This window comes from Epinephelus moara, chromosome 16 (genome assembly GCF_006386435.1).
Source record: "Epinephelus moara isolate mb chromosome 16, YSFRI_EMoa_1.0, whole genome shotgun sequence".
NCBI classification, from domain to species: Eukaryota; Metazoa; Chordata; class Actinopteri; order Perciformes; family Serranidae; genus Epinephelus; species Epinephelus moara.
This window is the reverse complement of record NC_065521.1, coordinates 27,188,314-27,260,402: the sequence shown is the minus strand read 5'-3', so window position 1 is coordinate 27,260,402 and position 72,089 is coordinate 27,188,314. Positions and strand designations below refer to the sequence as shown.

Sequence of the window (72,089 nt, the reverse complement as noted above, 5' to 3'; positions counted from 1 at the left end):
AGAAGGGGCAGCCTCTAGCTCACATGGTAGCTTGTGCAACCAACATAGGCCGAGTCCTCTGCAGCAGCCTGGGTACAATTCTGAGGCCCTTTGCTGCACATCACCCCCACTCTTTCTCAAACCTTTCCTGTCTTTCTTGCTGTTCTATTAATAAAGGCAAAAATGCCACAAAAAAAAAAAAAAAACACCTAAAAAAATGTTACAAGAGAAAATAGGTGAGCACAATAGTACAATGTGCTAAACAGTGTAAAAGAAACACTGAATTGTAAAGTGGAACAGCTTAATTCAGTGTTACTGCACCCAGTGCACTGGGTCTGTTTGTTCTGGAGAGGAGGAGACCTCTGTGGATAGTTCGGCTCCCGGTAAAAACCTCCTGAACAATAAAGACTGAAGGAATTCTCACCAGGAAAAATTTCAGCAGGGTGCAATCTGCAGTCCTCACCCCTAGATGCCACTAAATCCCCCTAAACTATACACACTGTTCCTTCAAGTGAATTTATGGTTAGGGCGCAAAGACGACTGTTTAGGGTTATTATTATTATTATTAGTGATTCATGAGTTTATATCTGCAAATGAGCGACACATCTTTAAGTGCCAAAGAGTTGGCAATACAAAACTTCACAAACCTAAATCCTACAATGAGGTGTTAAAGTTTTTTAAGTTTGAGCGCGAGTGTTTTTGAATGTGCATATATAACTTATCACTTTAGAGAAACTTAAAACAATCGATAAACTTTAACAAAGAAAATCAACCATGTACAGTATGTTAGTGTTTTTGTTCTGTTGTATTTCTTGCATAAACCAGCATGTTCATTAAAACAACGCAAGAAATGTTTTATGATATGTTCGTTAATGTCTTTGAGATATTAACAAGATGTCTTTGCCCCCCTGCTTCTTACAGCGTGGAGAGATTTGGCCGAATTTTGGCCAAAGACGCACTTGATTGCGTTTCCCTTAAGAGAGGGGAAACCACAAGAAAGCTCATTTGAGTTGTGTTCCACTCCTGATGGCACCAAACAGAAAGATCCCACATGCAAATTATTGTGTTATTTTAGAATCAGTGGGCTGGGGGGGGGTTTCCTTTTTTTTTGGGTTGTTGGCTCGCCTAAGGCCTAAGCCATTTACTTCTCATTTGTTAATTAACATTTCTTTTCCAAAACATTTTTTAACAAATTATGTTTTTAAAAAGCAATGGGGACAAATCAGCCATTTAAAGTAGTAGTAGTGGGGACATGTACTAAGCATCCCCAGTGTAAATGACACCCATGGGAGAGGCTCAGGCACAGAAGAAACACTTGATTGTGTCTCCCCCTGAGAGAGGGTGTGAAAGCACAAGAAAGCAAGTTTCAATTCAGGTCCTGATGATCCTGAACAGACAAACTGTGACGGTGAATGGCTGTGAAACAACTGGTTGATGTTTTTGACTCCGGTTTCAGATTGTTACATTTGATCTGTGGCCACTTGGGGGCAGTGCAGGCTCTTTTTTGCTCAGCGTGTTAAAGCAGACACTATGAGCTGTATTTCTAAAATGCAAGTAGGTCTACAATTTCAGCAAGCTCTACATTAAAGTAGCCTGCACTGTTCATTTTGTTATTTATGTGTGAGGTAGTTTGGAGTCTTAAAAAATGCTACTATATATGAATTAAGATTGATTTGATTAAATTTGGTATCTTAACACCTCAGACAGGAACTTATTTGTAAGGATTTAGGGTGCAGTGAGTTTAGAGTGACTGTATCACAATATTTATGGTAGCATCACACTATTTGTTTTGGTGTCATACTTATTATATAAATCATGTTTTGCCCTTTTTATAAAGAGATAATGGGGTGCTGATTAGGGCTGAATGATATGCAAACAAAAAACTCATGTTGCAGTTGTTTTTGACAGATACTACAATTGCAGTATGAGTAGCGATTTTAGTGGGAGTGTTCATTTTTGCATTTCATTTTCACTTAAAAATTATGTACGAAACAGAGCATGTTTCCTTACGTGTTGAATATGATTTGTAAGCTGGGGCCTCTCCGTAGCACCGCAATGCTTCATTTATAATGGTATGTTGTGACACATTTTACCCTTATTAGAAAATTGCAGCTCCTGTGATTTGGATATTGCATTTGGCCTTATTGTGATTTTGATAACATTAACATTAATTGTGCAGCCCTAGTGCTGGTTTAATATTTGTACTGTTAGTAGTAAAATCAGTCATGCCAAACAGCGAGCGTCATCATTAGAATACCTGAAAAAAATCAGAGGACATGTAAACTGTCAAAGCAGGTTACATGTATTTAATGTTGGGACACTAAACAGTAAGCACAGGGGGGATCTAGTGAGGTTACCATGATAGTTATTATCATATTATCACTTTATATATGTTAAGCTCATAATTTAAGAACCAAACTAAGTGTGCAGAAATCTGTAAGTAGGTGCATACAAATAAAAATGAAATTATCATACATAAATAAATAAATAAAAGAGCAACGGAAAGGGACTATGTAAGGTAAAGTTGCATTGTACAGTATGCAGCACTAGATGTTTTGGTAAGTCTTTATGGTGGATGTTAGTTTTTGGAAAGTTTAAGAGGGGTTAGTTTGTGTGTGTGTAACTGAGCGTAGGAGGTGTCCACTGATGACTCTGAAGAAAGTTTGGAAGTGGCCAAATGAGGATTAGAGGAACAGGAGGTCGGGTTTGTTTGACACAAAATCTTCAGAACAACCAGGGGTGTTTGTTTATCCTGATCAGTGTTAGTGCTGTGCGTGTGTCTGTTTGTGTGTGTGTTTCTGTCAGCCTCCTATCTGTCAGCCTACCCATGTTTGTGTTTGAAGCCGAACGCTGTCAGACCACACGGCAATGACTCAGCCGTCCAGATTGCCTTACTGTACGATCATCTCTCTCTCCAGCCTGGCTGCGGTGACGGTGACTCAGTGATCGTCTCGTTTGCCCTGGCGGCTACGACCCCACATGAGCCAGAATCGCACCCAGACAGCAGAGTTTGTGTGTTTCTGCGTGAGAGTGTGAGAGAGACACGGTGCCCCCCTGATAGCAGCGTGCATGTGCAACTGTTTATCCGAGGACATGTCGATGCATTGTGTGTTTGTGTGTCAGTGACCCACAGAGACAGCAGAGCCAAGAAATGACTTAAACGGCCGCAGCTGCATTTCCATGGCAACAGGGTGTTTTAATGGAGGGACATTATGGGCTAGAGAGCAGGGTAATGACCGCTCTGGCCGTCGGAATGCCTTGATCTTATCACCATGGCGAGAGGGGATGCTCCCACTTTCTGATGGTCTAATAGCCCCTGCTCTAATAGACAGGCAGCCTGGGCCGCTGAGGGAGGTCACTCGGAAACACAGAACCACCCCTCCCACACACACACACACACACACACACACACAAAGCCATAACGCGGCTTTTCCACAGAAGCACACAACTGCGTCCAGTGTTCTGGTCATGCACTGTAATAGCTGGTTAAAGAGTCCTAATATAACACTGCCTGTATATTTGTGATTGAAATGTAATCAAAGGGCGTTTCTTCCCGGAGAGGAAGAAACAAGGGAATGGATGAGGAGAGAGCATGAGAAAGATAAGAGATTGTTGAAAACCTGCGTGCAGAAGAATGGCCTGTCACTGTTTTTGGCACACTCTAGCACTCGCACACCCTTGCGAATCTCACATAGCACGGTGGAGTGTATACACGGGCAAATCCTATAAGTCCATTTGAATACCACAACAGTCTTCCTCTAATCTGTTTGTTTGAAATTTGTGATGAATCGGCAATTTTCAGCAGACCCAACGCAGGGTCTTATCCGTACCTATTTGTCCACGTTAAGGGTTGAGTTATTTCTCAACACGATTGGTTAGATGCCAGCGGAGGAGTGTGTGTGCGTGTGTGTGTGTGTGTGTGTGTGGTGTGTGTGTGTGTTCCTCTTTATCTCACTCAATGAGTGAGTGGAGGTTGGCTGTAAGGCTATCTGTCCCTCTCAGACACCCAATCTGTCTCTGTCACTGTGCCTGCAGCCTGCACACACACACACACACACACACACACACACACACACACACACACACACACATTAATGAACTAGCCTCAGTGACGTAACCTTTGGTAGATGCTGATATCGCATCAGTGCCACGTTATTGTGTATTTGGTACTAGCCAGACCAAAAAATAACTCACTTTAATAGTGACTGACTAAAGTGAGTTGTTTTCCTGCTGTACTTAGCTGTGATCAAATTAAGTATCTCAATCAATTAATCAAAGTCTCCTTCTCTCTGTCATGACAGGCAGACTGACAGTCTTCAGAGTGAGAGCTGCGCCTGTGCTGAAGTGTCCCATTGAGTTCGCTGAAGTGGACTTATCTCCGACCATCCCTCCTCGCATCTCACTCTCTCCCGGATCCAGACAGGGCTGAGCGCCACACTCCTCACACCACAGAGGCCTCTCTCTTCTGGGCTCAGTCCCACACTCAGACCCCCTCAGCCACACATCCTCCTTACAGTTGGCAGAGTGCTGCGTGATACTCAAGGTAATGATCTTGTATGTAAGGACTAGACATTTGATGGCAATGGTGGTGATGTTGACAGAAATATTGATGCCAACGCCAGAGTTACCGCCAATTCTGAGTTGACAGTAAAGTAAAACCTTTTATTCCTGTTTTAGATAGCTATAGAGAGAAAGAGATGACACAAAGGTCCCCAGCTGGATTCAAACCACATGTTTGATTCAGACTGTTGATTTTGACAAACACAGCTGGGTGTATCAGACCATCCACACATGCTGCATGGTACCACTATCAGGTAGATGTGGTAATAGTATCGAGTAACTATACACAGACCTGTAAATCTACTTTTTCTGCCATTTGGCTGTTAAAAAGTTTCACCTCGCTGCAGGTCTTGTCTCGGCCCCTAAAGGCCCTGACACACCAAGCCGACGGTCGGCCGTCAACCAAAGTCGGGCCGTCGGTGAGCGTCTGTCGGCCTAGTTTTTGTGGTGTGTCCCAGCGTCGGTGTTGGCGGCTTTTTCGGCCGATATAACATGTTGAATCGGCGGCGGAGCTTGTCAGTTAGAGAGATCACTCTGATTGGCTGTTCAGGTTTTATTTCCTCGCCCCTGTAGCGAGTGAATCTGCCTGTAGTGAAACCGGGGCTAACCGGTGCTTCCTCCTCAGGCTCCTCTTCACTCAGCTGCCCGACAGATCCGCTGCTTCTTCCCACTTTAACCTGAATAACAAACCGGAGCTAGCTGGGAACGGCTAGCAGAGCGTTAGCTGCAGCATGACCGGAGGGAAGCACAGCCAGTTAGCCTCCGCTAGTCTCTGAGCTAGCCCCAGCTCTCTGTTTGGATCCAACCGGAGCACCGAGCCCTGGTTTGTTATTCAGGTTAAAGTGGGAAGAAGCAGTGGGTTTATCGGGCAGCTGAATGAAGTGGAGCCTGCGGAGGAAACACCGGGACCGTCTGGATGTAATAGTCCGTGGGGGTGCTGCGGTGCTTGGCTGCACAGATAGGAAACCCCTCGGCTGACAGGATGTACCACTCTCTCACTCCGCTCTCTCTCACGCAGGTGCAGAACGTATGTGCTACTTGGCCGTCGGCTGTAGTCCGTGTAGTGTGTTCAAATGCAACTGACACAGGGCGACGTGAGGCGCGAGGACGACGCAACAGTTGGCTTTCATCGCCACTAGTTCTATGATGTTGGTTTGGTGTGTCCGCACCTTTAAGGTAGTGGTCACAAGTGCAGCATACCACATCACACGTTATAAGCTGTCCTTTCTTTTCATTTGATACATCATCTTTTCCCTCACTCAGCATTTGTGCCTCGCTCCTTGGACACTCGCACGTAGGACACAAAAGAATAGACGTAAGGATGAATGAAAGGAATCCACACAACACCTATTTATCAAATGGGGTACATATTGCTCAGGCCAGTTGTCACTTGGAGTCAGTTACTTATGATGTGCTGGAAAGATGTATCATCTTCCACCAGACTTGTGCAGTGGTGGTATGTAACTGAGTACTATACTCAAGTACTGTCCTTAGTGTGGATTCTACATCTCAGAGGTACATATGTTACTTTTTACTCCACTACACTTCTCTTAGAGCTTTCGTTACTATTCAGATTACAACTTTTCACACCCTCCTGTCCAGTTGAAGGAACTGTATACTTTAAATTTTCCATGAAGATTAAAACAACATTGAAAAACATGTATATTGCAAGCTGCAGTGCGTGAGGTCTGCTCATGGGACAGCACAAATAGGTGTTTGAAACTGTCCAGGTCCACTATGGAGACACACACAATATATACAAACACCAAAAGTAGCACTTCAGATTAAACGAGAGATTAAATAGCACATGAATTGCTCTACTATGCTAATCTTGTTCGTTAAACCTGCACAGAACACAAATGTTACATGGTATTACATCAGGTTATCGTGAGGCAACCAGCAGAGACTAGGGTTCTTCCACTGGCACTTTTTGCCGCACCAAGTCAAACTATGGCACGTTGATTTGCGTTTCCGTTGCTAGTTTAAACATGCCAAGCCCTATCCGAAATGGGCCATATCTGGAATTGGGCCACAAGTGCGCCTGACTGCCTCCAATTGTGTAGTGGTTACGTCTTGCTGACAGCAGCCATCCCCTGATGTCGCTCTTCTCCTTTCCTCAGCTGTAGAGGAGTCATGTTAAGTTACTGATATGAAAACTCAACATTACCTTATTTTGCTGCTTCACAGTGAAAAGCTTTTACATATCAAAAGAGAAGGGGAGTTTTATCGTGAAGAATTTATTGGAAATTAAATGTATTTAGCATCAAATTAGCAGAACTTTGTTCATGGCTAAAAACAAGTCTCCTGATACCACAAGGAGGAAGAGTAAAAGCAGGAACAGCCACAGTGAGATGTTAGATGAAGAGCTGCAGACAACAGGCTCTTACTGCACCTCTGCAAACAGCCCACCTCCAACAGGTAAACTTCTTTTACCTGCCGTGCTGTGTGATGGAAAAACACTTGCAGCAAAATAACGGGGGACCTTTAGCTGTGGATCAGCCCGCTACTTTTAATCAGTTAAACACAATCAGTTAAACACACACCTTTAAGTGGGTAGCCCTGTTGTAATGGAGACGCAAATCCCTGCAGTGTTGGGCTGACATGCCAAGTCAAATCAAGTCAAGCCAAGCCAGTGCATGTGTATGGAAAAACGCCACTACTGCGCTGCCTAAAATATGGTCCAGCACATACAGCACACCCATGTAAAACCACAACCTTTCATCTCACACTTCAGTTTTTGTTCAGTGTAATGAAACAAGATATAATTACTGAGCTTTGGAGGTGTGCTGGCAGGTGGATTTTATAATATTTGGACAGAGCCAGACTAGCTGTTTAACTTTTGTGTCCAGTCTTTGCTAAGCTAACAAGCTGCTAGCAGTAGCATGCCTTGTAAAACATAAGGAACGTGGCCATCAGGATGCATGAAGTGAGGATCATGTCTCTATTCCAGAGAATTTTGATACACATATACATTTGGCCAAGACACACAAACAATGTTGACGCTGAAGATGTGCAAACCTAAATAATAAACGGTAGAGCCATTTAGTGTTGCATGCAAAGTGCGTCAGACCACATTCTCTGATGCTCCTTGCTGTTTCTCTGTGAGGACAAATAGGCAAGTTGCAGTATTTCATCTACTTGTGTTTGTCCCATGGGCAGCAAGGACCTCACGCGTAGCTGCCTGCAGTTATATTTGTTGTTATTTTTATCCTCATGTAAAGTATAGTCCCTGTAATTGATCTCTCACTGGTATTTGACCTTTTTATGGAATACCAGTATCTGTCATTTGTACAAATGACTGGTTTCTCATATCTAATGAACTGATAATGAGATAACTGGTTGAATCTCAGGGGTGGAGGCTGTGACTGTGATGGGTAGTGTGTTTTTATTGTGTATCCCTGCATGTATACTCCTGATTAATTGCTTCTATAGGTTTCTCAACATGCATATCTACATGTAGTTTAGTCTGGCGTGATGTATTGTTCTGAAGTGGAATCATGTTTATTGATTTGTTTACCAGTAGTAGGAGGCTTTTCAAGCTTTTGTTCTCACTCCCTCACTCTTCATCTTTGACTCTAAACTATGAGGTGAGAGAGTGCATTGCAGCAGGTGGATGTTGACGTGCAGGGTGGCCACATTGTCAAATTCCCCCGACTGATCCGAGACACGAACCCCCTTCAACATCACCTCCCCTTACAGCGCGTAACCCCATCAGATCGCATGTTCCTCGTGCTGTTGTTGTTGTATGTGGCTTGGCTCTCTGTGTGGTAAACAGCTGTTGGTGTGCGCTGTAGTGTCTGATAAACAAATTAGACTGTTGTTTACTCTCAACTAAACTATCCCGGTTCAAACACTTGACAGAGACGGAGCTCCAAGCCAATAATGAAGATGCGAGCATCGCACTGTGACGAGTGAGAACAAAATCATGCTGCCCGAGCGTACTTAACACACGCACACACATTTGATGAGAAAGTTTTAGTGTTTGTATACAGTATGTGTGTGCAGAGTGGCATAGCTTTTCCCTGCATGAGGGGTTTCATGAGACCATGCAACACAAAAGAGTGATTTATGCTTTGGCGTGTGTGTGTGTGTGTTTGTGCGTGTGTGTACCTGGTGTAAATGGGTGCATGTATAGTGTACATGCATGTATCCTATCACATATGTTTTTGTTTTGGATGTATGATCTATAATGTACACCTTATACAGTATGTTGGTGCTGCTGCCTGCCCCCACAGTCTCTGCACGAGAGGAGCAGTTTTCCAGTCTGAGGTGAATCAAAACATTGTCAGTGGTTGGCTTTAGTTAAAACATTGTCAGTGGTTGGCTTTAGTTACTGGAGGAGGATGTGGACACAGCATGGTATTGCCAAAACAAGGTGTGGTGTGTTGCAGCTTCTCTGGCTGACAGTGGGTATAATTAAAATACCACAATTATTTTAGGGATTGGGACACAAATGTGTTGTGACTGCTTCTCTTTTCTCCTGAGCTTTTGTCTGTAAATAGGCAGATGGTTGGTACTGTGTTATCTCCTGCATACGTTACAGAGGTTTGTTTTTGCTGTTACACCACAGTCAGTAGAATTATCTATAAAAATGCACTAAAAGGAATAAGTAATTCCCCAAATGACCCACCCCGTTACGTTGAATTCCCCAAAAGAATGTTGTTTTTCTCACATGCCTCCACAGTGAATGAAGAATCCAAATCCTGACAGAATTATTGATGAATTGAAGTCATAGGTGACTGCATTAACAACAGCAAAACTATATCAAAACATCCGTTTACACACTCTCACACAACTCGTGCAGTATAATCCAAGTCTCATTTATACAGTCATATCCTTAGGACTTCAACTGAGCAATTTTAACAGCATTTCCGTCAAACAGACAGCTCTTTTTGACGTGGAACTGAACTAAAAGTGAATTAAATCTATGCTATCTTTAAGGCCAGACTTCATTGACAAAAACAGTCATTTTTACCTTGCTGAACACAGGAGCTGCTGGTCTACCGCTGCCTTGATCAGTTAGTGTATTTGTGGTATTGTGTGCCTTTGGTGTTTTGTTGTTTGTTGTTTACATTCACCAAAGTCACACAGTAACAAAAACAAACTACCAATTGAGACAGCGACAGCCGTTTTCATTAAGGCAGAATTACCGTTAGTGTGAATGGGGTCTGGCATGAAGAAACCATAGATAAGTTATAGTAAAGTTTAGTAAACATGCATGTGTTTGGGAAGAAATGAGCAAACGACTGGATAAATGAGACGTGGATTATACGACAAAAGTTGTGTTAAAGTTTGTGAACTGTTGTCTTTATATAGTTTTGCTGTTCTAATATGTGGACCCCAATGACTTCAATTCATCAAACATTTTCTCTTCCCTTGAATACTTTAGTAGAGGCATGCAAGAAAAACAAACTTTTCTTCACAAATTCCGCGTAACATTGGATGAGTAATTGATATTAGAAAAAATTTAGAAAAACTCAAATTTGTTTTACATGCTTACATAATTTATAGATTTCATTTCTCTTTTTTGAAGTAGCTAGTTAAAATTGACCTTGGATTTCAAGTCCAGATATTAACAGTTACAGTAAAACATCTCCTCTATTGACATGTAATAGAATAAAATTCTAGATATATGAGATCAGGCTCCAGATTTAGCATTATTATCAAAGCAGGGTTAAGCCCGTGTGAAAGCTCTATTATACTTGATTGAATTATCTCCTTACAGAAAGTGGGAGGCCGAGGCATAAACAAGTCACTCTGAGCGGAGAGAGGGACGGATGAGTTTCCTTCGGTTGTTTTTGTTACACCCGCACTTTATTGTAAAACTGAAATGATATTGTTCCCGTGGCAGCTCTGTGTAAATGTTTTGTGTGCAGTATTCCTCCATTTCGTGCCGAGCGCTTGCTCTGTTTACCACTGTTTACTGAGCGACTGAGGCTACTGTACTGTGTCCTTGCTCTCGATCAGCTGTCTCTGTGCTGGTAGAAGGTGAAGCCCAGTCAGGGATAGTCAGTGGAGGCTTGCTACTGCTGCTCTGGGCTGCAGGCATCAACAGACTGATTGTGCAAAAGACTCATATGAAATTAAAGATAATCCCGAAATTTCTATAATTTCTGTAATTCTATGTCTGGGCCAATTTAAGTGCCAGCGAGAATATACAGTATATGGGAAGATGAGCAGGAAAATGAACATTGGAGAGAGCTGCACCTCAAAACACAAACAAGACAGTCTCCCACATTCCACATGGACAGTGTTTGTTTGTGTGGTGTGAGTTTGGGATTCGTCAAACGAGTGAATTTGTGTGCATCTTTAGTGGTTTGTGTTTCTAAAGGTGAGGAGTCTCGGAGACTGGGAGTGGGACGCTGGCTCCAGTGATGTGGTAAACACTTCTTCTCCACTCTAAGCATCAATAAACACACAGTTGCGAACATTTGAGTACAGGTAGACGCTCCAGTAGATGCTTTCACCTTTCTCCTATTTTCCACTTCAGAAGCTCCAGCCTTATGTTACTTTTGTTCAGTGTTTAAACTGAGGTGTCAAACATACAGCCCACGGGATGGAACAGGCCCACCAAAGGGTCTGACCCGGCCCACTGGATGACTTTGCACATCTAATATTGACCAACATTTCTTCCTACAATGGTTCATATGATAGCCTATGAATTAGTGCCCCACAAATGACTTACATACTTAACATAAAGCTACAAAGGTGAAGGTTAGGAAAAGGAAACATGATGTCAGTGTTCCTTAAATGACTCAAAGTTCACATGTTTCCTAACACCTATCTCCGGGGGGAAAGTCCTGTGTTCTGTGACCCATTCACCACCCGAGTCTGCCTTACTGGACTGGTCAATCGTGTACACGCAGACTCCAAAACTTTTATCCATCATTGAAGTTGTTGGAACTGGTTCGATTTTCTGCTTTATTGGCATCAGTTTGATCAAGAAGCAGTGACGAAAACATGGCGTACCTGCTGATCATATGCATCTGCAACAAGAGAGAAACAGGTTAGAAGTGGGCAGTGGGCCAGCAAGAAAAAGAAGTGGAAATATATGGATGCAGTGTCCCTTATGGAATCTTCCATGACAAAGAGAAGGTAATGTTAGCCTATCTAGAAATGAATGATTGCAATGATGATGCTTGCAGCAGATTGCAATTTACATAATAGCTGCACAGAAGGTCTATCATGTCATAACTCAGGTAGCCTCTGTGCCAAATGCAAGATGGTGACAGCGAATGATGACAGCCTAGGGAGGTAGCTGCAGTGGAGAGAGGCAAGGGAGCAGATTTGGATTTACATTTTCCCTTATTTGCGAATTTGTGCAACAGATTAAACAATAAAATGCATTGAACTCACTATGCAAGGTTTTTGTGCGTACGATTTTTATCCGATGACAGATTGCACCTGGTATGCAACAGCCTTAGGACAGACATGTCCAAAGTCCAGCCTGGGGGCCAGTCGTGGCACACGGACCAATTTTAAGTGGCCGGCTGCTTGTCTTTCAAAATAGTGACCAACCACACAATATAGGTTAATCATGCAAAATCACTTTATATGTTTTCTGTACGCCTCACAATGGCAATAGTATCACACACAAGTAGGAATTACGGAGGCGGAACTAATGTGTTTTCATGAACAGGTGGTAAACAAACAAATAAAGCAGTTGCCTAACCGCAAAAATTTCCCACTAAGTCGCAGACATGGCAACAGCAAACAAGTTTAAAGTTGACAGTGAGAACCACCACTTTCAGCAGCAGTTTGCAGTTGAATCTTATTTGTTGGTGATTTATTTACTTATTTTTAATAACCCATATGATCAGTGCCGTAAAAGAAACACGTGAGCCCCCCCCCGCAGCTAACTCTGGACACACAGACAAAAGGATCACAATGTGCTCCTATGTAATTTTAATAAAACAAACAAACAAAAAAACGTAGTTGTTGACCGAGTGGGGGAGGGGGCCCCTTAGACGTCATATAAAATGCTGCTTCAGAGTACCAGAATCCTGTCCTCTGAATACACAATGAATACTATTGCTAAGGCACTGCCAAAACTTTGGTTTGTAAAGCAGGGGATAACTTAACTTACTTACTTAATAGCTTCCACTTCAGTTTGGTGTGGTGATGCCAGCATTGCTACACAGGAGTGGAAATTTATAGAAAAACTGCACATGTAGTGGCAGCGAGAAGTAGACTGACTGAATGTGGAAAAACTGAAACATTGCTGACATTGCAGATTTATTCTAAATGGCCCAGGCTGTTCATCATCTGTTTGGTAAATGGATGAACGTTTTCAGAATATACTTCTTTACACTAAAAGAAAGGAAAAAATACCGAGTGTTTTGGACCCTTCTTCCCCGCCGCAGAGGTTTGAGAAGACAGAGTGTACAACCCTTTGGTGCAGCATATGCTGAGTAAAAGTCACAGAGATGAGTTTTGGTTTGATTGTGTGTGCATGCTGGGATGGCTCAGCGCTATCTATCAATGTCACTCAGGTAGCCATGGTATCACTATTAGTGTCAGCATCAGTGTGTGTCAGCTGGTATCACTCACTGGTATCTATGTCTGTGAGGCCTACACAATTTGACCCTGACCCTGTATCTCTCCTGTTTCCCACACCTCTGTGTCTCGTTGTCTGTGTGTGTGTGTGTGTGTGTGTCAGTGTGTATTGTCAGCCCAAACCCCCAGATTCCCTGGTATGTTGGTGGAATTTCGACTATTTTTCCAGGTCACTGTTGTTTGTGCCTTGCGAGGTGTGTCTGTAAATTCCCACACAGGGAGGGAGATAAACACACTCACACTGTCACACGTATATACAAACCTCGTCACATCGCAGCCCACACCTTGTACGGTGAAGAATTTACCGCGACTAACTGTTTTAGATGTCCGTCCCGGGCTCAGCACCGGCACTCTTTGTCCTTTAACCCACGCGTCTGTGAGCCGAACCTGCGGGAATATTCTGCACTCTAACGCAAAGCTTGACTTCTGGCCGAGCAGTCAGTGAGTTATATCACAGATAAATTAGGTATGACAAATTGGTGCTGTGTCAGGTCACACAGGCTTTCTACTCACGGAAAATTCATTGAGGTCAACCTGCATGTGGTTGTATGTGTCAGTACTTGGAGCAATTATAGAAGCACCGGAAATGTTTTACATGCAACGGTGAGTGAGTGCTGAAATACTCCTCCATCAATAAATGGAAATCGTTAGGAAAATTCCTGTTTTATTCTCTCACTCAGCTGAATGAAAGAATTGATTTGCCAACAGCTGCCTGTTGGACCAATATTTTAAGTTACTTGGAAAGGAGAACTGCAGTTGTTGCTGTGATATTATAGAGGTGATGGCTATCAAAATGAGTTGCTGTGAACCATTATTGGAAGTGACAGAGCAAAGGGGGCAGTTAGTGAAGGGTGAGGGGTTGGGGGTAGTGAGGGGTGGACAGTTTTCGCTGTAAGTCTCAGGAGATAAGTGTTTTGTGTCGTAATCCCCTTTTTTCCTTCAATGCAGACGCTGCATTTCATACTCAGACTTTCTCTCCCTCTCAGTCTCTACACCCCTGGGGTCCTGGCAGGTCACATAAATATTAGTCTGAGCCCTCTAATAAATCTGCACCTTCTACAAGGGCTGCACAGTATGAGGAAAATATGCAATAATGTTAAATATCATGATAACAATATTGCTTGTGATAAACAGATATTAAAGTGTACTCAGTTCTTGACTCAGCTGCAGTGTTTATTCATGGACAAACTTAAACCTAGAATGTACCTATATTTACTACACTACAACCTAACTATTAAATTCGTCTCTTGTATTTACTGGCTTGACGTAACCTTTTATTGGCCTCGGGTGATCGGGCAAACCCTGCCTAACAGCAAGGGCTGATTGGCCAGAGAGTTAAAAGTATACTATGCAGGATTTTCCTTGAAAAACAATGGATAGACTCATACAGTCATAACCCCTCTCAATCGTCACTTATGACCCACTAGAAGTATTTATCTTCCCAGTGCCTGTATTTTCTTATTTTGCTGTGTTTGGAAAGTTTCAGGGCACATACACAGGTGAGGTCAGGAAGGTGAAGGTAGAGATCAGGTGCCAGACCATAAACAGCACACATACAAGAGGAAGCTAAGAGATTTGCCGACATTGCGTCAAAAAAAACGGCAAATATAGTGAGGTTAAATGTCAAGTGGAGTGAATCTAGGGTTGGCTTTCACTTTCACTTTGTGGGAATATTATTTACACACATTTAAGAGCATGTGTGTATTAGACAAAATAGCATTTCCAGAAGGAACGTGATTTAATACGTTATTTAGAGCTCATCTGTCAGTGACCCCTGAGTCGATTTGAGGTTCATAAGCTGAGCCGTCATTTTTTTTGGGGGGGGGGGGGTTTGTCAGTCAGTATGAATTACATTGCAGGTTTGTATTCTAGCAGGGCGAGCATGCTTGCTAAAAAACAATAACATCATGAATAACATCAAGATTCCGAAGTAAGCTAGACTACTCCGTAGGTGGAAAACACTTCGCATGACCTTCTATTTCTGCACTTTATGTTACTTCGGCAGGTGAGTACTTCACATACAGCCATTTACATCAGTGGAAGCAGCTATGCTGGGTTGTGGACTCTTCGGGCACAGAACAGCAAGCTAGTGCTGTCCGTGCAATGAGCCACAAGCACTGTTCAACCTTTTGCTAACCTACTCCTTCGAAAAGTTGCTGTCTTCATTGCAATCTTGTCACATCAACTAACCAATCAACACACTACATCAAAGATACTGGATTACACTAACCAATCAACACACTACATCAAAGATACTGGATTACTACAAGATGGCCCACCTACAATATACTCCCATTGTATGAAATGGTATAGATTTCCGGTCTCCTAAGTAGGCGTTGTCCCCCGTACCCCAATCAAAGACGATGGAGAACCGCCAATCAAAGNGGTCTTGAACAAAGTAAATTTTCTCCTGATCTGTCCGTCTGAAATTTGCCATTTTGGTGTCGGAATGTTCTGAAGATATGTGGCTTGTGATAAATATGTCCAATATTTGCTTCCGTGACTATGGGGCAAAAGTTTCGGCCATAATCTGTGATCACGTTCATTTCTCCCACTGAAGTCAATGGACTCAGGACCTGCTGTTAGTCTCATAAAGGGGTGTGGTGGTCACGAACCCCACGTGACACTGATACAGGACACTGACTCGCAGTGGACCGTCTTGGTTTATCCACCGTCTTTGGCTACATCTAGCAAGAAGCAACACAATTGTAAGGGTAGAGAGGAGGTACAAACGTAACTATTGTGAACTACATTACAATATGTTAATAGGGGTCTAACGGTTCACAGTTTACATTTCGGATTGATACGACACAGTGGTGTCACGTTTTTGAATGTTTCCGATACAGCAAAAGGAGGGATTACAGTCTGGCTGAAATGAGCTGTGAAGAAGCAGTGTAATGGGTGTAGAACATATTAAGCATGTTCGTAAAGCCAGCGTTTTCCACTACAGAGTTTGGTCTCATTTCTTTTGCTCTGTCTGACTTAGCTGGAAATGGCTGCCGAAATTCTTCAGGGATAACATTAGTATGTAGCATTTGTGTTGCCCGTTGTTTTCATCTGGTTCAACCTACGCCAACACTGGGGTGATGTTGGCCTAAATGAGTTGACATGTTGGAGTATTCCCACTGATGAACCTATTGTCCTGTAGCAGATGTGACACACTGTTGTTTTTTATCTACCACTCTTTAGCTATCGCCCTCATAATTTACAGTGAAACCAAAGTGGTTCCCATCTTCAGACCTGTAAGTTAATGGAGGATCTCCTATGTCTGGTCTGGTAGTGGCGTTACTAACCGTCTTGCAATGAGCTATCTTAGCATAGCATACTTCCTAGCATGTCTCACTGAAGCAGAATATTTTGGTTTTGGTGGAAGGGGCAGACAACATGTTGCCTGTTACGTTGTGTGTGCTGCCTTGTTGAGCACAGTTGAACTGAGAACATTATATTAAACACAATTAAAAGTCATATATTTAATTTTCCAAATCAGTTGGGAATGAGCGCCTAAGGTGAAGTTGACCACGGCTTGTCTAGTTAAACCCAAAATACTCTAAATTTGAGGTACCTGCTCACAGAGACCTGGGAATGAGCAATTTCCAACAGAGTTGCAGATTTCATCGTACTAGGAATATTAATGAGGGTGCTCTACCTCGTACTGCTTCCACAGCCTCTCAACCAAAACCCGTTGGCAACAAAGCTCCACTCCCTGATGGCTGACACCTTCCCCATCAGACAGAAGCGGAGCAGAAGGATGAAAGATGGAGGGAAGAGTTGACACTGTAGGCAGCTACATTGTAGGCCGGATTTTAATCCAGCAGAGCAGGTGTTCTTTTGAATAAGGTGTCAACAGGCAACGGATCAACGGTGGTCGTTCATTGTGCTGACGGTTCTCTGTTGATACACCTAAACTTTATGACCCCTGACCTTGAGCAGACTCCCCTTCCAACCTCTGGGGGAAAAATGACCCAGGTTCTACTGGCCCCGAGGGGTGAACTCATCCCACCACGCACACACGTATGTTTGCATGCACTTCCTGGTCACAAACGGTGAGTGACAGAGTAGAAACTCTCGCTAACATACTGAGGGCTTTACCAGACAGGTGACAGGTGAGCTCCGGGGGCACTGGAGGGGTTCTATCCCAGCCTGCAGGTATGTACATGTGAATATGTGTGCGAAACAGATCGCATGGCCGACACCCGGACCACCCCACAGAGAATGCTGCTGGGGAACTGTTGGTGGGGTCTCTTGCTTGATTCCCACAGACAGAAGCCTGTGTCAGAGGCAAGGAGCAGGAGGGAGGCGGTCAGAGGGATGTGGCAGGTGGGGCGAGTAATGATGATGAATTGTAGGGAGCGCAGTTCTTTCTGCTCAGATTAAGATCTGCTGATAAACAGGCCCGCCAGATCTTGAAGTAACCCCATACATGTGTCTCTTCCCTTCTTCCATCTATGCGACTGTTCCTTCTCACTGTCCCACACCTCTTCCTTTTTGTCTCTCAGTCTAAGCTGTATTTTCGATGCTAAAGTCAACTACACACACAGACTAGGTGGTGGGCCCTGCCCTGTCCATGCACCTCCAGGCTCTGTGTGTTTGTGTGTGTGCACTTGGATGCATGTTTGTGTTTGTAATCGGAGTGTGGTTTAACATCTGTTCGCAGGGTTGTTGTCATTTGGCAACCAGAGCTCAGACTTAAATGCGTTACAGCCTGGACATAAGTAACTGTCGGTACCAAGACAAGGGGAGTCAAGAGTGAGACTGGGAGACAGCAAGAATATAGTTTTTAAAACAGCAACACCGTTGAGAATAACTGTGATGATGTTGCATAATGATTCAGTCCATGTGGGCTGCCTGTGTGGCTAACAGTTTAATGGTTGAGACAAACAACAGTGAAATTGCATTTTACTGTGGTACCCAATTGGATACCACAGTTAAAAACAAAAACTAAATTTAAATTGTATTATTAATCCCTGATGATCTGCTTTAAACGCAAATTTACTTGTCTATGTGTGAGAGATTTTGTGGGCGAGGAAACATGGTATATTAATATACAGCCTACAGTGTAGTAACAATTTTTTCCTTTGTTGTTGTTGTTGTTGTTGTTGTTGATCAGCACTGGTAAATGTGAGATGTTTGCCAGAATTGAACATTTTTCAGTTCGTGGCCACCAGAAAAATAAAAGAAAAACGAAAAATGTGCAGTGCTCAGGGCAGAATAGACGCCCAGTGCCTCACCACACTGCTGCTGCTTGTGGCATAGTGTAAATACACAGCACTCCCATTGCAGGGTATTAAAAAAATGCTGGCCTCTGAGGGAAAAAAACACTTTTCTTTTTTTGACAAGTCGCGGCGAAGCTGCTGCAGTAGCTGCACTTGTCACTGTCCACAAGTTATTGTCTTTACTCCTTGCTGATAGGCATTATTCTTCTTCCTTTGGCGTTTAACAGCAGACAAGATCACTTGTAGGCATTTATGCTGCCCTGTCAGGTCCGAAGGAATTGTATCCTTGGTACCTGTGGTACAGTACTGCAGAAAAATGTGTGCCATTGTGTTTTTTAATTCTTGATCTTAACTTCTTGTGCCTGTGATTTGGTTCCAGTCACATCACTTAACCTTGCTGTGCAATTTAAGGACAAATCTGGTTTTATTTTGTTGCTTGTTATTTATGGTAACTGTCGAAAGGCTGTATTTATGACAGTATCCACCCGTTTACCTTCCGAGATCTGAAACCAGGGTTGACATTTCTTCAACGGGGCAATGAATACAAGCAGCAAGATATTCCGACAGGTCATAAACTAACCGACTGATTATCTAAACCACTTTGAGGTAAAACCAAAAATAAGTGCACCCATAATGTCCAGAATAATCCCCCATTATAAAGGCAAAGTGTGTACTCGTACAACTACTACAAGTGCAGCAGGCCAAAGTTAAACCCCAAAGTCAGTCTGTAATCTGCGATGGATGTGTAAAAAGGCTGGGTGCTAATTTTACTGTTCCCCTATATTTTCTCCTCCAAATGGCTCTCCTATCGCCAGATCTCAGTAGTTAATTTGGTGAATACAATGTTATCATGGCCAAAAGAGCTTATAGCCAGACCTACAAAAAGAGCATCAGAGCAGTTGTGATAAACTGTAATGATCCTATAAACCTCCTGTGTGGCTAGATGTACAATCTCCCTCGCCCACAGCGCTGCCTGCCAGCTGTGAAGACTAACAGTTTGCCTGTTAAACTCTGCAACAGGAATACTCTCAGCCTGGCATCCAGGACACAGATAGACTCCGCCACAGGAAGCTGGCACTAGAATAGTCTCGATGACTGGAATTGTTTGATAATATTACCCTGAGGGATGATAAAGCTTATCTTATCTAACGATATGGGCCTCCTCTGGCTATTAAAAGACCTCTTCTAGGATGTTGAGGGCTCTTTTTGGGGCAGTTGGTAGACTGGAAGGTGAATCATGATATTAGTCCATTAAAACCTTGATTATAAAGCACATAAAAGAGATTATAGTGATTGAGGTGAGTATGGAGAGCAATTTTGTGTCTTTATCTCAGCTGCTGTATCTGAGTTTGTGTCTGCTTCCTGCATCAAGGTATCTCCAGGACACATGCCTTGCATTTCCTATGTCATGGCATCGTCGTGTCCTATCAGGCCTGAACATGGCTGCATCCTGTTCCAAGCCAGGACAAGGAGAGGTGGTTTTATCAATCAGACACTTAGGGATTAGAGCCCTACAGAGAAAAAGAATGGATTGTTGACTAAAAACATATTGAAATAAATGGACAGTTCACCCGAAAATCAAAAATACATGTTTTACTCTTACCTGTAGTACTTTTATCAATCTAGATTGTTTTAGTGTGTAGTGTTGGAGTTATTGGCTGTAGAGATGTCTGCCTTCTCTTGAAAATAATGGAACAAGATGGCACTCAGCTTGTGGTGCTCATAGCCTCAAAAAATAGTTTTGAAAAACTCAACAGCAGTGTCTCTTTCCAGAAGTCGTGACCTGGTTACTCAAAATAATCCACAACCTTGTTGTGAGCAGTTTCTTTAGGGACTATTTTCTTTCTACCAAACTACTCCCACCAACTGTATTACTACACAGAAGGAAGTGTGCATCTACTCATGGACTAGAGGCGCATGCTTGTGACCAGAGGTTGCATAACTGAATTCAGTCATTTTGACAGATTAGAACGCTGAGGGCGATTAGGATTACCATAACTTTAAGTAATTGACACCTCTGTTCAGTAGGTAGCATGGCATATTGATTAGCTATTGTCTAGTCTTGTCGTTGAACTCATATGTATGCGTCATTGTCTAGTTGGCTTTAGCCATTGCATTAGTATGCTATACTGCTACATACCATTGAAAAATGTCATGGCAGCTAAGTGTCTGACGTTTCTTTGCACAGTCAGTGTCTCTGTTCATCTTTTTCCTCCATGCCCTTATAAACAGGAGTGTAGTTCTGCAGAGCATACTGGAACGATGCTCCACCACTTTTTTCCCCAAGTGAGGAATCAGAACATTAAATTGATAGACATTTTTAAGCGCTTGATGGTCATCACTAAAGAATATATCTTGCAAGAGAGACAATGAAAACAGATGTAACAGTGAAAGTTGTCATATTGACATTTAAGGTGTGTTGACTGATTCGCAGTGTCAACTCGTGCATTGGGTAGCACGCAAGAAGATATTACAACTTAAAAATTGCTGGTAGCTGCCAATAACCTTTGAGTGGCACAGAGTTAAATTATCTGTTAACGAGTAAAGATGAAAAGGAAGCAAAACATCCTTTCAATAAAAGTACATTGGCCAATGTATGTAGTCTTACCACTGTAGCAACAGTAGTTACGTAACCTTCGAAACGAGCCACAACTTAACTGCATGCATGTATGTGCATCATAAGTGCGCTGTGGTACTAACAAATAGCACACCCCTTCTTATAATAGATGATATAAAAGGTTATTCTGTATTACTAAACAATGACAATTAAATGATTTTAATAAGTAAATTATCATAAAAAAATCCAAATTAAATTGACAGGTAATAATAAGTTATGATGGTGTTTTTACGACCCTGTCTGTTAAATAAGGGACAATGAGAAAGTCTAACGCAACTTCTGCTTGTGATAGTACAAGATGGTAACATAAATCGCCCCCTCAGGTGAGCTGTAATGTTAGCTAGCTCAGTGGTGCTAGGTGAGCTAGCAGTAGATGCTCGCTTCCTTCTGTGCGCTGATACAATTGGCAGCTGTCGTCCAGTAGAAAGAAAATAGTTTCTACATGAAACTGCTCACAACAAGGTCTGTGGATTACTTTTGCGTAACTGGGTCAACTAGGTCAAGATTTCTGAAAAGAGACATTGCTTTTTAGTTTTCTAGGACTGCCCCCTAATAGTCGAAGGTCATTAGTTGGCAAAATTTCATTGGTCACTTAATAACAAAACAAACGTAAAACTCTATCAGGAGCTGCACCATGTCAAAATGAATTAAAACCTATGTGAATGGACCATGTTGGAATTTAATTTGAAAGGATAGACACAGGAAGTGGCCAAGCTCAGCAGTTAGACAGGAGTCAGGTTAATTTCCAGGGCTGGTACCTGCGGTTATTCCACAGGCTAGTTAATAACATGTCGGGCAGGAAATCCAAAGTGTGGGATCATTTTGAGAAGGTGAAGGACGAACCCAAGGTGATATGTAAACTCATCTTCATTGGTCGACTACATACATGACGTATCATCTGAAACATGGAAGTAGCTACATGCCCATTAGCCATTTAGCACAATCATTACTGCTTTGCCGACAGCGTCATTAACAGGCAGCTCGCTCAGTGTGTGACGTGCACTTGTAGATAAAATATAGGCCTATATTAATGAAGGCTCATTAGTACGGTTTTGTATTTCTCTGTAATGTAGCACAGTGTTAACAATGTTACTGATACTTGTTACTGATAAAGGGGTTTTTTTGGGGAGTTTTTCCTTATCCGCTGCGAGGGTCATAAGGACAGAGGGATGTCGTATGCTGTAAAGCCCTGTGAGGCAAATTGTGATTTGTGATATTGGGCTTTATAAATAAAATTGATTGATTGATTGATTGATACTATTCTCTCTCACACCTTCAACCCAAACCATTGCGTTGCCCCGCCAATATATAATTTAATAATTAAATTAATATAGTAAACATGCGGGCGACTAGTCGACTAATGGCCCTAAATGACGACCATTGGTTGACTAGGAAAATTCTTAGTTGGGAGCAGCCCTAGAGCTTTCAGATGTTTTTTTCTTTGTTGCCATCTAGTTTTATTAGCCCATATTCGAGAGAAGGCAACCATCTCACACTAAAGGTAAGAGGAAAAATATGTATGTAATATATATATATATTTTTTTTATTTTTGGGGGTAACTGTCCCTTTAATGCTGTATCATTTGTGCATACACGCTACTTTCGTCTTAAGTTTGTGCTTGTGTGCAACATCCCTTTGACTTCACGTTATCAGGAGCGTCTGGGCTCCAATGTAACAGAGACTGAACGGGACTGAGAGTCTGGGGAGCAGAGGGGGCTGAGGCAGAGAAGATTGCTGGAAAGTATTCCCTTTGATAAGCCGGCCAAGAAGCCTTTGATTAAATGTGGTCCCAGCAGGAGCCCACACTAGGTCCTCTGTGGCACGACCATGTCCAATCACCAGCTATCAACAGCCCCGGGTAATTACAGCCATCTAGTCATTAGCCTGGGACCCACCTGGAATTCCACATAGCGAGGGGTGGGATGAGGCCAGCAGGGGTTGGGGTTTAGGTTGGGCCTTTAATCAAACACTTCCCTCCCCTTGACTGATATAACACACCCCATCCCAACTCACACAGAATCAGCCTTTGTTGCCGACATAGATTGTATTATTACTGCCCCAGTGTCTCTCAGCTCATGCTGGTGAGGAGCAGAGAGAGTGTGTGTGTGTATGTGTGTGTGATGGGAATAACACGGCAGGTTATGACAGCAGTACAACGGGAACTTACTCACTATCCTGCTCAGTCACACTGATTAGTTCTGCTCTGTCTGCACTGTCTAGCCTCCTTTTTTTGCCATCAACCTCTGTGTTTGTCCATCTGAACAAAAAACAAAGATTCCAGTGTCATACTAATGCACCATATATTTCATATGAACATCTGTTTAGATAAGGCAATATACACAATGTTATACAAGCAAGCTGGAGAGCAGAGAAGTGAAATCTGTCTGATGTTGTGGTTATGTGTGACTGAATGACCGTCCAGGCCTTCTTCTTTTCCCTCGTCTTCTTTTTCTCAGCGGCAGTTTGTCGTCTCGCATGCTGAAAACTAGAGTGCACTGTATAGTCATAATAATGGGAGTGCTCTTCTCTCTCCTCGTGTCAGCCAATGTAGTGCAGTCTCATCCGCAGATGAGAAATGAAACAACACTTTACAATTTAAATAAATCAACTTTAAACAGCTTTTTTTTTTCCTTTTTTTGTTTGTTTTTTTTTTTTACAGTTGCATTCAAAGTCCCAATGACACTTCCGTCCATTTATTCATCTAGTGTCCATCTCCCTGTCGTCTGGTAGTCCTCTGCCTGGACTTCTGTTTGGCCACACAGAGCCAAACTTATGCTTAGATGTCCACTTCTCAAAGTGCACTTATCAAGCTACTTCCCAAAGTCCAACCAAGTATTTGTATTTGGTAGATAAAAGAAAATTATGTGAGTATATGATGTTTTTTTTTTGTAATAATACTGGATACGTTTGAAGGCTCAGTTAATGTAAAAATGTGTCTTTAAAGCATCATGAAAGCAGCAAACCATTTTTAACCCAGAACCACACGCTAGGGAAAAGGCTGTCTGGACTGAATCTTCGACAAAAGCCCAATCCACCCGAACCCCAAAGTGTTCATCATCTGATCCCAGCGGTTCAGTCACAGGGCCATTCACAAACAGGGGCTAATGGGTGTTAATTCATATTGATGGGTACTGAATTCTAGTGCTTTCACAGAGACAGGTAGAAAAGCCATGCAATGATGAACCGAGGTGGGGGCAGGGGAGGGCGGAGACGCAGAGCACTTTCAGACAAACTTTCTCAGAATGCCATGTTCCACAGGATGTCCTGTTTAAAGGGGAGAGGGGTGGGGTCGCATTACAGGGGGCGGAGGGGGGCGTGTCCTCAGGTCTGGTCCAACCATTCGGCTCGTTTGGGCGCTTTGCACGTGTGTATGTCCACAGCTTCCTCGCAGTCCTTACACTCCACGGCGCAGCACCATTTGAACTTGCACTCGCACTTGGTGATTTGCTTGACTCTCGTGGTGTCGTAGCCCCGCCCGCAGCACATGACCTCACAGCCATCCGTGCCGCGCGATGTCTTATTGCAGACCCGCCCAGCTGTGCCTAAGGAGCCTGCAGAGAGCACAAAAGAGTGGGTTAGAGATATACAATACAATCTATGTGGTCATACAAAAACAATCCCTCTCAGTCATCACTCATGTCCAACTACAGGTGTGTGGCAGTGTATTTATTTGCACACTTTCTTCTGCTTGTATTTTATAAATTTCCTTGTGATTTTGCCATATTTGGGATGTTCTTTGTCACAGCACTCAGGAGAGGTCAGGACATTTTAAAAAGGTAGCTACAAGGTGCCAGACTGTAAGTAGCATGCATCCAGGAGAAAGCTATGAAGGCTGTGGACACAGCACAGAAAAACACAAATAGTGAGGCTAGAGGCCAAAGGAAAAGGCTGGGTTCGGCTCTCACTTTTGCTGGTGATACTGTTTACAAACAGTAGCCGACCATTCCTTATAGTACCCTTTTCCTATATAGTACCAATTTTCTACTGAAAACGACAGCAACTTCTAGGTCATTATGATAGAGAGCCAAAGTCTGAGAGCTGAGCTAGAGCTGAAACCCTTACTGGAATAATCAATTATTCATTTAAAAAAAACATTAATCAATAACTCTTTCGACAAAACAAGTAGTTTGACGATGTTATCAGGGACTTTAGGGAATTCTGATTGACACTTTTCACCACTTCTGAGATTTTATAGACTAAACAATTGATTAATCCAGAAAATAATTGTCAGGTTAAAGGAATATTTCCCCTACAATATGATAATTTAATCACCCTGTATTATGTTGAATTCATGAAGAAAACTTTTTTTGGGCATGTCTCCATGGTGAACGAATAATCCAAAAACAGAGAAGTATAGGAGGCCGTGTTTAACAACAGCAAAATAAAATCAAAACATCTCTTTACAAACTCTCACACAACGTGTGCAGTAGAATCCAAGTCTCATTTACCTAGCTATATGTTCAGCACTCCCCAAACACATACATTTTCCCTAAAACCTTAATATTTGAAACACTTCTGCATAAACAGTCTCACACATGTGCATTTGAACTCTGCTCAGTGAAACGCACAAGCAGAGTTCAAACAGGTGCTTGCTCAGGCACACTACCTGTATGCAGAAGTGTTTTTAAATATTACCGTTAATGCCTAAATGTGTGTGTTTGGGAAGTACTGAGCATTTGGATGGATACGACAAGACTGAATAAGACTTGGGTTATATTGCACGAGTTACTGAGAGGTTGGAAATGAATGTTTTAATATAGTTTTTCTGCTGTTAAATGCAATTCTCTTTTTATTCCAATTTATCCAGAATTTTCTCTTTATTTTTGGATTCTTCGTTCACTGTGGAGGCATGCAAGAAAAATTCATAAATTCAACATAACATGGGGTGAATAACTGATATCATGTTATTGTTTTGTGAATGAAGTATTCTTTCAAAAATCCTTAGTTGTAGCCCTAGTCTGAACATCGCATCGAGCTAGCTGCTCTTCCACAAGTCTCTGTGACTCAGTGCAACCTCTGATCAAGGGTTACTATTATTGTTTTTACTGAAAAGTTTTTTTTACAAGTGTGATCCTGATACAGTGTAATATTATAACATAAATGACTATCTTTTACAGCAGTGGTTCCCATCTGGTCCAGCCATGGGAACCAGATTTCTCCGTAGTCATTAATTCAAGGTCCACACAGTTTAATAGATTCAGCATCATAGTTGCTTTTGGCCATGTCGTTGAGCCAGTTTATTGTTGTAGCTGTCCGGTAGTCATTCACTATACAGCCACAAACAGCACTTCAGAATAAAAGCTCTGACCTGGAAATCACTGTACTCTAAAATAAGGTTTGTATTTTACACTTTTGGACCGTGACCCACCAGTTGGGAATTACAGTTTTATAGCACTTGAAGTTAAAATTTGATTTAATTTGAACAACAATTTGTCAGCATTACAAAGAAACAGTGACATTGATGCTGCATTCACAGTGTTGGCAGAATGTAAGAATTCCTCCCGTTATTCTGACATGGGAGTGTTCAGGCATTTTACCCAGAGGCTTTAGTTGCACCATGTCATTAGCTTAAATCCACCACTGCTGCTGTGTAACATATTTGGAGAACTTCATTAAAGGCGATATATAAGCCATTCAGAGTTGTAACAGTGCTAACAATGGCAACACTGCCGACAGAGCTAACAGTGTGTACATGGGGGGTAATCAGAGGGTAGGTGTTACGCTTCTGTGACGACACCATTCTGCCTACGTTTGTCAGGACGGAGTTATCAGCGATAACCGCTATATGAGCGCAGTGCAGAGCAGCGGCACTTAGCCAGCCATTGGGATACATGCACTCACATGCACACACGGCCAGCTCTAATACCACATTTAAAGATATGATGTGATGGCATAAACCAATGACAGCCTTACCCTTGTATAAAATGGTGTTCATTAAAACCAGCCAACACATAAATGCTAAATTGAACAACATATAGAGCGAATCACAGTGTTTGTTTACCATTACTGCTGGGTAGAAAATCCCAGCATTGTGTAGCCTACATAAAATTAAACAACGATGACAGAAACATCAGATAGATTTGAGTATTGTGTATTGTATTGTGTAACTATAGATCTTCAAAAGTTACAATTACATTTGCCGAATTCATATTTCTCTGCAATTTAAATAAATTGCCAGTTGTCTACCCGGAAATCATTGAGATTGTTAGCGCAACTCGGTCTATAAATATAGATCCCATGTCTCAGCATTTTTATTTTGAGTTACATTCTCATCACTCTGATCATTACATCACGATCTGTCTAGACCAAATGGAGTTAACTTCAAGATATACTGTAAACGAGTTTATGTTCCGGGGCTGTATATTTTAGTAGCTTGCATTATTACAGATGTCACAGTTTTAGTGTTACTTTAACTCCCTATTTGGTTCAATGTTTGAAGTGCAATAGCAGAGTCACCGTTGTTGAGCGCATCTATGTCGCGTTATTACCTAACGCAGTGGCATATTGTCTGTATCTTATGTGAATGTCATCCCCACAGAGATTAGTTTTGGTGTTTCGTGTGAGAAGCTCCCTGTTTGAACTGCTACCTATCACAACAAGCTGCCCGAAGAACAACAGACCCACACACACAACTATGCAGTGTTGGTAGAGTGGCCTATAGTTACACTGCCTTTCCCAAGCCACTGCTCCCTTTGAAGCCACTCTATGTGTGTGTGTGTGTGTGAGGGTTAAATGGACAGTGGAGCGTGACAGACAGACAGGCTCTCACACTCTGAGGCCCACTCTGCCCTCCAGCTACGCTTAGTTCAGACAGACAGAGAGGGAGAGACTGTGACAGACAGAAAGAAGTGTTGTTGTTTTTTTTTTTTTTAAATTAGCTGATTGTGTCCCTAGGCTGTGGATTCCACTGGGAAGGTGAGATAGAGGGGGAGGATGGACGAAGGGATGAAGAGAGAGGCAGACAAAGGGAGTAAGGATGGGAGGAAGAACTGGACAGAGCTTCATGGTGATGGAGCTGTTGATGTCAGATATCGGAAAAGTTTGTCCGACTGTTTCATCCATCAACTGGCCAATCGGAAACGGGCATAACTAATGAGGTGCATTATGTAAAGGTTGATCAAGAAATCCTCTGACCACGGGGGTGTGTCTAAGTTTGTATATGTGTGTGTGTGTGTGTGTGTGTGTGTGTGTGTGTGTGTGTGTGTGTGTGTTGACAGAGACTGATAGAGGTCAGGTGGTCACAGAACGACCATGTCCTCAGGGTACAAGGATATTAGCTTCCACCGACATCACACGGGAGGCCTGCTGTGTTATCCGACTACCATTGCACACACACACACACACACACACACACACACACACACACTAGTCATGCATGAACATACACACACAACATACACATAACACCACTAAAACATAACACAGTCGGGGCAATCCATCAACACCCATGAGAAACTGCCTCTCTGCGTCTTTCAGTCCAGTCTACCTTCCTCTTCTTCTTCTCTTTCTCTGCTTCTGCCGTCTTACCTGCTGTTTTGTCTTGCAGGCAGTAATCCGGAGAGTTCTCAAAGTAGACCAGGTCGTTCTTGGTGGCCTTCCTGAAGGCTTTGTTAGCCACGGCGAAGCCTGTGCCATCCTGATTCATTGTCACCTCGATGGCCCCGTTGTATTTCCTCCTCAGGTAGTCGCCGGTCTTTCTGAAGTCTGACATGGCCATCCAGCACGTCCGCAGCGTGCAAGAGCCGCTCACACCGTGGCATTTACACTCCAACTTCATGAACCGCTTCACTGCCTAAAAACATGGAGAGTAGTATTCATTTTATTGTAGCCAACTTGAAATATAGTTTTAAATGTTCTTAAAATGCAGAGCTAAAGGCAGAAGTGTTTCTTAAAGGGTGGGTGTAACCTAATTTCATAAAAACACATTTCTCACTTACTGTACCACTAGTGGTATTTAGTCTCATAGATCATTTTTGGTTTCATCTGCCAAGGTTTTGCGATGGATATCCACTTCTGAGATTTCTGTCTCCACTCCAGTACAATGGAGCTGAGAGGATTTTTGTTTGAGGTGCTCAAAGTATTAGAAAATTAAAAATTAATTCTGGATAATCCCCAAATCTCTGCAAACAGTTTGAGTCTGAGCTATTTATCATCCCTACAAAAACTGTTGACAGTGAAGTCTCTGGATTTCCCAGAGATATGGGGACACTTTGTTGTTGTTGAATTCTCCAAGGCTACATTTAGACTGGAGGCAGAAGTGTCCCATTCATATTTTTTCGACTCACATTTGTTTTTATTTTATAACATATTCCAAATGCACAAAATATTCCATGCATAAGATATTCCGATTTTTGCCTTTATTTTGAAAAAGACTATACATGTATGCCTACCAAGCTGTTTACATGGCGAATTAGAGTAAATATTCCCGTTTAAATGCAGCCATGCATACTCCGAATAACGTGCCCTAACCTGTTGTTTATCACATCAGAATATGTTTTAAATAGGTAATAAGTTTTCTACCGGTAGCAGACTTGTTCGACCATGCAAACACAGCCTCCCTCTTTCGTTCCTTCAACCACCTTTTTGAAAAGGTCAGCGTTGTGATATGTGCGCATATCCAAAAATCTGTTGATATATAGTATGTTATATTTGGGGCATGCATCTCTACCCCAGCCTTGGTTTGTCTACAATGTATCCACGACAACGCACAGCTCACCGTTAACAGGAAAGAAGCCGAGTGTCGCAAACTGGTAAATCGCCAGTTGAGACTCATATTCCAAATGCACTGTATACATGTAAAAAGAATGCTATTAAAACCTGAATAATACCGGCATATCTGTCTTAATTGGAAAATTCAGAATATTTAAACAGAATATGTTGTTTACATGACCCCCATCAAATTCAGAATACTGTCATAATCTCAACAATAGTGAAATATTATTGTGCATGTTAACACAGTCACTGTGAACGGCACAAATCACATGAAATTTGACCCTTTAAATTCTGATTTGTGTCACTTAACATATGTGGTCCTAAATCAGATACAGGTCTGAATTTTTTGAGAAGCGACCTCAGTTTTATCAGTCATATGAAATTCTGACATCACTCGCCTGAACCGAATGCCTTGCCGCAAGAATCTTGTGGAGAGTTGCTGAAAGATGTAGTCAAAAGTAGCCCTTAACTTTCTGAAACTTTGGAGGCAATCTGTTCCAGTGAAGCCATTCTTGTCACAATCCCACCACTCTTGGCTCCTAATCTGCCTCCACACACACCTCCGTACAGAAGTACTGTAGCAGCCATTTTTCCACAAAAAAATATGCATGCCGCAAGTGATGTCTTTGTCATTGTTCTTTTGCGCATGTGGGTTAGTTCAGGACCAGTCCACACTGGAATCTGATACTGACCACACTTAAAAAATAATGTGAACAGCCAAACAAAGAAACAAAAAAAGGGGGTATCCGAGCAATAATTTTAAATCGAGCAAGGTTTGCAGTGTGAACATGCAGTGTGTTTTTCAACTCTGCGAGCACCACAAACCAAAATTCCTTTCACCTACATTGGGGTAGCAACATAAATCTCAGCCCCCATTTATACTTGTGATCTGTGTCTTAAAATTGTGTCTGTATAAGAAAAAATATTTTGTAATGCACAAGGGCTGTCACTTTTACAAAAGTCAAGTTCAATCAAAGTTGAATGCAACCCACCCATCTTATCCTAGCTCCTAACAGTGCATTGTAGGAGCCCTCCCTTGCAGAAGCACAGGACATGGCCTGTGACCACATATACTCTGACAATTTTGAAACTGAAGAGGATATTACAGATCAAATATTAAATCTTTTTCCACATTTGCACAGCAGTTTGAATTCTAAAAAGTGACAGCCCTAAAATGCACTTAGAATGCATTGCAATGAGCTTGAATCCCAGCAAATGTAAGTGCGGATTGTACAGCCTTGTTAAGAAAAAATGCCTCCAACAAGTGATGATGATAGGTCACCTAACTCTGCGTCAGAGCTTTAGTCAGGTCCAAAAAATCAGCCCAACCCATGCAGTTTCTGTCAAACCCTGACCTGGGCCTGGACCACAGCGTCAGTTTTAGGCCAGAGCCTGATTAAAAAACTATTGTAATAATTATATACATATATTTTAATATTAAAACATTTATTACAAGCTAAGCATTGACGATTTTCCTCGCATCACTTCTCCTTCTTCTCTTCCTTATTTTAATAGTCTGTCATCGGTTCTGTGTCGTTCACACAACAGGTTCAGCAGAATAGACTGCGCCCCTCGGTGTGTCTCCATTTTCAAGTGCGCACAGCGGTCCATGGCAATGTGGCGCACAAATAATGATAACTGCTCTCCACTGCATGTTATGCACATCTCTCCCACTTATGGAGAGGCAGAAGCAAACACTCCAAGCCAAGTCGCCTTGCAGCCCCTCTAGCTCTCTCTTTGGTCCCTCACTCACATGTGCTCTGTCTCTCTCCTCCGGTTCTCCACTTTGTTGTCCAGTGCAACTCCTGCCCCATTTACACACAAGGACTGCCAATTTCCTTTTAAAAACAAAATTGGCGAGAATCAGACCCAATCCAAGCCCAGGAATATTGAGAAATTACAGCCCAGCTCAGTCTGGACCCAGCGGGTTAGGTTGGACTAAATCGGCTCAGGCAGAGAATCAAAGCGCTACTCTGCATCCACTAATTCATCTGCTCCTCCTTTGTGATTTGCACATAGAGATTTGATTCCAATGCAGATGGAACCTTGATATTGAGAACAGTTATTAATACCAGGTATAAATGCAAAGGCCTGGGGTGTCGGTAGCTTAGTGGATAGTGCCGGCGCCCCATGTATAAAGGTGATGCCTCGCTGCAGCAGTTGCGAGTTCAGCTCCGGCTTGCAACCCTTTGCTGCATGTCATCCCCCCACTCTCTCTCTCCCCACCTCACACTCTTAACTCTGTCCTGTCCATTAAAGGTGGAAAAGCCCAAAAAAAATAATCTTTTAAAAAAAAATAAAAATAAGTGCAAGGGCCTGTTACAGTATCATTACCCACATAACTTTGCCAGACACAGATTGCATGTTAATAACAGAGTGTAAATGGAGTCCAAGATGCACATTTATCAAATCTTGGTCAAATAAAACAAAAATCTGCATAGCTAGATATACCACTAGATGTACAAGTGAGAATAAATGATCTGTTTTTGGATAAATTGACACTTACTGTTCTGCCACAGCGGTTGTTGTGAAGGTTCATGAGCGCCCGTGCATCTCGGACAGTCCTCTCTTTGGCGTCTATGAAGGCTTTGGCAAACTTTATCCCATAGTTGATATTATCACTACAACCACCCCAGTCAAACTCTCCTCTGTCATCGCTAGCTCGTCCACGCTTGTGCGGGTCGCAGTTGCACGTCTTCAACTCCCCCTGGCTGCAGGCGCGAGTGAGCGCATACACCACTCCTGCTGAGGAGATGGCGTAGACGAATGCAGCTTCACGACTGCCTGAGAAAGAGAGACAGAGAGGGAAAGCACAAAAGCAAAAGAGAAACAAGAGTTTAGACTTAGGTAGAGGTTAGAATAACACAATCTATTATTGTAGTTACACATATCATGCAACACAAAAGATTATCTACGACCTAAAGACTTAACACTGTGCAGCGCTCATATTGACATGCACAGATACGCATAATGCTATGACCAGGCCTGGGCATGAGCCATCAGGACATGAAGGTGCAGCTGACGGGGGCATATCAGGCCTGATGTGGAGTATAGGACAGCTCTGTTTAAATATTATCATGGAAATAATCCCAGCTGCGGGGCTCTCCTCTGCTCACATAAATTGTTTAAATACAGACACAGTGATACCCCATTAATCAGCGCCAGGGTGATGTCATGACAGCATTTTCTACCATTGCTGTGCTTTTCTGGTCTCTTTAGTTCCTTAGAATATGACTCATCTATTGTGTGGCCAAAGACACATAGAGAATTAGATATAGTGTTTAGTCACAGTTGCTTTTTGCAGCGCCCGTGGGAGTGAATGCTTTAAAAGACAACAGCCAGAGGGGGAAGAACTTGTCCATCTTTAGTCTCAGCCTAACAGACATATGTGGATTTCACTCGGTGCCTCTGCACTCAAAGTCAAAACAACACAAATGCTGTTTCAAATAGAAGAAAATGATGCACCTGGAATGAGATTCTAACGTCCCCAGTTAGTAAATGCATGTCCAGTAGGGGTGGGAATCTTTGGGAATCCTTCAGGAAGCAGAGAGCTGCACTGTGTTGTTGTTAACGTTATATCTGCAGCCTCTGTGCTGCAGCGTGAGTACAGAGCAAAGCCATTGTTATCCAAAACACTGCACAGCCGCAGGTCTTTTGAAATGAAGCGGGCTGTGGATTGTGTTATTTTCTTCACCCGACCAGAGTTGGCTGAGAGTTTTGTAAAGTGCCGCAGTGCGAGTTGGTCAGCTGGTCTTGTTTGTTGAGCGTATCACTCCACTAACATTAGCTAATCTCTGTATGACGGGGCGCAAAGTATCTATTGTATTGTAAAGCTAATTATTAAGATATTAAAGGAATAATCTGCCAATTTTCAACCAGCTTTGTGTCATAATAATGTGGGTAGAATGTGTAGATGAACTATTGTAAACTTCCCTCCATCGTAACAGCGCTCAGATCTCCCTGCTCATCTCTCAGGTCAAATTGGATTTTTATCCGCTGATAGTGCAGATAGTACTTCTGCATTTCCTGCCTGCCACCACGGACGAAACGAGTATGGAAGCAGATCAAGAAATAGACCCATCCGTCTCTCTCAAACTCAGACCAGACTCCAATCAAACTGTGAGATTCTGTTACTGTGTTGCCTGCAGATGTTTTCAGAAACACATTTTAGCTTTTACTATAATTCAAACATTTGTCACCAGCCTGCTGCCATATTGTTTCCTGTGTTAATGTTTCATAAGCATAGAAGGTAACTGTATTCAATATGTGAATACATTTTTCCCTCCATCCCTAATGTCCATGAGCCTTTTCAGTCAGTTGGTGGATTTGTCATTCAGTCCTTTCATCTATCACTTCTGTTCAGAGAAAGATATATAAACAGCTATCAGCCATATAATTTGTATGTGTGCCCCAAGAAAGCCTTTTTTTAAGTGGCACACAAGAAACATCAACATTTAATAAAAATCACGTTCATGCTCCCCAGATGATGAACTCTCTCTATTTTGGATCCCACTTGAGCTTTCCTTTAGCATCACCTTCAGGCTAAAATGCCAATCCTGCTGTCACAAACTGTCACAAACACAGTACATCATATTATGTAATCAGCAATTGTAATTTTCTAAGCATGTTCAGCTCCCAAGAGGATAAACCATTTTTAGACCCTGTCTACATAGAATGTGTTTCAGTCGTGTTCTTCATGCATCCATCTCATGCACATCTGATGTCCCCAAATTCTAGTCGACAGCTTTTCAGCATGCTGAATCTGTTGTTTGTGTTTTTGTTTGCTAGCTCACGGTAAATATAATTTGTTCTTTCAACATGTGGTTGTACTGTTAATGTGCCAAGTGACTAACTAGCTTCTTGTATCCGTCCTGTAGGTCTTCCAGTTTCCCTTTTTTAATGACTTACACATACTACGACTGCCTGCTGGTACGTACGAGTTCTTTCCTCTCATGTAGGCATACAACATATGTGCTTGAGAACCCGTTCCAAATTGTCCGAACCATCGAAAATCATTTATTTCCGAGTTTTTCAGTTCCTTTTTATCAACACCAGCATGATTTTCTGACAGTTGCGCATTGCAAAATAATGACATAAACTCATGCATCTATGCAAAGCATGCTACAAAATGGCATGCTACAAAATGGAGTTATGGCATTGCGCAAGACACTAAGTCCAACGGCTTCATTTCAGGCAGACAGATGACAACTCTGCTGCTTGTAATGTCTGTAAAATGATCATAACAACTCAGGGTGGGCACACGAGCAATATGCTGACAGATTTTTCTTCGCAACATGGGTTGTCTGTCTGTTGTCTGAATTCGTGTGTAGAGTGTGTTTGACATTCTACGCACACCACTGTTTCTCAGCCCAGCAGCACGTTCGTTACAGAAGGTAAATATGTTATAATAATATAAGCGCCATGCAGCTACACTGTATTCAGACTCAGAGATAATGAAACATTTACATTGATGCTGAAAACCTGTGTAGTCCTACTCTTTTTTTCCAGACAGAAAATTGGACCGATAATAGCACCGTTATCATTTCCCATCCTTTGATATGAAGCGACACAGCAGTGGGCTTTTGTCGCCACTAGTTCTTGGATTGATGGGCGATAACAGCTTGTGTTTCACTTGTGCGTCACACACATAACTATGATGTGAAGCATCTATGTATTGGCCTCTGAGCACTACCAAAATATGGGTGACCTCAAAGCAGCACTGTGACATAACCCATCCTGCGGAGCTTAAGTCGGCCGTAGACACTGATGGAGGCCATGCTGCTGTCACCACGCAGCCTGTGTAAACAGGATGTTAGATTTTTAATCTTGTTTTATATCAGGCTGGCTCACAGGTGCGTATTAACAAAAGCTGCAGAGTACATTTGTGTCTGTGGTCTGTTGAACCGTCTCACAGTTCACACACGTAATTGTTTTAGATTGATCACAAGCACAAGTTGGAAGAACTTTTTAAATGCTGTAGTAAACTATTCCGTAATCTGCAGGAGAGGATAAATAACATTTTATTACATTGATGAATTTGGTTTTGAATATACAACACTGTCCTGCAAAGTGACACATGAATACACGAGTGCAAATTAACATCATAAAACTGATGTTTAACTGATTATAAATGACTAAGGGTGGGGCACTTTGCTATCTAAAAACACCTATCTGAATCAGCCTGGGCCGGAGCAGTTGTGTGATCCAACCTGCGTTCTCTGTATTCAATGGAATGTCCCGTTCCATCTCTGGGGTGAGGAGAAGGGGGCAGTGGGCGCTGTTCAGGGGGCGTATGTGGGGGAGGATGGAGGAGGGCATTGTTGGTCATCATTCAAACCTGCGCTGTTTGTCTGACAGTGAGAATATCTCTCTAAATATTTACATCTACATTACTGTTTATTCCTGTCCACCACACACACACACACACACACACACACACACACACACAGCCCGTATCTCCATATCTGCTTTTTTTTTTCATGAATCGTCGCCCCCCACACATGCTTAGGATGGCTGGAAGAAGGACAATAACATGTCAGATGGAGTCTGTGAAGACAAGCACCTTCTTTTGTGCAACCTGAATCCAACTTTACGTCAATGAGCTGCTGTAAATGAACTGTTTACCATCATGCCTTGCTCCAAAGCAACAAAATCAAGAGAAAGCTTAATCCGTCAACCCTTTTACTGGTTGCACTACATGCAACAGTGACAGCTCTATCACTGTCAGTGCTCTGCATCATGATCTTTTGCAAAATAATGCAATGGACAATTTTTAGAACAGTCCTCATTTAATCTTTCATGCAAAAAACCCAGCTGACTGAAGACACCGTGGCTACTAGGTCATCTTACTTAAGAGTCCCATGGACCGGCTACAAGGATAGATGTTGTAACATGCGCCTGTGTGCATATGTGTAAAGGCATGAATCTGTTACAAAGCAGAGAGGTCTGGCAGGAGTGGAAAAACAAAATGACGACAAGCCCGCGTCTCGAGGCCCGTATGTTTATTGACGAGGCGTAAGGCATTACAACAGTCCATTAGCGACTATAAACACGGAGCACCAGCATACGTGAGTATGAGACGGAGAGATCGGAGAAAGAACAGAGCAAGGGCAGCAGGACGGAGAGGAGAAGGAAGAGATAAGGGCGGTAAAAGTGAGGAAGAGGGAGGAGGAGTGAGATAGTAGCAGATGGGACTCAGGTTCAGTATCTATACTCTCTGGCCACACAGTCAGTGATCAGACAGGCAGACATGTGGACACACAAGTGTGACTTACTCCGTAGCAAGACGCGTCCAAACACGGTATGGTCGCGGTCCAGTGTGCTGCAGTTCCAGCGGTGGTGTCTGAACTGGTGCTGGCACTCTCTGATCCACTCTTTGGTGCCCTCGCCGATGGCCTGCATGATGTCCGGGTGGCGCTGGCAGAGTTGCCGCTGCTTGTTCACCAAGCCGGGGATGTTGTCGCAGATCACACGAGCCCCCAGCGCACCAATGTACCTGAAGATGGAAAAAACACAAGAAACTTCTAGGCACTTTTCTCCACACTAGGTTTAGTCAGGAGAATTCGTATGTGGAATATGTAGTACAGCAGTGACTGGTGGGATATTACATTTAATTGGTACACATAGGTGCCCTCATATGGTAGATGTATACACACGTGGCTACATACACACTCGAAGGTGGTGAGTGGCGTGAAGGAGAGCCGCAGCAACAGTCCTCTGTGAGTCAGAGTTCACTACACTTAACAGTTTAAGGTTTGCGAGCAGGAGGGGAGTGGAGACCATTTACTCCGCTCTCCAAATAAATAAGCACTTAACCTCTCCCCACAAGACCTGCGTGTGTATGTGTGTTTAAATGTTTCCCAATGGGCTAGTCGAAATCATGTCGTCACAAATCAGAGCACAAAGTCCGGGGCCTCCAATAACCCTGTCACACTAATACCCCATTTACTCCTCTCTGTCTTCTGCCTGCTCGCTCTCATGCTCGTCTTACTCACAGTCCTCCTGCATGCCTCTTCCAATCTCTCTCCCTGCCCTAATAAAACAGACTTCTGCAGTATCCCGTCAAGATAAATGCGGTGGTGAGCTCACACAAAATAAACTCTGAACCTAATCGTGTGTGTGCATGAGACCTCTTGCAGCCCGGTGGCTGCAGCGGGGCTTTGGCGGGTCAGCGAGGGGAGGTCAGGGAGCGTGTAGCTGTGTGGTCGTGTTTTTACGAGGCCGGGCGAGAGGATGGAGACTGAAGGCTCTCTGCTCCCCTGAGTGGGATTAGAGAGGAGGAATAAGAACAGAGTGCTCATCAAAGGAAAGAGCCAGAGCAGCAATTCACACTTAATTTTCCCGTTCTCCATGAGAGTCAGGAGGACCTGTAGATTTTATAGGATAGTAAATCATTATCCACAGGTCTAAAACAACATGCTGTAAAGAGCTGCGACTCTACTGTGAATCAGCGAGGAAAGACAAGTCGCACACAAATAAGGAAGGGTTCTTTTGACTTCTGATGACGCAGCTGATATTACACCAACCTCTTGTTGCCCTCTCCTTGAAATTTGCTAAAAAATAATAAATAATAATAAATGGATAATATAAATTAAAAAATGCTATCCTACAACCGGCAACCACACACCGCAGTCCTAAATAATCATTACCAAATGTAATCATAATCATAAATAAATTTAACAAATTTCCATTATCATTAATACTAGTTCTGTTATTATGGTGTACTGCAGTTCTGCCTGTCATTTGTCCAACTGGTGTTGCCATACCCAGAAGGGTGGATTCAAGTTACATGGCTTGGGCTCAAATCAGACTTGAGTCACAAATTGAATTATTTTAGACTCGACTTGACAAAATCATAAAGCACTTGCAACATGACTCGGACATCAGCAACTATGACTCGAGCCTTTTCACTTTCGAAAATACCTGATACCTTTCCCCAAACAAAAAGGTTCAAAAGTGTCCTACAAATCAATTAATTTCCCTCGATTTTTTTGAATCAACTAAGATAAATGCTATTCGTTCCCAGCAAGTCAGCGCTTAATTCCTCAGATCCACTTTGTTTGAACTAATCCAATGCATCCAGTTGAGTTGCAGGAGAGAACCATGAAGAACTAACATTGCGTTACCAAGAAAGAAGAAATGATACCAAAGATAATTTCGTTCCTGCACAGAACATATGCAGTGGTTAACAGAAAAACAGGTCAAAAATTACAGACGGAGATGCAACTACTTCCAACAAACTTGTAACGAATGAGTTCAAATTTTGAAAAACATTCAAGATTTTTTTTTAAATTTTAATATTTTACTATTTTGTTTGCATTACTTTTTTTTTTATGTCGCACTCGAAACTTAACGTTTAGCACTTGGGACTTGTCAGTCTTTACTCTGGACCTGAGTGCAGAGAATGGAGACTTGCTTGTCAGAGTGTATCCAACTAATCTTAATGTCGTCATCACATTATATTTGTCAGATAGCCCACATTAAGTCTGAGTGTCATTTATGTTGCGCTGCATATGTAATTTATCTAGACAGTATCAGTATTTTTAATAGTATACCTTTTAGCTGTACTGGCTTATGATATGTAATATAATTGAGTAGGAATGACTTGTCAATGTTTTTTTTTTTGGGGGGGGGGGATGTAGGGGTGTAGGGGGCACCTGGCAGATTTGGTGCCCTGTCATATTCATCATCTGTCGTCATTTTCTGCAGTATTACAAGTACAAATCTATTACCTTCTTGGGATTTCTTGCTAAATGTTCTTAAGAAGCAGCAACTAAGCAAAGTCACTTCACTTCTCTGTTATATCAGTTAGTCAAACTTGCAACTGCCTGGCACACACGCACACACACACACACACACACACACACACACACACACTGATTGTTTCTCCTCAGACCATTACCTTTGACAAACACTTGGAAACTGTGGCTACTCTTTATATGTCACAACAAATCTAATTTCATGCTTACATAATACCTGCATCACATTATACATTGCCTTTTATTCCACCTTTCTCAAATGGCTGGAACATCCCACAATCATTTTCGCGACCCAAAGCCCCAGACCTGCCCCTATCATCACTGCCTGCACACCCACAGAAATGTGATAAACGGTTAGATGCTGTATCTCCTGCACTAAATTCCCCTCAAAGCCAATAATGCCCAGCCAAAGCCTCCACACACAGTCTCTTCCCACTACTCCCCATAACTGCTTTTAATCTACACAAACTATTAGGCATTCCATCACCCCCATACCCGCCCACACACAGACACTTCTCCTATAAACACACTCACACACATGGACATTTTCACGCATGTTATTGCGCAGGCAATGAGATATTTTTTCACCCCTCACCTATGCTCTAGATGGCTGGTTTTGGGGTATTTTAGTGAAGTCATTTGTGTGTGTGTGTGTGTGGTACCTGGTGAATTAATGACTGCTCTGCCTTGTTGAATGCAGGCCCCAGCTGAGCTGAACACGCGCTCAGCCAACAGCGCCAACATAAATTACATTTATCGCTCTATTATTATTGCTCAATGTGGCAGGCCAACAAACTGACACGAAGAGCAAATGCATCTTAGAAACAAAATCCTAAAGAAGCTCGAGTCTAGTTCACAAGCTCATCAATTAGTTTATTCTCACCGTCAGTGCTCCTTGCTCTTTTTTTTCAGGAACAAATCATTTTGAATTAAATAAAGTGAAACACATTTATTGTTTCTTTTTACTAATGTCCTCATAGATATCACAAGTAAATGCACAAATATAAACCCTAATGCGTTTAGATTTTTTGCAGCAAAATGCACAAATAAAAACAATAATAATAAAGTTTAAAATGTTGCACCGACTATGAATTCACTGCACAGAGAGTCCGCGATAATAAATTAACAACCCCTCATAATGGCCTTGTCTGTCTGCTGCTGGAAAATCGCTGCTGTGAATTAATTATAAGGGGGTTTTGCTTTTGCATTTTGGAGGAGGGTTATTAAAATAGTCATCGTAAGTTAAATTCGTTGGCAGATTGAATCCCTGAAGTCTCTAACGAAAGACTCAAAGCTAGGCAGAAGTCCCAGCGCCGTTTCAAATGATTAAGATCAATGATTCATGTTCAAATCGTGTGCCATTTCCTTAACTCCCTTCTGCAGCTAGACAGCTGATTTAATTTAGTAAATAATAATAATAATAATTTACTTAATTGTGTCTTCCATAAAGTAGAAATTCGGCCGCCATAAATCTCGTCAGGCAGGTAGGCCTGTAGGTGTGATGTGTGCGCACAGTACTCACCACCATGAGGAGTCCACCCGAGGCGTCACCAGCAGCAGCAGCAACACACACGCACAGTAAATCCTCGAGCTGGCACCGGGGTTTTGGCACGAAGAAGACCGGGGTGAGGGTTTGGCTCCCGGTGAACCACAACTCCCAACCCGGGCAGCCCGCAGGCTCAGAATCCTGTTCAAACCCAGCATGGCTCTGCGCTTTTTTTAACCACAAAAAAAGTTCCCAAAAAAAAAAAATCTGATTTCAGAGGGAGGGAAAGCCCGGCTTTAACAGACAAGATGTGAAGTAGGCTATGCACCCATTCAGTAGGTAGGCCTCATTATCCAGTGTGTGGCTCCATATTAAATATAGCGCGGCTGTCAGGAGTGTGAGGAGCGCGTTTTCGGTGCCATGTGCGCACCAGACTCTCCACTGAGCACTTCTGGCTGCAGACAGGAGGTTTACCTGACGAGACGAGCAACAAGTGTCGGGTGCTTTACCTCTCCAGTCAGCTCCCTCTCCAAAACTCTTATCCTTGGTTTTGGTTTTACTTCAGAGGCAGAAATAGGATCCGATTCACAGCTGGAGGTTTGCAGATGCGACACTCGCTGCAGTTTCTGTCGGCTGTGTGAGTTTGCGCTGGGTCGGATGCTCGCACCGGACCTCTCCTTTATCAGTGCGCTGCGGACAGAGGCAGAGCTGGGAGAGACAGGGGGAGAGAGAAAGAGATGAGGGAGGGCTCGCTGCTGACGGCTCCTCGCGCCCATTGGGCAGATGCAGGGGTTACAGAGTTTGACTAGGAAGGAGATATTAAAGAGGGATGGATGGAGAGAGGAGAGGTGCGTTCCTCTGTTCCAGTGTGTGTGTGTTTGTGCTTGTGTGTGTGTTGGGGTGATGATGCTGTTGCAGTCCTATGTGAGGAGTTCATCTGTAACCACACACAGAAATCGTTATAATTGATGATGGCGCCTTCATTTTACAACCCTGTAAAATTGGGTAATTAAATCACAGGAAAAAAATGTGGTTCTTCATATTTTAAAGGGATTTTCTGACAAATTAAAAGTAGTTTTTATTCTTAATGTAAAATGCCACAAAATGCAATCACGTAGATGCAGAAATACAACCAGAGAGCAAATGCCCTACATGAACCAGTATGTTGGAAATGCATTTGCAGCCTCAGATATAGTAGGTATTAGTTCACACAAATATAATTTTATAGCATCTATAGTTATTGTCAGTTATATAGAACAGAATAGAATAGAAAGCCTTTATTGTCATTGCACAGGAATACAACGAAATTAGTTGTGACACTCAAGTAATGCATTCCAACAAAGAACATAATACAAAAGATACAGGACGTTCAATACGCAGACAAAAATACAGAAAAAATGCACCAGACTAGAGAGCCGGGAGCAGCTGCACAAGTGCACGTCTGTAATTAGAATTAACACTATCATATTCAGTGGATATGTATATGATAGTACTTCTCCTCATACTGTTCCTCAAATACATAATTACTGTACAGCATAGATTTAATGCTGCTGGCAAAATCTGACACACTTACATCATATTAATATCATGTAATAAGTGTTGTCCCTGATTAAGATTTAAATCTGTGACATTGTTTAAGTTATTATTATTAATAAATACTTATTTAAATGTTTGTTGTGCCTGCAGCCGCGCACCACCTAAAGAACAGCAGAAATGAATGTCAGAGAAAAAAGGAATGGGAAGGGAATGTGGGACTGGTAGAACAGAGCCAAATCGTCCAGTGGAACAGCACTATGGCTTAAATATGAACCACATGTGTAAGAGAAAGAGAGTGCTGAGACAGCGTTCGAATAAAGCACTCACACACACACTCGCACAGTGCATTGTCCCCGGAGAGCGACCATCCTTACCTTTTTTCCCATGCATGCGTACGCATCTTCAGGTCGTCCTCAGGCTTGGCAGCGACCTGTCACCGTCACTCATCATCAAATCTGATATATCTCTTTGTCCTTGAATGACTCCTGACAGATTAAAACCTACTTTGAAGTGTCCGAAGATCGTTCACAAACTCAAAGGCAACAGCTTGAGTTGTTCACAGACACCAGTTCACACCGGTCTTATCAGCGTCGACTTGAACTTCTCCGAGGGGGTTTGTGATATTGGATTAAGAATACCACAGTTGATTCAGCTGACCCAGTAATGCTAACCAACGAGTAAACAAATCAGGAAAATCCCTGTCGGAATTGAAACTATTAGAATTAGCTATAGCTGTCGCAAACTGCTGTTTCATCGAAAGCTTGAAAAAACAGCTCTAGTGTTTATGCCAAAGCTGCTGTTAAAGCTAAGCTCCTTTCAGAGACATTTGTATTTCTGCTTACAGCTCGGCAGGCAGGCCGCTGTCAGAATGGGACTCACACTTTAAAGCGTTTTCAGAGACCGGCACATGCACAACCGTGCAGACTACTAGGTTTGTGAGAGGCCGCGAGGTGAGGCAAAGAAGCACAGCTCCGGTGAATATTTGTACGCTGCAGCTTAGCTCACAATTTTCTGCTAAATCAAAAGGAATTAGGGAAGCACAAACACGGCTGAGTTATGCTGTCTCTCATGGGGCTGGAGCTGGAACAGACTTTCTCCCTCTCGCTCTCTCCCTCCGTCTCTCTCCCAGCCTGTGAACTTGACCCCAGCTTTCTCCTCATAAACAATAACAGAGTCAAGCGCCTTCTTGTCAGTTGGAGGAAAAGTTTGCCCTGATGTACGAGGTCCAATCTGGCAACCATCTCCTCAGAGGAAAAGTACTGACGGGGGTTGCTATGTTTAAACGTTGCACTGGGGTGAAGGAGGGATAAAGGTGCGATTTACAGAGGCAGCGGTTTTGGACTAATCCAATTGATTTCTGTGTTGATACATTATAATCACTCTGGATTATTTCTCAAAGGAGAATTGCAAGGAGAAAGGGGAATGGGGCCGAATGGACCAAGGGCAAGCCAGAGGCATGCACTGAAGGTGGAAGGGTTGGACTAATGGCCCAGTAATGTGTCCCCTGTGGGGATTATGCCGTGGGCTGTCACCAGTCAGGCAGTCCAGGGATGAGCTCAGCGTGTATTCCCATCCCTTGGCAGGCTGGAGCAGGGAGGACAGCCTGTCGTCAGACCTGGCAGAGTCCCCATACTGATGGGACACATAGGGGCAAACTCAACACTGGGCAGGTCTGAGGGAACACGAACAAGCGACAGGTGGAAGAAGGACAAAGACAAAAAGGTGATCAACTAAAGCAAGTTAGGGAAAGACGGGAGGTGTTACTGTATCCAACATCGTTTTTCTAAGGACTGAGGGTGTCGTATGCTTCACAGATTGTAAAGCCCCTTGAAACTAATATGTGATATCTGATATGAGGTTATATAAATAAAGTTGACTGGACTAACATCTTGTAGTAACAAGTGCTCCAGCTTAAACGACAAAATACCTCATTTGTCATTGCCTTACTCGTAAGCCGTAGAACATGATCTGTTACTCAGACTGGACTTCCTGGATTTTATGTCACATCTCTCCAGTACCTTAAGCTAAGTTCACACTACACAGCGTTCGCAGTCGTCAGATGGCTGTGCCAGTCTTAAAGTTGTGGTTTTCACACTGCATGACACACTCGATCTTTCACCAGGAGGAAGCCCTGATGAGTATGTGTGAGGCGCTGGTCGACCATCAACCCGGGGGTTCTGTGGGTTGGGCAGGTTCGGGTAAGCTTACTAAAATACACCACGGGCTCCGGCAAGTGGGTCAAAAAGTGACAAGGCAGCAATCTGAGTAAGTTATTAATAACTAACAGAAACATTTTATGCAACAGTCCACCTTTCACCTTCTCTTCCCCCCCTCTCACTCTCCGTTTCAAACACATGCGCACTTTGGAAAGTGCCGCAGTGCTCAGTCCATGTCTGTCCTCAACCCATGTCTCACACTCTCACACTCAACAACATGGTCCACAACAGGTCCAGATACTTAGCGTGGTAGATATCTAAGGTGCGTCTGCGATGCATCGGCTTGCATCTTTGAACAGTTCACACATAGCGCTCGAGTGCCAGTTTGCAAGCATAGAGCCAACATTGATTTGCCTTTGATCTGGGGCGCTTCTTTAGGGGAGCTCCAAAAATGGTCGGCAAGTGGAAAATCAGGGCTAAGCGTGTAGTGTGTACCAGGCATTTAACAACACACCTCACACGCAAAACAAGGTCTGGCTGTTGGTGGAGGACAGCGTCAGAAAAGTGTAAAAGTTGGACACTTTGCACGCCCAGCTATCCATCTTGATCTCTTCCTTACGAAGCTTTGCAGTACTATAAAAATGTCACGCTACCTCAGTTTTACTTTTCAGGGTCAGCTGTCATTATTTGCATGGCCACAAAGAGATGGCTCGTGAGAACAACTTAAAGTCCAGATTTACCGGCGTTTTGAGAGTATGTAGCTTTAGTATCATAACATATTTGTGAGTAAAACAGGGCACTGCAGGTCGGATATATTGTTGGAAGGAATTTGGTTGGATTGTTGAAAAGTGGGCGTGTCATAATGGCCTTAACAGTGAGATGCAGACGAGATAGTAGTATCCGTCAGAGATAGAGTAATTTCTATAAACATATCTGCATGCAGAACCTGGAGGCGACGGGGCAAGATTTTGGTATCGGAAGTGTTCTGGTTTCCGTTTGTAGTCCAAGTAGTACTGACCAATTGCATTTGAAGGCAGGTAGTCTGTCAATCTCAGAACCCATCGTCAGACGACAAGTTAGCTTTGTCTTAGCTTTTTTAAAAATGTATCTGCATTCATATGCAGAGATTGATTAATAGAGAGTAGCCAAAAGGAAGCCAAGGAATTATTGGTCCAGATATCCATTAGGTACACCATATCAGCCCGAAATATTGGCCCTTGCCCTCAGAGGCTTATTGTCCTCAGAAAAGATGGTTGTTGGATTCTAATGTTGGGGATGAAGTGGCGAAGTTCATCACATGCTCCATGTAATGTTAGGTGCTGAAGCAGTCCACTGTAAAACCTTGTGTATAATCTGAAACTGTCACAGATAAAGCTTTCCTTGGAGTGAATCAGTTCTAGCCAGAGGGTCTGTAACTACAATTTTTTGGGGAAACAAAGACGCACAGATGTAAGATAATGTTTCCAGCTAGCTAACTTAATCTAACATGAAACAGTTGATTGATGGGTTGATGTCATGATGTTGATGGTTGAAACTGGTTGGTATTAGTTTATGTAAGTGCACATATTTTGTTTTACAGGTAGAAACATGATTGGCTATTGATATCAGAATATGAAGTGGTTGATTTTTGTTTTATTTTTTTTTTTTTGTGGGGGGGGGGAATTACAGTATGTTGTTAAATAGGGGCACAATATGGCCAGGAAGTCAAACTTTAATGGTCTGAATGGACTGAAAACACAGTGCTTAACCGTATGACTAATGCTGGTTTTGTCTCACAAGGACAGTCTCCATTCTGAATATTTCATTTTAATGCTTGCAGGATGACTTATTGTAGATGGATTTAATACTGTCATAATTTCAGCGTGTTAAGTAGCCGTGAGGATAAAAGGACCAGGCCTGAGTGGCTGTTTGGATAACAATCAGCTGAGAATCCAGAAGCATTATCTAGAAAGCTAATGAAAGGTCAGAATACAACACAGACCCTAAAAATACACCGTCCTCCAGGGACAGACAAGCCACAATGTGCGTGTGCACGAGTGTGCCGTGCGCACATCCAGGCGTGCAAGCCAAAGAACAAGATCTGTGATAATTTATTGTCCTGTAAATTTAGATCTGCCGACAGAGATGAACTGCCTTGAACAAACACAGTGGCGTTGGAACTCCAGAAGCCTCCGAAGCGTTTGGCTGGGTCTCAGAGAAGGTGTCGGAGCCTGTTGTCAACCACTTTCCCCTGATGCAAAGGGTGCAACGACAGGCATGTGCATCGAGAGAAAGTTTGTGCTTGCATGGATCAAAAAAAAAAGCTCAGACAGACACGTCCATAACTGCTGCTACACTATGTACCCATCATGGTTGGGCCGTGCAGGGCTAAGCTCTGCATACGCGTGACCCTTTCTTTCTTTATCCCCAGGGTAGCCTGTCATTAATAGATTTTATAGCTCCTGTGAACACTAAGTGTCCGTAGATGTGATGGTGATAACTCTATAATAGAATGTTTACTGGGTCGCTGGAGGATGCCGTCATGCTGGACAAATTGGGAGCATGCACACACATGAACACGTATACAGGCACACACACACACACACACACACAGACTGGCTGTAGAGCAGGTGATAAAGATGACATCAAAGGGATATCAGAGGCAGCGTGGCCTCTTTGACGTTTAGCACATCTCAGACACTTCTTTGGAGAAAAGGCACGCTCCACTGGCAATACATAGACTGGGACAATGATACACAGACAAACAGTCACACAGACAGAAATAATCAGGCATACATCATTCATATTAGACGGGATAGACTGGGCTAAACTTTAACCTGACTGCTTTGATCCCATTTTTAAATAGCTAGATGTTGAAAAATGAAATTTACCTTTATGGATGCTGGTCATGTTTTAAGCAGTGTCTCCTTGCTCCCTCTTAGTGGAACTGAGTTTGTGCTGAGTGGTTTCCTGTTTTAGTAGGGAACTGTCTGTGTGACGTACACTGCAGGTCATGGGCAGCTGGTCACATGGTGGCTAGCTGAGGTAACAGTGAGCAGTGAATCAGTAAATTGAACTGTGAAACAGTGATTTTTGTCTGTCTTTGTAGTTTTTATACACAGGATAAGGAGTGAGTCACATTGTAAACCAAGATTGGAGTCACTGGTGGAATATGTGAGCTTGTGGGTTTTTTTTTTTTTTTTTTTGGTTTTTTTTTGTGAGTCCAGTCATCCAGATTAATAGTGCAAAATATGATTAACAAGTAAATAATGATGTATCATTATGGACAGGAATAAGACTTGGCTGCTACCCAGCAGTGTATATAGTAAAAAAATAAGCCCCTTATCAGCTTCATCCATAAAGTGATGAACACATTAATGCATGAAAAATTATAATGCAGTAATATAATACATATTCTGAAATGAACCGTTCTGCATAATGAGTACTTTTACTTTTTGTACTTTACATATATTTTGATGCTCATACTTTTGTACTTTTACTTAAGTAAGATTTTGAATGCAGGACTCTGTAGTGCTTTTTTCCACCACTCCCCACAAGGTTTATTTTAGTATTAGGAAATCTTTAGGATTAAGGTCTTGTGTGTGAGCAGTTGTGTTCGTGCATGTGGGCATTTGCAAGCAAAATATAGTTATTTGGTTGGAGTGACTGATTTTAATCATTATATTGTCAGCAACAAAATACTGCTCAAATGGTGTAGCCTACTTTTCTACAAGAAAATAAGACAGTTTTAATGAGTCCCTTGCCTTTTCCCAGGTTTTTTTTTTTTTTTCATTCAAAAATCAGAATAGGAGAATGTATAAGCAAGGTGGTAAAACAGATTTCTTTATTTTGGGGTTCAACCTTAAAGCTGCTTTTCAGAAGATTACTTTTTGACTTTTTTGCCTTTATATGATAGTACAAATAGACGGGAAAGGTGGAAGAGCAACAAAAGGCTAGAATCAGTATTTTTATATCAACAATGAATGACAAAGAATTATTATCCAACTCTGCCGTTACCCTCATCTCTACATGTAGCGTCTTTTACTTCCTCTTTGGTGTTATGGCCAGCAGCTTTACTGTTTGTCTGACAACTCCGACAGCTGTTCTCAGCAAAGAAAATGACAATAAACCCATTGAACACCTGCCCAACACCAAATGCAGACAGAGAGTTAGAGATTAGCTGGTGAACATAGTGTAGTATTTACAATATAGCTAAAGAGCCAAATATTTTCCTTAGGAGTTGGTGGAGAGTAAAATCAGAGATAAAAGGAGAGTGATTATTAGACTAAAGGCCCAGACAACAACAAAGCGAAATCAAAGAACCAGTGGCAATGGAGGCTGACTGTTACATCGCCTCATGTCATCTGTGTCGTGGCCAAAAGTTGCACATGAACACACAGCAAAGACTCCAGCTGACGGCCAATTATGCATGTGCATGAAAGGAAATAACTCCCCAAATCAGCAGATGGCAGTCATCTGTATTTGTCATTGAGAAAAGGGAAACCATAAGACTGACAGGACGGATGCAAGACGCAAAGTAGCCAGTTAGCACATTAACAGCACAACTCGATGTTGAAAGTAAAAATGATATTTACCGTGCTCCAGTGAATCACACAAACAATTACAGACTGTTTTCTGTTAAAGAGCTCAATGGTTTGTTTCGATTTCACGTTCTCTTGACTTTAACCGTTGGTTTATTGTCCTTGCTTTTGTTTTTCTTCTCGTGGACTGAGTTGAATGTCAATCAAAATTATTTCATTCATCAACGGGCTCCGCCATCTCTGACACTGATCTAACATGCTGAATCGGCCAAAAAAAAAAACTGACAACAGCCAACTAGTGCTAACAGTGCAGGTCACACCAACAAAACTAGGGCAACAGATGCTCACCGTATGCCCAACACTGACCCACGGCCGATGGTCGGCTTGGTATGTCAGGGCCTTAACATTCATTAGGTGACCAGGGACATGTCTCAAAATGAATCTTAATGTTGCTCCATGTTTGCCTGATATGTAAATAGACAGCTGTTTCTTAACATTTAACCATTACAACTTAATGAGGTGATAATATATCACCGCTTTGTTTGTTGCGTCGGTAAAAACATCTGTGAATGCAGCTTTAACCGAAGATAAAGTATAGCAGTATATCAAACGCATCACAGACAAAAGAGTTTGGACTGTGTCCAGGTTATAAAAAACAGAGAGGCCTCTTGTTGGCTCTCCTATCAAAGATGACTTATGCCTACCATAAACTAGAACATTTCGATAAGACTTTTGAAAGGCTAAAATCTGACACCCTCTCATATCTAAAGACAATGTGAGTTTTTAGTCATACACTCAGGCTGAGTTTCATGACCACTATACACCAGATGATTGAGATCACAAAGGCTCGCTGAAACAAGAAGTTGCTTGAGAAGTCGTTTGGTGTAAGGCCGGTGTTTAGAGGACTCAACTGCTGATATTCTGTTTTTCTGCATGTGAACGTTTGAGCTTTGATTACTGCTTATAGAACATACAAGAAACTGTGGTGCGGATTAAGTCCTAAGCCTCTTTGGTGTTTGTTTAGTCTCATTAACCTCACCTTTACATTTCTCTCCATTACAGTGTGTAAAGAAAGAGTGAGAGAGGAAGTGAGGTATGTGTTTATTTGCATATTGAGAGAGAAGCAAAACATAATTGCTGATGGTCATCAGAGATTGATTGTTAGCCAAAGGTTTATTTCAGGTGAAAACTAAATCAGTTTAAGACAATTTCTCATGTGAGAGCACATACTGTATATGAATTAATCGTCAACCTCCAAGTTTCACCCTCAAACATTTTTGCAGGTCATTTTGTAGTTCTTTGTGGCATTAGTAGCTCAGTCCATAGGGACCTGGCTTGGGAACTGGAGGATCACCGGTTCAAGTCCCCATACGGACCAAATATGTGCCAGCTTGGCGCCTCCTCCTTGAGCAAGGCACTGAACCACCAACTGGTCAAGACACCCGTCCAAGGCAGTCCCCTCGCCCTGACATCTCTCCATTTGATGCATTTATAGGTCCTGTTTGTGCATGTGCGTGTATTTCAGGCCTGTGTGTATATGACCACAGAGTGGAAAAATCAGAATTTCCTCTCAGGGACTAATGAAGTATATCTTATTTTTCTACAAATTTGTAATTAAACATTAAAAGAAAACACTTCCTTAAAGGGTAACTTTAAGTATTTTTCAACCTGGATCCCATTTCCAAGTGACTAATGGGAACAACAGTTTTTGAGACAGGTCCAATACTGAGCGAGAGTGCTGCACCCGGCAGTTGCAAAACAGGTTGCAATGCAACCATTTGGCACCATCACAGCATGTCAACTAAGAGTGTTAGTTTTTGTCACAGACTCAGATTGAGATTCTAATTGCCTGACAACATTATGGACAGGATCCCTTAAAAGGTAGACCTTTTTGTTTAAGAGTAAGATCCTTTATGTTTCACCAGAAACAGCCCCGAAATCACTAACCCCAAACCCCCCAGACTCCATTAAAATAAACAGTCATTTTATCATTGCAAATCGCACTTCATTCAAAGACAACACAAACAAAATAAAACTAACGAAAACAATCTTGGTTTGTCTTTCCACTGTCCCAACAATCACCAACTCTGATTTGGTTGAAGTAAACCCTTTATTTACCCAGTAAGTTGTGAAAATATGCTGGCTCTATATACCCTAAAATTACTATTTATTTAAATGGAGTCTGGTGGAATTGCTGATAGCAATTAGGGGGCTGTTTCTGGATTAAGGAAAAGGATCCAACGCTTGAACAAAAAGATCTATTTTTGGAGCGATCCCTTCCATAATGTTGTGACACTTAGAATCACAATCTGAGCTTGTCAGTGACAAAAACAAACACTTTTAGTGGACGTAAAAAGATGGAACGAATGCCCCGAGTGGTTACATTGCAGCCCATTTCGCCATTGCCAGCTTCAGCAGTCTCACTATTTCAAAAGTTGTTGTTCCCATTAGTCACTTATGGTCCAGATTGAAAAAGTGTGAAGTGACCCTTTAACAGCTAACTGTGACTAATTTGTATATATTAAGAGGTCCACCAAATGCCCCAGTTCAAACCGTATTGTGGTGGTTATATGAGCCTTGTGTGTCCTGTGACGGAGGTGGCATAGACCTTGTGGTCGAGGCAGCAGGAACCCTGCTGTGGATGTTCTGTGAATACTTGTACTGTGTGATTGACATTCAGTCCTGTAGTGAAAATTGTACTGGCTACCTGGTGTTTTAGGCTGAATTCTTGAGCGCAGGCCATTACGGCCCTTTGGCAAAAGGCTTTGTGGTGAGGGCTCTAAGTTGCAGGAGAGGTCCCTCCACGCCCTGAGTGATGAGAGCAGGGTTTAACCGGCTGCAGGTGCGCTCGAGACAGGCGGGTAGGGCCTTTGAAGTGGAAGCCAACTGGGACCCCGGCCCATCTCTGACCAGCAGCCAGCACAGACACATTCGCTTTCAATTAACACTCTCCCTTCTTTCCCGATCGCTGCTCTTTTGCTTTCTGCTCTCTTTTTCGATACTCATCTGTGTTTATGTTCAGAACAGAACGGTCTGAGATGCAGTAATTTAATATCGTTACCAGTTAATGACTATCCTGACCGTTTAAGAGCCTGCTATTTGTCTGTGTTTGTGTAAGTGTGCTCAGTTCTTACTTCACCTCTCACTTAGGCTTCATGAATCTTCTTGTGTTTCAGGGCCAAGTTGTGCATTCAGAGAACTGCGAGTCCTCAGAGCTCTGACACCCTGATCTATTGTTTCTGATTTATCTTTATGTGATGAAATCAGGGATCTCCACACTCTCATGCTGTCATCTGAACAGGACACATCCTGTCTCTGACACTGCTAAACAAGCAAGCTAAGTCAAACCAGCTTTACTGCCTGATAGAGAAATATTGTAAATGCTGTTGTGGCTTATTGGCTGCCTTCATTTGAACACATATACACACACAAGTATGTATGTAAGCATGCACCCATCTCATTAAAGAGAGTGAAAAAGAGAAATAAATGGCTGTTTCGATGGTAAGTTCCCTGGAGGCAGCTACATCTGGCTCCTGTTAGCCACAAGCGTATAAAAATCAAATGCGGTTTAGTCCCAGGCATTCTGTACTACAGACACACACACACACACACACACACACACACACACACTGGGAGGTAGGACTCCAGCATGGTGGTCACCCCCAACAGTCCCAGTCACCAACCCTGGTGAACTCAGCAGACATCAAGGGGCTCAGACAGGGACTAGTACTCCTGGCACAAATACTAACAACAAGCCATATACAGCCGCTATACAAAATATTAAACCCGTAAAACCCTGTGGATACCTGTCTGCTGGGCCTCTGCTAATATGTCTGAGTGGGGGGTGTCAATAATAGAAAAAGTTATAAAACTAAAAAAAGTTGAAGTCATAGTTCTGTCTGTGGAAACATACTGTGTTCAGACAAAACAGGAAAAATAACCGTCACGAAATATTTTGTATCCAACTGTGAACGTAAGTCTGTAAGAGGAAATTATTATTTGAGTACTCACAGTGTGGTCCTCAAGAAGAACTCAAAAATGTTTTACTTAAAATGTAGATATGAATTAAGAAAACTGTCTTAGATTATTCCATCCTTATTAATAATAATAGGGCTGAAACAGTCAATTGATGTATTGAATACAGTATTTTTTTCAAGCATTTCAAAGCATTTTCTAAAGCCATGCTAACAGCACCATGAGGCTGTACTTTGAGCCAAAATGGAGCGGCAACCTACTGTGCTGAAAACCAAAGCTGAAATGCCCAAAACGGCAGTTCCTCAAATGGCCACTTGAGGGTGGCTCCAAAAGCGAGTCAGTCCCCATAGACCCTCATGTTAAAATGCTCAACTTTACACGAGAAATAAACATGTTGACAGCCTGGTACAAAAAACAGTTTTGGTCTTTAAAACTAATTTCCCCATTCATGACAACTGTACTGTAGGTTAATTTTAATACAGTTCACCCGTTTACATTTTACTAAGGCATAAAATTCTGCATAATTAAGAGGGTGGCAGCTTTGAGTGACAGGTGCATGCCATCCGTTGACAAGTGGCTACCACAGTGTCAACCTTGGTTTGGTAATGTAACCATGGTGTAACCATAGATTAAAAGAGAATAGGCAGAGATGTTGCTATTTCAGTGTTTTCAGTTCATGAAAGCCTAAAAAGTCTTGTTCAGTGTATCGTTGTACTTGCAGACCCAATCAGGAATGGGATATTCAGCTAAATACATTTTGTTTTATGGTTTTAATCTTGTTTTCTGCTTGAAAAAAAATTTCATTACAGTTTGCCATAGACTGTAAATATACTGCGCTAACCAAGCTGGCAGCTAACGTCAGGGTTACCTCCAATCTGTCGTCCAAGTATGGTAACTTCTTTTCACTTCTGGCTCTTAAAATCCAAGCTGGTGCTGGACAAAATGCCAATCTCGGGGCTTAAAAATGGGAGCCCACAAACTGATAGGTGAGGTTACATTGGCTACATCTGTTATTTTTATACAGTCTGTGGCTAAAGTATAGTGTGTCAGCTTGCTAACATACTCACAATGACAATGCTAACATGTTGATGTTACGATGATATAATGTTGTTAGTTTTTCCTGGTATTTGGTCATAAACAAAAGTACTGGACATATTGAAATTTTGACCAGATGCCAATCTATCCATCCATTTTCATCTGCTTATCCGGGGCCAGGTCGTGCGGGCAGCAGGCCAATCAACGCACCCCAGACATCCCTCTCCCTAGCAACATTTTCCAGCTCTTCATGGGGGACCCCAAGGCGTTCCCAGGCCAGATGAGATATGTAATCCCTCCAGCGTGTTCTGGGTCTGCCCAGGGCCTCCCACCGGTGGAACGTTCCCAGAACATCTCTAACGGGGGGCGCCCAGGAGGCATCCCGATCAGATGCCGGAGCCACCTCAACTGACCCCTTTCGACATGAAGGAGCAGCGGCTCTACTTCGAGCTCCAAGCTCCTTATCCTATGTGTAAGGCTGAGCCTAGCCACCTCATGGAAGCTCATTTTGGCTGCTTGTATCCACAATCTCATGCTTTCGGTCACTACCCAGAGCTCATGACCATAAGTGAGGGTTGGGACATAAATGGACCAGTAAATTGAAAGCTTCGCCTTCCGACTCAGCTCCCTCTGATGGCGATGTTAGATGAAAAGGGTATCACCAAAGTCAGTAGGATCCACCATCTGGGGACCATGAATATCTGCACAAAATTTCATGGCACTCCATATAATAGTTTTGTTTTTGTTATCAACAAAAGATATTGTTCAGATATTACAGTCTGGACCAAAGTGATCCCAAGAGCCATGCTGCTAGCATGGCTAAAGATATCTTATATTCTCTTGTTCCAGCTTCTACAATGTGAAGATTTGATTCTTTTCTTTGTTATATATGGTTGCAAAATGGATATGCTTGGGTTTTGGTCAGATAAAACAAGCACTGAAATGATGTGAATGCGAGCTACTGTAGAAAACAAGGATGCTACAATGAGTTCATCAACAGGATGTAAGAGATAGTTTATGCGACATAAACAGACACTCACAGACAAACAAGTGACCAGACTCACTCTCTAGACGTCCAAACAAATCCGCGTACACTCGGTGACACATAGCTGTGCAATGAAATTGTGACTCATTGATCTAACAGCAATCATCATCGTTGTTGGTGATTGTTAGATCTCTGACACACGCTTGAAGCATGTGCTCTGGTGTGTAATCAGTGTAGTTGTTGACAACATCATTAGGCAGAAACCGTGGTGCTCAGGCAATCAAATGGAGAAGTAAGTTCATTTCTAAGGCTATCACACTTTTCACCTCATTAGAGAGTGAAGTTTAGCATAATTTCTACAATTTTCTGGGCTTCATGTCTAAATGTCACTGAGGTCAAAGCCAGCTCATCCTGTGTGCTCGTTTTAGCCCAGCAGGCATGTCTGAAAGACTCTGCAGCCCTGTGAGTCTGTCTCTGGCCTTCAATTTCCTGCCATGTTAAATCCTGGTCTGAACAGCTATCCTGATTTCAGCGTGGGTGGGATGGATAGCGCTTCAATAACTTTTGTGTTACTGATATTAGCATGTAATGTCAGAGTAATACCACCAGTATGCAAACATACTCTTTTAAAGCTTTTGTCATGAATGTTTGAGCGCTGGAATCATCGTAAAGCTTTGCTGCACACACTGCCCTGCGTGAAATAGCGACACCAGTTCACCAGCTCCATTTAAGAGTCTTGTGATTGCCAAGCCGATGTCAAAAAAGCAGCGAGAGACTGTCGGCATCCAAATGAAAACATTTTCTTGGTGAAGAACACCAGATTTTAACAATAGTTGTGTTGTGGCCGGCTGAGGCGGTCCAGTAAAAGCTGGCATATCCTTGGCAGCAAGCTGGCTCTTGTCCTGAACTGTCAGAGTGAAATGTTGCCCTTATGTCAGCTCTCAGTAAACTCTACTATCTCTGACTGTGATGGACGGGCCCTCTCGAGGTCTCTGGAGATCTAACTCACGCCGAGATACACCGAGGCTGAGATCAGCTTCTGGACTGCTTTAAGGGCCTGGAAGCATCCACATGTTTGCTGCTGCCAGGTTTCAGTAGATGGTGAGGTGGATCAGAGAGTTTTAGGCCTTCTGCGCCTTGTTGCAGTGGTGGAAGAAGTACTCAGCTCCTTTATGGAAGAAAAAGTTGCAATACAACAATGTAGAAAATACTGCATTTCAAGTGAAAGTCCTGCATTTAACCTCTAAATACAGTAAAGGTACAGAGGTAATATCAGATGAATGTATTTAAGATATTTAGAAAGAAAAAATAAAATGGGTATAATAGTATATATTACATTATTGTTGCGCATTAATAGATACTAAGCATTATTTCAGTGTTGTAGCTGGTGGATGTGGAGCTATTTTAAATCTGTTATACACTGATAGGTAGTTCAGTGGTTCCCAGGGTCACAAGATAAATCTGAGGGATTGTAAGATGATTGATGGGGTAGCATAGAAGAAAAAATACATTTCTGACTCAGAAATTTGCATTACCTTTTTTGGAATATTCTCTAATCTATGATTTTTTTGGGAAATGTTGGATAATTAAACCTCTTTTGGCCTCGAACGATAATTAGGTTTGACCATTGGAAAAGATGTCTGCCTTCTCTTGAATATAATGGAACTAGACTGCACTCGGCTTGAGGTGCTCAAATCCACGAAAAAATAATTTGAAAAACTCAACAGCAATGTCTTTTTCCTGAAATCATAACCCAGTTACTTAAGATAATCCACAGATCTTGTTGTGAGCAGTTTAACCTAGGAACTATTTTCCTTTGACTGAACTACACCCGCCAATTGTATCACCCCACAACAGGAAGCGTACATCTGCTGCTAGCTCACATAGCACCACTGAGCTTGCTGACGTCAAAGCTCAGTTAAGAAGGACACCCTCAATGTTAACATCTCGCATTGTCATGAGCATGAGCCTTTTGTCTATCAGTAGATGCACACTTCCCTCTGCACGGTGATACAGTTGTTGGGTGTAGTTCGGTAGAAAGAAAATAGTTCCTACATGAAACTGCTCACAACAAGGTCTGTGGATTATCTTGAATAACTATGTCATGACATCTTGAAAAAATAAAATCCAAGGCAACTCTTCTCTGGTGCAAAAGTTAAAAGGCCTTTATTAAATGGCTAGTTTCGGCCATGCTCACTGGCCTTCATCAGGGCATAAAGCTGCAGGGTTCACAGGTGGCCTAAATGGTTCACAGGTGGCCTAAATGGTGGCCAGTGAGCATGGCCGAAACATGTTGGTGTTTTTAATGTTCATCATGAACTAGCCATTTAATAAAGGCCTTTTAACTTTTGCACCAGAGAAGAGTTGCCTTGGATTTTGTTTTTTGAAGATGTACTGCACTTCCTGACCAAAGAGCACCTTCCTGGATACCATGATACTGCAACCCACATGAGTGCTTCATCTGTTGTTGTCTTCAACTAGGTCATGACTTCTGGAAAGAGACATTGCTGTTGAGTTTTTCAAATGTATTTTTTGGCACTTTGAGCACCACAAGCTGAGTGCCATCTAGTTCCATTATGTTCAAGAGAAGGCAGACATCTCTACAGCCAATTTCTCCAACACTCAGCTACTTAAACCAGAACAATCTGGACTGATGAGTAACACTACAGGTAAGGGGAAAAACTTTTTTTTGATTTGGGGCTGAACTGTCCCTTAAAATAATCTGATCACAATATATTGACCACAATTTCAAAAGTACAATATATCCTTCTCAAATGTTGTGAAGTTGAAGCATAACATTGCATAAAATTAAAATATACAAGTAAAGTAGAAGTTCCTCAAAATTGTACTTACATACTTGAGTATATTTACAGTTTGAAGTTAGCCCTATATCTAAGCTACTGCTGTCATTTCTGCAGAAGATATCTAAGCCCAGCCTCCCCTGGCAGTCTCCTGATACACGTCTGACCTTCCCCACCAACCCTGATCCTCACACACAAATGTTGCAATGCCTGGACATCTCACCATGTGCTTCTAATCCAACTCCAACGTCCTCCTTGGTGGTCTTCTGTCTTTCCATTCTACCACACTAAGCGCTCTCACTCAGACTCCTTTAGCATCCTGCCCTTTTCACTTAAAGGGGAACTAATGTTTTTTTCAACCTGGGCCCTATTTTCCGATCTACTTTTGTCTAAATGAGTGATAGGATGTTCAATATTTGACATTTCTCCGGTACGAAGCTCGGGCTGACCTGCCTGCAGCCCGTGAGCGCACGCTATATTAAATAATAGGCACTCAGACAGCGTCAAACACCGTCAAAATTCGTCCACTAAAAGTGCATTTTTTTCACACAGATAGGCTCGGATTGTTAGTATAATTATCCGACAACATAACGGAAAGGAGAAATGAACGTCTGTCTTTACCTTTAGCTGGATTCAGACATGTTCCTCTGCCTGTTGCAATTTTAGTATATGTGCTACCGAAGTAACACTGCTCCCTCTCTCTCCTTGTCCGCTCTGCAGTTTCAATGAGCTCTGCCTCCGTGTACATCCGTGTACTCCGTGTTCAAATAAATACAGTCCGTCCAGAACCCTTATTACAGCTGTCAACAATTCATTTATTTCTTCTTTCACGCAGATATAACATTGTTAATGGATGATCCCTGTCATGTTGCATCAGATTAAAACAAGAACAGCTTTACTGATATTCCATGCAGTATTCAGCTAAATACATCAGGTCTACATTTAGTCAAGTATTTACTCTAATTATTTAAGTTATTTTAAATGATAGACAAAAAAAACTACCAAAAAGGGAAGGAATTACAGTTGTCAGAAGGAATACTTTGTAGAAAAACACTCTTCTGTTTTTTTCTTTGTTGTGGAGAATTAGATGAGAAGATCAGCACCACTTTTAGTGTCAAAGTGTTAAACACAAACCCGGAGCGAGCAGCAGGTTAATGTATTTTGGTGCTACTGGAAACAAACAGCTAAGGCCGCAATTTGCATTTTTTTTTTCATCGTTATTGGTAAAAATGCATAGTGGAGAATGCACATCATGATTTTCCATAGACAAAGATGATATTTGCATCCAAAACGCAACCATGTTCAACAGGGAATAGGGATCGTAGAGCATTCTGGGGCGGTGCCGCCTTTTTTTTTGGAGGATTGGTGTCTGTAGCTGCGGTAGCTGTTATTATCTATCATCGGTCTAGCAATGTCAACTGTTAATTGTTCATCATCAGATATCCATCCATAAGAATAAACGCTAAGATATAGAATGATCAAAGGACCTTGACAGGTTGCCACCAACAACGTTCACTCATGTCTTTTTGGTGTTTGGCATTAGCGCCTACACCTGTCAGCACTTCAATAACTTTAAATCTTTGAAAGGCCGACAACCAACTTACAAACGGATGGGTACAGGACCTTTAGATCTACAAGCCAAATGTCAGCGACATGATCATTTGGAGAAAAATAAGCTAGCTAATGTTATGCTAACTGAATGCTAACAAAACATCAGCTAATCATTCATAATTAAACTTTAAAAAAAAGTAGAATAAAACACAAAGTTAGCCAAGTTTGTGTCTGCAGTATACTGCATTTTTTGTTTTGAATCTTATTTGCTGAGTGGTATTTAGTGTTAGTTCTGCAGTTCTTTTTGACACTAACCGTAGACAGCTAGCAGAGGCTAGCTTAGGGGCACGCTCAGGGACCTTGCTCACTGAAGCATTTTTTCCTGAGGCCAGCATGACAAGGAGCTCATCATCTGTTCTGCAATGGACGCTGCATGTTTCGCTTTCAGTTCACAGTGGAGGAGGGCCAAATACCACAAAGACCAACCATCACATCTTACGTGTACAAATACTGAACAACATCAACAATGGAGGAAAGGTATGTTAATATACTGCATATACATATTCCTTTTTATGAACCCGCATAGACCAGCGGGTCCATCCTTTCTCCCTGTGTGCTTCAGCCTTCCCCCCATTCAGAGTAAGTACTCTACCTTAGCCATCATTTTTGCTTTCGCAAATATTATCACAGCAACTAGATGCAACCAGAGTGCCTCAGCTGAAAAAATTGCTGCACCTCCAAAACACTCTCAAAGGCTCCCAAGTTGACATTTACTGAGGAGCACCTGCCATTTTCATCTGGGGAAAAAGGCTGCGGTGGACACGGGCCTTACCTTCATTCTCTAAAGATGGTCAACCTGCTGTAGATGATGACACATTCCCGCTCCCTGTTTGCTATCATACCAGACAAAAAAGCAGAACATCATCACAGTGATGAAACTGGAACTTCAAAATGTTTGGAGTTTTTTTTTTTTGCTTAACAAACTTGATTAATCAGTCGAAGTAGTTGCAGATTTATTTTTTCTTTGTGGATTGATGCTGGGTTATATGTAGGACTATTTCTTGGCTAGGCGAGTGACTATAAAAAAGTTGAACGCTTGGTTTCACCTATTTACAGTGAGTTTTCCTTTTCATGTCACAGCATCTTCATGTAGTCACACTGAGCATCAAGAGGAGTCTTTGCACTACAAGAGAGTCCAAATGACAGACTGCAACAGCATTTACATGGCATTGCATGAGCAACAAATTAAAGGTCTTGTAAATCCCACAGACCGCCTTATCGGCCTGCTCTCTGAGGGATTTGAAACAGACGCTCGCTCGCTCGTTGAGTGTGTATGTATGTGTGCAGTTGTGCCCTGTAGCAGACTGTTAGCAGGGAAAACACATGTCCACATTAAGCGGTTTCACTGATCAAGCTGATATGACTGGAGATGAAAGAACTGAGCGGGAACTCGTCCCCCCCTTCCACTGCTGCTGCTGTGAGCTGTCAGCAACGATACTCACTTAGTCCGCTCATGTTATCATTAAAACTGTATGTCAATTTAACACTGCTGCCTACAAGGGAGAGTAAAATACAAAGGAGAGATGATCAGAGTAGATATCATTGATTTGGATGCGGGTGTTTGCGAAGCGCATGATGTGGATTCAGTTTTCAACAGGAGGAATTTCACAAGGTTTTTGTAAATGTCTCCAGAATGAGAACAATGAACAGGAAAGAAAGGGAAGGAGGAGAGCTGAGGAGTGACTGATTGCAGGGCATCACACCAAATGGGAACCAGAGACTGTGAGATGTCAGAACTACTACAGATTTATACTTTACCTGCTCCCCTGAGATCTGCCACACATACACCCGCTCCAAGCAGAACAAAAGAGGGGGGGGAGGGGGGGGGGGTATGAAAAAGTATGGGCACTGAGTCATAGGTCAAACGGTGCGAGAGGATTAGTTAAAGAGGCCTACAAAGATGAGTGAGAGATGGAGGACCAGAGAGCGAGAGGGTTGGGTCTGAGGAGAAAACGGCAACATCAGCTGGGTCTTATTTAGATCAACCTTTTGTACTCTGAAAGGAGCCCTGTGCGCCCGCCCGTACATCTGCCCTCCGCATGTTGGACTGCAATGGGTGGGCTGCCCTTTTCTGCCTCAGCCCTCTCCTCACACTGCCCTGTGTCTTTGGTCAGACTACGCTGTGTACACTGACACTGAATTGGTACTTTAAGGGAAAGTATATAGTATTGATTCTGATACTTCTGATTCTGTACTTAAGGATGGTTCTAGGGATGCTTGATGATGTAGTAGTTGTAGTTTTCCTATTTTTTTATTCTTGCCTGTGTCCAGATCTTTGAATCCGCCCACTCCACCAAGATGACTGATTTGTCTGGCATCATGACATGAAACAGCAGTTTCTTCCTTGAATTAAAAAACAATCCAATGAGCGCTGTGGGGGGACAAATGATTAGCCAATCAGTGCCACAGATAATATGGGAATAACGTCGTTTTCAAGTGGTGTACTGGAACCAATTAGGAGTAATAACAGTTGCGAGCACTGTAGACAAGATAGATGCTGCTATCGAGGCTGTTCTAAATCGACATGTCTTCTCCCCAGTGTTGCATTTGTTTTACTATGCTCTGCTCCACTCTTAAAGCCCCAGCAAAACTGCTGGCATGGCTTTGCATCAGTGTGGACTTAAAATGACATTAGATTCAGGCGGATACGTTGGTCTTGAGTGATTGGTGAGAGAAAGTCGAATCTCCCTCCCCCATGGAAATCAATTAAAGTAGAAACGTCAGTGAAGATGGAAATGGAGTGTTATGTGTTGACAATGGTGTCTGATATCAGGCTAATTTTGCCCACTGAATGTGTACATTTTGAAAAGCATGGTATTTTATAGCTACATCTGCTAGTGGGTCATCACAATAAGAGTAGGCACAGTAATATTTTAATTACACTACAAGAGAGACTATATGTTCTCTGCAATTAGGTGGAAAAAGATGAGAATTTATCAGTTTCAGCATTGGCAAGTGGCTAAAATGAGTTGGAAAATATTGGCAAGTTTGATTTTGGCATGCTGTACTATCCCTTTAGAATAATATTTAGAAAGCACCACAAGGCAAAAGAAAAATCCCCAGTGAAATTAATTTGGTTTGTGATAGCACAACCCATTTTCCCATTCAGAAGAAGATCTGCAGCATTCTTGATACATTAACTCAAGCATATAGGTTCATGGGACTGGCTCCGAACATCAGAAACACACAAGTTCTCCATCAGCCGCACCTCATGGCACTGTTTCCCCTCCAGTAATACACACTGACAACACCAGTCAGGAAAATGTGGATCCCTACCTTGGCAGCTTCCTCTCCTCCAGAGTTGACAGAAATACATCATGGTATCAGCTGTGCCAGTGCGGCCTTTGCAAAAATCAGAAGGAGAGTTTCTGAGAACTGGGGCATACAAGTGAGAATCAAGCTGCTTGTTCACAAGGTTGTAGACACATCAGAACCCTGGAGTACTACCAAACGAGGAGGCTATAATAGGATAGGATACGTGCTTCAGGTTTCACATAAAATCTTTGTTAGCACTGTTGCAGTAATCGCAATATTGCGATACCAAGCTGTTGACAAGCCAAACACAGGGAATGGCAAGCAACCACAACCACACCACACCACACCACACCACACCACACCACACCACTATGTTCATGTTTCTTTCTTTTTTTCATAGGAGCGCTGTGTATTAACACAATGCTACTATTACTAGCAGCATGACTGCGCACTGTACGCGCGTGCATTGTTTTTTTCTGGTCGCTGAGAGTTGAAAAAATTTCAGTTTTTGTGAAAAAGCCACAGCAGCTTGTCACTCTCACTTTTTACACAGCTGTCCACTCATAGAGGAGGAGGCGGGTGTGGGACAAATACCACAAAGACCAATCGTCACATTGCTGAACAACATAAACAATGGAGGAGAAATTAATACTGAATCCATACAGACCAGTGGGAACATCCCTTTTCCATAAGTGCATTTAACGATGAACAATTATTTAATTTGTTATAAAACTGTGTCACTGTTGTCATTTAAAAAGCAACAGTATACCAAATAATAGCCCAACACTAGCACTAACATCAGGATAAATTAAGTAATTGACAAAAACAACAAAAAATAGTGGTCATACCACATATTGTGCCACACTTAATCACCACAGGGGAAATTCAGTCACTGCAACAGCCCTATTAACAACTGTGTAAATGAATAGAATTTAATTTTCTAGGCTTTGCTCCGCAGCTCCTTCATCATATTGTGGAGGACAATTAGTAGCCACTCTCCACACTATACAATAAATGTCATGTATCCTGGCCTGCTATACCCAAGACATTCCAGTGCTGATATGCTGTTTCCTCGAGCCACTGACCAGTGGGCAACTTAGCACCGCCCAAATACAGCCCTTGTCTGATGGACGCAGATGTACCACCACAGACAGCGTGTGAGAACGCTGCATGAAACCACCAAGTGTAACTGACAGACACACATGACAGCTAACAGACCGCGGAGCCGCTAACTGCTACTTTGACTGGAGGCTGGTCTGAATTAGAGCCCCTCCGCGGACCTCAGACCCCGATCCAAACCTGACTCCTGTATAAATCACAACCGGCCAGGTTAATTCTGAATCCTGACATTTGTTTCTTTTCACGGCCGACTTAGCCTATCTCTCACTCTTTCTCCTGATCTCTGCCTCTCCTGCTCCCCCTCAGCCCACGATGAGTTAATCCGCTTTTTTAAGAAGAGATGCGAGTGTGCCTCACCTGTGCAGAGTTAACTTTGAGCAGCTGATACATCTCTGAGTTCAGCCTCAAGGCCTCACAGACAAGGTCTCTCCTAAACACAGCTGTAAAATCTTTATGGATATGTCAACTAAACTTTAACATCAAACCAGCTCACAGGCAGCATCAGCTGACCGTAGATCAGCTGTTAAGTGATTACTTGCTTAATATTCTTAGATAATCATGTGCAGATATCTGACAGGAGTGAGCACATAGATTTATCATCTATGGGAAATCGTGGACGTAATAGCGTGCAAGCAGTGTGACATGACGTGAGCAGGTGTGTGTGTATGTGTGTGTGTGTGGGTACATATGGTGGTCACTCACTGGTGGTACCAGCTGAAATGTCTAACTGGCTTTATCTAAAAGTGCTCAGATGGTATTAAAAGGTCACATGGACTTCCAGCCTGCACTATGTAGGTATGGCTGTTCGAGGAGAAGCATATCCAGATGTGTGCTTGTATGCATGCGTGCGGAGGCCTAATGGCCTACAGTGACTTTCTCTGATCACACAACACACACAACACAGCAAAAGAACACATGAAAGCTCTGTCAAAAGAAACTCCTCAGGCCCCCTCACAGGAAGACCCCATTACAGGGTGTGCATCGATAAAAACGGTCCCCCCATCTGCCCTGTGGCTCCTGATAGCCATCTCCTCCCCTCAGTGGGTTCCTACTCAGCCTGCGCAGGTCCGACTGTATAACTGGCCCCCAGGGAAACAACATAATGGAGTTAAGGACTCTATTTATGCTCCAGATAATACAAATTTACCCTTACTTAATGCCAGATTCCCCTTACTGCTGGTGGGCACACACATCTTAGCATGCTGTGTTTTAAATGTGTTCAGTAATGGCAAAATAGTGGCACACTTTGTGTGCACGTGTGTTTTTGTGTCTGTGGGACGGAGCAGATTTGGTGATTTCATGTGGGCACACTGAAGGAGAGGCGAGGGAGTCTGTTTGGTTTACATAGACTAGTGTATGCTTTTATTAATTATATTCTCTTATTTATGACTGTTTTATGTAATCTCTTTATAAAGCAGTCAGAATTTGTTGTTTTAAAAGTGCTCGATGAATAAACTTGATTTGTTCCAAAAATGATATTAACTATAAAGACCACAGGTTTTTTTGTGCAAATTCTACTCTTGCATTTAATATCTAGAACTGAAAAATTGTCGAGTTAGAGGGATAAGCTATGGTTTAACTTTTTATCGTGCAGTTTCCAAAAGGATTTTTTTGTGCCCAAGATTACCAGTATACATAGTATATATCACTAGTATGTACATGTGTACAGTACATAGTATTGATATACTACAAATACACTACATACATAGATGTACAGGACATGCAGAAAATAGGGAAGTGCAATATACACATGAAAACTGCCTGACTGTCCGGAGGCAGACATATATCCTATGGACCGTTTCATTGCTATTCAGTTGCTAGGGCAACAGCTTTGGTCCCTGTTTACTTCCTGTCAGCGTCTGCATTAACATACATTCAAACAGGAAATACAAAGGGACCCATTTAGAATGTTTATGTTGCTTCAAGAATTTAATTGGCAGTCCTGCAACAGGTGAGACGAATTCAAGACAGTTATCTACAGCTGCCAACTGTAGCTATGCACTTGCTTTGCATGTAGTGATGAGGCCTGACCCACTGCGTTCTGAGGTATTAAAAACATACAGAAACATTGGTTGCAGTAGTCCACCTTCCACCTTTTTTTTCCTCTTTCCTCTCTTTATTAATTCTCCTATTCTCTAAGTCCTACTATAGTCAGCTTGGGTGTGGGTGGTTGATAAGCGTATATAAATATAATTGATTATATTACAACTTCCAGGTCCCTAAAATGCCTACCCTAAAATGGCATTCGGGACAACCTTACCCAAAACCCATTTAAAAAAAAACCCTATGACCTTGAGACAAGGGAACTGGAAGTGCTAAAATGCTGACTCGTTTTAAGACTCATTCCTGCACTGGTTTATTGACCAGGAAACTCCCAGACCAATTGCATGTGTTAAATTATTTCATGTGATGCTACTCAACCAATCAAATCTGTGCATTCTGACTAGCATTGTAACACCACTGACTGAGATACACACACATGGGAGAGGTGAAGAGACGTTAATCAAGAATTAACTAACTCTTACATGTTCATTCTTAACCATGGACAATTCAAAACCAGTTTGTTTCATCATATGTTAAGAGACTGTGGCGATTATTTAGAGTGTTGATGTGAAGTACCAATAGAAGATAAAGCACAAATCATCTTAACAAACAAATGCACTTAAATCGAAACTGAGGGCACAGAAAATAAAATATTTTACAAGGCCCCGAATCCTAACAGAAGTTAGACATTAGACGTGGAGGGCGTCCCCACTTTTATAAATGAACAAATCGGCTACGGTCTGTTCCTGAAGGCGCTCCTGTGTTCATCCAGAAAGCCATAAAGTAGATTAGAAGTATTGTCCATGGTAGCTTGAGCGCTGCAATGATGTGTGAGCAGCAACATCATTAATGCTCCCTCTGTGTCCTACAAAAAAAGCATCAATCAAATAGTTTTTAATAGCAGTCACATTAACAGTTTCAGGAGAACATGACTCAAACGTGCAGTCTTTGTGCATGTAACACTGCATCTGCCACATAAGGATGCAATACTATGATGTCTTGTTACCCTGGGAGTTGAACTGAGAGCATGTTTTTTTTTCCCCTTGCAGTTTGGAGCGATCTCATCATGACATTATAATGTAGATGAATGGCCCTGACCTGGCAGACTCTGCTCCATCACTGCTAATGGAAGAGAAAAGTCATACTTCACTGCTTGTGCAACTCTGCTGGCAAATCAGTCTGAATTACAAGGCCACGCACCAAGACAGGCTTTATTTTTCTTTTATTGATCGGTCGTAATGCAATGCTCCTATGACACTGATGGATACAATGTGCCGTATGTGCTGGTAGGGTGATGACTTTTATCGGTCTCTCTTGACCCTATTGTTCCAGTGGCTCTGATCAGCCTCAGGATCAGCCTTGATCCCTACTTGACCTGGAAACCTCAATATAATAAACTCTTCTGGACTGGCAGCTCATTGGTACAGTAGCGCATTCGCTAAAAGACCTAACAATTCAGATTCAGAATACTTAATTGATCCCGGGGGGATACTGGAAGACATTACAGTTGCTCTTATACTGTATATAGACAGAGAAATTATAAGAAAATAGAAATAAGAAGTACTCAAGAAAAAATATTCCATTGTCCTACAATGTATAACTTGATATGTTAGTGCTTTAAAGCTTCAATGGTTGCCATGGTAATCAACATCCATATCGATATTCAAATGCTTCATTTTTCTTTCATTTTTTTTACCTGTAAACTAGAGAAGGAAACTGAAAAAAGGTGGCAAGAGTCAGACATGGATGAGGCCAGTGTCCTGCAGCCAGACCTGTGGTGTTCAAGTTATTAATAACTTACAGAAACATTACGTGCAATAGTCCACCTTCCACCTTCTCTTCCCCTCTCTATCACTCTCTTTGACACACGTTGCGGCCCTAAATCCTACTAAAGTCAGCTCAGATTCAGGTAGTTGATTAACATATGAATATGATTATATGAATATGGATATTTTTACCCACCCCCAACCCTCAAGTCACAGTGCGTCCCGTCAAAGCTTTGAATATTCACATGTATTAATCACTCAGTACGTTTACATGCAGCTTGAGAAAATTGAATTTATTGGCAACTTTTAAATGCATGTAAACAACTTAGTCCGACTGAAATTGGACTGTCTGTAGCTCGACTAACACACCTAGATAATCCCAGTGAAAATCGAACTATTGCCGCATGTATCCACTTAGTCTGACTGGAGTCAGACTTGGCATTCTGCGCATGCACCACTCTTTCTTTCGCGGGTTTTCACCCGGAAGAAGAAGGAGATGACGTAGCAGCAGTTCAGTGTATAGCAGTGCAGTAACTCTCGGGAAAACAAACAACAAACACCATGGCGACCAAGAAGCGGAAGACGCACTTCTGGATGGACAAGGAAACTACATTCATGCTCCGACAGCTAAAGCAGCTAAACATCCTCATTCGTCGTTAGCTTCCTCTTTGGGTCAACCGGATCGAGTTCAATACGCACTATATTAAAAAGGACACATCGCAGCCTATCGAGGCAGAGTCAGACGTACTTGGTCAGATTCGATTTTCTCTGCTGCATGTTTATTCTGACAAGACAAGAAGTCTGACTTGACTGATTAGCCGAGCTACGTACTGACGAACTGACTGTACTGAAGCGTACAGCCCCCAAAAATGGTATTCAGGACAGCCCTACAATATATACATATAAAGATATAAGGAAAATAGAGATATGTTGTCTACAAAGTAGAAATATATGAAACATGTTCAAATAAGTGCACAAGAAATATAAAAAATATGTACAAATATGTGCATTAGAGTACGAGTGTGCAAAATATAAATGCAAGAGTAGAATACGTAAGAAATAAATAAGAGAGTATTGAACAGTTTATTCATTATTGCACAGGGCTTCAAGTCAGTGTTGCATATTGTACAGGTTTGCAGTTGAAGCAGTAGAGTATTGCAACAGGACATGGTGGCGGAATTCAGATTTCATGTGTCAGCTATCGCCTGAGGTTTTGGTTTGATCTTCTCCGGCTCAAATTTGACATTTAATTTTTGAACACAGTCCAATGAAAGGAGTCTTAATGAGGTACGACGATCCTTTAGTTTATCTATAGTTGGTCTAATCTCATAATTCTGAGTGTGGGAACCACTTAGAAGAAAGCCTCTGCCTTCACACTGAGTTTACATAGTGAAGTCTGAGCCTGTTGTCAGTGTTTCTCACTATAAACAACAAACAGCCCAGAGGGAGTAAAACTAGCTACAGTTAAAGTGCTAAACACACTCACGCCTACATGCACGGACAACATTATGTGCAGTGGTCCCTCTTGCTGTGAGGGATAAACACCCTGTCGTGTGGCCCGATCTGTTTACGAGTTAGCCTCTGGCCGGCCAAGGTCATGGAGGTTGTGCATGTGTGTGTGTATGAGAGTGTTAGGGAATGTGTGATGGAGGGATTACAGGCCGCCGCTTTCATGAGGAAAAAACAAACACAAACACAGGCAGAATGTTAGACAAGCTTCAGTGTTGAGCGTTTGTGGTGGGGGAATAGGTTTGTCTTCAGAGCAGCCTGCTGTCTGTTCCTGTTAGGAAGATGGCTACCATGTCGTAGATTAAAAGGAAGGTCTATCAGTTTATCACCTCCTCTCTTGTTCTCTCTCAGCCAGTAAACTGTGTTGATAGTCTCTGTGGTGGGATTGACATTCTCGGTTAGTTCCGCTGTGTGATCCTGCTGGTGGTCGGTCCATCTTTATCCTCGTGGGAAAAGTCTCCACCCGAATCTCCATCCATCTGTCTATTCATCCATCCATCCATCTATCTGTAAAACATTGTTTCCTTTGTTCTGATCTTTTATCTCCTCTTCTTCTATCTGGAACATTTCTCTTTTTTTGTTCACCTGTCATACTCCACCTTTTCCCTGAATGACGCATGTTGGACCCGACCACTGGCAGGGTGCAACGCCCTTCTGGCGAGCATCGAGCGGTCCACAAGCCCTGGGATACATGCTTCTGAACTTACCCACTGGGATGTTTCACAAGAGGCCAGCTGGGAAGTCGGAGGGAGCCAAGAGGAAGGTGAAGGGGGTTGAAGGAGAGGGTAGATAGGAGAAGCAGAGGAGACAGAGATGATATGGGTAACACATGGAGGAGGATTTAAGAAGTGGAGGTTCTGGTTTGTGTGTGAGAACGAAGGAAAGACAGAGAGTTATAGAGAGAAGTGGTGGGAAGACTCTTAGAGGAGGGATGCACACAGACTGCCTGTGCTTGACTTTGTTCTTAAAATGTGTAATAGCAGTAGGGCTGGCAGGATGTCAGATTTTCACTCCACGATTATTACGAAGAGTATTATGAAGATATTATCGCGATACTCAAAGAAAAATTTAAGTAGTATTATAATGCCATCAGTCAAATTAATCTTTAACTTTGTTCACTGTGTGTTTTGTCTTGTTTTTTGGCAAATTAATAACACTTAAAATATGAGTGTGGGGAGGTGGAGATAGAGTGTGTAACCATAAGTGTACAAACACTTACAAAAAGAGCAATTACACTTAATGGATGGTGAAAAGGCAACCAGATGGTATCGCGGGAGGGAGCCGAAGCAAGAACAGACAGAGACGGAAATGATTTAAGAGGTGCTGGATTATTTACACGATATTATCAGATGTGTATTATTAACATAATATCAATATATCATTTTTGAATATCATGGATATTGTTAATAACGGTATATCATGACATCCCCAAATGACAATTAAGTAAGTACTTTAAAGCTCTAAATTCAAGCGTATTCTTAAGAAGCTACATTTTAAAATTCATGTGAAGTGCCGTAGTGGATTTTCTCCGGGTACTCCAGCTTCCTCCCACAGTCCAAAGACATGCAGGTTAATTGGTGACTCTAAATTGCCCGTAGGTGTGAATGTGAGCATGAGTGGTTGTCTGTCTCTATGTGTCAGCCCTGGTGACCTGTCCTGTGCCTCCATGACTCTGTACCAGGGTAAGTGGTTACGGAAAATAAATGAATGAATGAAATGCAGTACAATTAGAAAATATAAGCACTTCGAAACAGTAGATTTAATAGATGTGACGATTACCAGATACTTTTAATTTAACTATAACATGTTGACACCTTCCATTAACTAATAAGCATAACTGTATGAAGCACCTGTAGCAACATGTCTTGCATTTGATACTAGAAACATTTATTTTCATACAGTGTATCTTTAATTGGGTGACCATTTTAGTGCACCTGCATTTAATAAAACACTAATCAGGAGAGCTATTACAATACCAGGTTCCTTAATAAAGACTCAGATCATTGTTGCACATAACACTACATTAATACACTCAGCAGTCATTATAAACTCGAAAAAGCAATCAACTGAAAAAGGGCTTTGGTTCCGCCTCACAGAAAAAAACCCAAATATATTCTTGAGAAGTGTGTGTTATCTCCTTAAGCTGAATAAACTTTTTAAAAACTCTGATCAGCTGGAAATTTCATCGTGTAGAGATCCATTTCAGAGATCCGTGCTTCTTATAGAACAGCGACACAACAGGTGTGATAAACTTATAGAATAGGTTGTAAAGAAAAAAAACACTATTTTGAAATACAGTGAATTTCCCGAGTTTTGACATTGAAGTGCTGTTACCTGCTGTAGAGTGAGTAACTAATGGACAGCTACTTGACAGAGACAACAAACTAGCTCAATGACATGACCAAACACAAGTATGATGCTGAATATATTAAACTGTGTGGACCTTGAACAAATGGCTTAAACTACCCAACAATATATGAAAGAGCTAAAATCAGCACAACTTTAAACATCAACAGACACATTAATACAGCAGTAATATTCATCCAGAAACATCAAAAATAACAGTAAAACACTGACAGGGAACATTTTACTGCACAATGAGCACTTTTACTTTTAATAAAGTACATTTTGCTGATAATACTTTCACAAGTGTGGTTTTAAATGCAGGACTTTTACTTGTATTGTAGTATTTTCAAAGTGTAGTATTAGAGGCTACTTTTACTTAAATAATGTATCTGTAAATGTCTTTTGTATTAATAATAATAATATGACTAAAAAACAGCAAATGTTTCCCAATTTCCTGTATTTTAATAATAATTTTATTACATTTTTTTTTATAGTGTCACTGTGAGAGAAATGGGTTGATTGTAAACTCTAAAATAAAAAATATATATATT

General features: G+C 42.2%; 1 protein-coding gene across 1 annotated transcript; it reads right to left on the bottom strand.

Annotated features, from left to right (window-relative positions):
* Window positions 1–23,219: 23,219 nt before the first annotated feature.
* Window positions 23,220–47,496, bottom strand: LOC126403429 (protein Wnt-2b-A). The gene is made up of 6 exons (XM_050066093.1): window positions 47,444–47,496; window positions 40,918–41,589; window positions 36,912–37,132; window positions 32,144–32,421; window positions 28,453–28,717; window positions 23,220–24,476 (listed from the first exon to the last, which is right to left on the bottom strand). Exons 2-6 carry the CDS (start codon window positions 41,097–41,099, stop codon window positions 24,247–24,249), a joined length of 1,176 nt encoding a protein of 391 aa, XP_049922050.1. The 5' UTR covers window positions 41,100–41,589; window positions 47,444–47,496; the 3' UTR covers window positions 23,220–24,246.
* Window positions 47,497–72,089: the final 24,593 nt, after the last annotated feature.

What these genes read in the sequence shown, in the direction of transcription:
- LOC126403429 (XM_050066093.1), bottom strand. Translation starts at nt 41,099, where the DNA reads ATGCTGGGTTTGAACAGGATTCTGAGCCTGCGGGCTGCCCGGGTTGGG. An exon ending in CGGGTGGACTCCTCATGGTG is followed by an intron (nt 37,133 to 40,917) that starts GTGAGTACTGTG and finishes TTCCATCTTCAG; the next exon opens with GTACATTGGTGCGCTGGGGG. An exon ending in CCTGCAAGACAAAACAGCAG is followed by an intron (nt 24,477 to 28,452) that starts GTAAGACGGCAG and finishes TGCTCTCTGCAG; the next exon opens with GCTCCTTAGGCACAGCTGGG.